Source organism: Euphorbia lathyris, chromosome 2 (genome assembly GCF_963576675.1).
Source record: "Euphorbia lathyris chromosome 2, ddEupLath1.1, whole genome shotgun sequence".
NCBI lineage: Eukaryota > Viridiplantae > Streptophyta > Magnoliopsida > Malpighiales > Euphorbiaceae > Euphorbia > Euphorbia lathyris.
In genome coordinates, this window is record NC_088911.1 from 57282641 (window position 1) to 57354729 (window position 72089).

The 72089-nt window shown below is 42.2% G+C and overlaps 1 non-coding gene across 1 annotated transcript; it reads left to right on the plus strand.

Moving 5' to 3' along the window:
* Window positions 1-29821: 29821 nt before the first annotated feature.
* LOC136221028 (small nucleolar RNA R71) lies at window positions 29822-29928 on the plus strand. The gene has a single exon (XR_010684820.1). It is a non-coding gene; the product is annotated as a small nucleolar RNA R71 (small nucleolar RNA).
* Window positions 29929-72089: the final 42161 nt, after the last annotated feature.

A 72089-nucleotide genomic window follows, 5' to 3' on the forward strand; every position in this document is an offset into this window, starting at 1 on the left:
AGCACAGATCATTACGCACAACCTGTTTCACAACATAGACCAAGCTATCCCTTGAATACACAAACATAACTATCCAAACATTTGACTTTAGTCTCAAGATGTAAGCATTTGTGAAAAATTTAAGAGACTAATTCAAACACTTTCCTGTTATCTTTTAAAATTTCTATTCATTCCTCAAATGTCATCCTTTCACCGTTTGATTATTATAAACACAGATTTTCTCAAAAAAAATTTCATTTTTCTTTCTCTCGAGCAACTTGTTCTGAGCATGAGACAAATTCAAGGTGTTTTTGGGATTACAGTGAAGGGAATTGGTTCCTTAAATTTGTGTTTGCGAAAGAATAGGTTAAGGCTCAAGTTGGATATCCTAAAAATATGAGTGCAAAGCACAGGTAGGCTTTTTATGGAGTGAACTTGGGATCTAACTGCCTTTTTCCTCCTATGATCATCCAAAATTTTACCATTTTGATTAGGCAGCCAAAGCAATACCTACCTAAAGACAATAAGCACTAGCCCTCTCATAAAGAATCATCGCATTTTCATGCTAATGTAGGCTCAAGTTTTCACATTTCAGGGCTTTTGCATTGGAGCAGGAGATTCTTTAAGTGAAGATTGAGTTAAAACTTGAAAATTTTCAGAACTTCATGATTCAAAAGGGAGCTCAAATAATAAAACAAAGCTATCACCTCAAATTTTCAATCACAAAAGCACAATCAATTGCGAAATGGATCAGAAAGTGAAATGATTACATAAACACATTATGCGATTTGCTTACGAGGACGTGAAGATTTTATCAGAGGGAAATTTGCTTAAGCTTATCATACTACAATCAACAGCATGCTTCATCTTTTTATCATGTTATGCTCAAGTAGTTTTGCAGTAGTTTAAACGCATGCAATCCACCCCCAAATAAAAATTAACATTGTCCTCAATGTTACTCTAACAACAGGATAAAAGAATCATAACATGATAACATGGGAGTGTAACAATAAAAACAAAGAAGGGTTATAAGTGTTACCGGATGCTTGGATAACGACAAGTTTGAGGTTTTAGATAAGAGGGGAACGAGAGGAATCAACCTCTCGATCCTTAGCAGAAGCAGCACCATCCCTTTTCGAGGAGGTAGCGGCATTTGTTTCAGGGACAGCAGATTTCGCTCTTACCGGACTTTTAATCGAGGCACCCGAAGGACTTTCCCGCCCATGCTCTTCTACACAGAGGTGCTTTAGCATATCCACCTCACTTTGTAGAATAGCAGTTTTATGCTCAAGAGCATGGATCTGGTCTCGGTTAGCCACATTCTGCGAAAACAAAGCATCGAACTTACAAATAATATCATCACTGGTGAGCTTTGCACATTTCTTGTAAAAAGCGAGGTCTTTTTCGGGCGCAATCTGCTCGGACTCAGAGGAAACAGACACAGTAGGTTCACTCTTTCTCTTGCGGCTTTCAACTCTCCTTGATTCAAAAAAGTCTGCCATCCAGACCCACTTCCCATTCACCATTTTCCCAAAACACATGCTCTGTAAACTCCTTAAATCAATCTGGTCAGGGTGGTTTACAACAGTGAGCCGGGTGCAGTCCTTTGGCTTAAAGACTCCAATATCTGCTGCAATCTGAGTCACGATGCTCCCACATCAGATGACCGAGGAATTCTTCTTCCTAAAGTTGGCAATGTACTCCCTTAACCAATAGCCTAGATTCATTCTAGGCCCAGTTGTCATGCTCCATAAAGCCGTAAGGTCGGCATGGGGAATAGTGGCCTGGTTTTCATGGGCAAAGATGGTGCCAGAGACCAGTTTATGGAGGTACCGGATGGCATAGTCATCAATATTTGAAGCCTTGGAAACACTACCGTCATACCTCGGCTGGTTCGCAATAGATTGCCAAAAGGCATGTGGGTCAAATACATCTGGGGTTTACGTGAACGCCTCCTTATAACTCTCCGACTCAAGGTCATCGTCATCCGTGGCACCCAATAGACTGTTGAACATGTTCAATGAAGGCCGCTGGGTGTGAGTCATTAGCCTGAAGCTAAACTTGCCTTCCTCATCCAGGTCAGTAATCTCGGAATGGTGCTTAAACGTAGCCAGGAACTCCAGCGTGAGTTCTTTGTAGGCCGGCTCAGTCATCTCAAAGAAGCAGCCGAAATGGCCTGCCTCCATGATGAAGGAAATTAAGGCTAAGGTATAGCAGCGGAAATATAAAATTTTAGCCTACTTCCTTTTAACCATAGGATCCGTTAATCGTTATTTCATATAAAGAGGGATAAGAAGGAATACCTTTCGATGAACAATCTACCGTTGTTAAAGAAGCGCCCACAAATCTTCTCCGAGATTCCAACCACAAAGTATAACACGGTGAGGTTAAGATGGAATCAACCCTTATGAGATGCAACCAAATTAGATTGCCTCTAATTAACCAACACAAGATCAAAGAGAAAAAGAGATGGATGAGATTAATCAATTGACGGAAGCCGTATGAATTCTTGTCCACGAACTAGGGGATGCGAATTCACTCTCTCTTACTTAATGTAGGTTTCGAAAATCACAATAAAGGGAGGGGATTAGCTTGGTCGAAATTCACATAAGGAGGGGGTATATATAGTCGCTTGTATCTAAACCCTAGTTAGATAGGAATAGGTTACTTAATAGGAATTCCATTCGGAATAGGATTCCTAATTATTATCTTATAATATATCAAATACATTTAGGATAATAATAAATAACCTAATTGGATAATAATAGGAGTATATTAATCTAATTAAAACTCCTAAGTTAATTATCTCTTAATTAATTTAATTCACAAACCTAATCAAATTAGGATTAATGGAATTAAAATAATTCCTTATTTACTATATATAAATTTCGGCCCCCTCTATATAAATGGGCCTTACTAGGCTCAATTGGGCTTCCATCTATTAATCATGTCCATCTCTCTTTTGGTTCCAAGTCTTATGTGTGATCCAGTAGGTTCTTACTACTTCTGGCCGTATGCAACTATTAAATTAATTTCTTCAAGAATTATATTTAATCCTTTCATAACGGAATCATGTACTGAGTATGTTATAGGCAAGTCTGTAATCATTCCCCCAGAGTCCGTTAAGAAGACAAGTTGATTCTGTCGTTAACCCTTCCGTATTAGTTACAGTATAATTCGATCCTTTATCAACTATATCCTTGAACTGAATCTTATGACTATGGGTGATGTCAAGTCACATATAGCAAGACGTTCGTTTTACTTGTACAGGCCGAGTCAACTCAAATAGATAGGTTAAGTGAAATCTGTATTTCTACTCTTAAGCTATCACCTTGCAAGGATTTAGAGTCGAGTCTTCCACAAGCGATCCTTGGATATATCTCCCATTAATCGGGAGTGATAAATGCTCAATCCAATGTATAACTACCCTGACATTACTTCCTGTGACACCCAACCTTTGCAGTTCACACCCCAGAGTCATCTATGTTAAGGATCATGGGACCACATGATCAAAGTCTCACATTCAGTAATTCAGGATGACCAAATAACATTCCTTTGAGTCTGAGGATTACTTATACCTATTAATACCAATGAGATGAACAGGTGACAAGGATGAATCTACCCATCCTGTTATCTCAAATCGGATCCCCAATCCTAATGAACGACGTTTCATCGGATCTATGTAACTGTCCAGATATCTATATATATGAAGCTTGTGAGATCAGCTTTCTGTCGGACAGAAGACATTGTTACATACAAGTCTCAACAGTGATATATCAATCCTAAACATATCACTTGACTTGGGGTGGTTTTAAGTTTATTAGTTTATTATAAAGTTTTGTCTCACTTCATGCTTGTATGAACACTTTATAATCACTTTAAACAAACTTACGGATTTCCTTTTATTAGACTTTATATAGTGCTTAAAAGGGATTGCCTTTATATAGTTATAAAACATATATCTCATTAAAACAAATGATATAAAGAACAATTCATTTACATTAAGTTTGTATCCGCAACAATTGACTATAGGACACCAAACCCCAACATACTCCCACTTGGACTAAAGCCAATTGTTTCTAAAACTTATCCCAGTAGAAGTTAAATGACGATCATGTACTTTCTAGGTTAAAGGCTTTGTCAACGGATCTGTAACGTTGTCCTCTGTAGGTACTCTTTCTATTCTCACATCTCCTCTAGCCACAATCTCTCTAATGATGCGGTATCGCTTTAGGTAGTGCTTGGATGCATTATGAGACCGTGGTTCCTTTGCTTGCGCAATGGCTCCATTGTTATCACAGTACAGAGTAATGGGAGTGACAATGTCAGGCACCACTCCTAGTTCTGTAATGAACTTTCTAATCCAAACTGCTTCCTTTGCTGCTTCCGCAGCAGCGATGTACTCTGACTCGGTCATAGAGAAAGCTACGCTTCCCTGCTTGGAACTTTTCCAACTGACCGCGCCCCCATTCAAGATAAATAGGTATCCTGATTGGGATTTAAAATCATTCTCATCTGTGAGATGACTACAACAACAACAACAACAACAACAAAGCCTTAGTCCTGAAATGATTCGGGGTCGGCTAACATGAACCATCATATAAAACCGTGAAAATCAAGTCATGTCAGCGACACAGATTCGCTCCCTCCACTCCGTCCTATCCACTACCATATTTTCCTCAATTCCCAATAAACTCATATCACTCTCGATCACCCTCCTCCAATTTTGCTTAGGTCTTCCCCTACCCCTCACCACTACATCCCTTTGCCACTCTTCGGTTCTCCTAACCGGCGCATCAAGCGCTCTACGTCTCACATGGCCAAACCACCTTAGTCGGTTTTCTCTCATTTTATTCTCAATAGATGTGACCCCTACTTTTGTCCTAATTATTTCATTACGCACCCGGTCCTTTCTCGTGTGACCACACATCCATCTCAACATACGCATCTCCGCCACCGACATCTTATGGATGTGGCAGTGTTTCACTGCCCAACACTCCGTACCATATAACAATGCTGGTCTAATTGCCGTCCGGTAGAATTTTCCCTTCAATCTATTAGGCATGTCGGGATCACAAAGGAAACCCGTAGCACTCTTCCACTTCGACCAACCAGCTTTAATCCTATGAGCAACATCTCCATCTACTTCTCCATCCGTTTGGATAATAGATCCTAAATACCGGAAGCAATCCGAGGCCTGAACAACTCTCCCATCTAGGATGATTGTCCCTGCCTCCCTACTCCTACGACCGCTAAACTTACACTCCAAATATTCTGTCTTACTTCGACTCAACTTAAAGCCTCTAGATTCTAGAGTTTGCCTCCATAGTTCCAACTTCATCTCCACTCCTTCTTTCGTCTCCTCAACCAACACAATATCATCTGCAAACAGTATGCACCATGGTATACCATCTTGAAGTGAACTTGTTAGTTCATCCATAACGATGGCAAAAAGAAATGGGCTTAGTGCGGAACCTTGATGCACTCCAATCGTAATAGGAAACTCTTCAGTCTTCCCAACACTAGTACGTACACTCGTGCATACTCCCTCATACATGTCCTTTATGATGTCAATATATTTCCGCGAAATGCCTTTCCTTATCAAGGCCCACCAAAGTACTTCCCTTGGTACCTTATCATATGCTTTCTCCAAGTCAATGAAAACCATATGCAAGTCTTTCTTCTTATTTCGATAGTGCTCCATTAATTGTCTCATTAGATGGATGGCTTCCATAGTTGATCTTCCCGGCATAAAGCCAAACTGGTTTTCCGAGATCTTCACCGTCCTCCTTAGCCTTTGTTCAATCACTCGCTCCCAAAGTTTCATAGTGTGACTCATTAATTTGATTCCCCGATAGTTGGCACAATCTTGGACATCGCCTTTGTTCTTATACAAAGGGATTAAGGTACTTTTCCTCCATTCTGATGGCATCTTATTGTTTCTCCAAATTTTGTTGAAGAACGTCGTCAACCATTCGATTCCTCTTTCTCCCAAACATCTCCAAATCTCAATAGGGATGCCATCAGGTCCTACTGCTTTCTTCAACTTCATCTTACTTAATGCCATTTTGACTTCACCCTTTTGAATTCTCCGCAGGCATTCATGATTTATCATATCGTGATGGATACTTATATCTCCAACATCTTGTTGGCGATCTCCATTAAATAAGTCATCAAAATAGGACCTCCATCGTTCCTTGATATCCTTATCTCCAACTAGGACTTTCTGGTCCACATCCTTCACACATTTAACTTTTCTGAGATCTCGCGTCTTCCTATCTCTCATCCGAGCAATTCTATATATGTCTCTTTCCCCTTCTTTCGTATCCAATCTTGTATACAGATCCCGATTCACCTTTGCTCTAGCATCTCGTATAACCTTCTTTACTTCCCTTTTAGCCTCTTTGTATTTTTCGTAGTTCTCGTCACTCCTACATTTCCCCAATAGTTTATAGGATTCTCTCTTACTCTTTACTGCTTGTCGTACTTCTTCTGTCCACTAAGATGTGTCCTTACCCGGTGGCATGCTACCTTTAGATTCCCCTAGAACTTCCTTCGCTACTTCCCTTATACTATGCTCCATCTTATTCCATATCGAATCTATATCTGAATCCATATTGCAAGTCCAAATATCTTTTTTGGTCATCTCATCCACAAATTTTTGTTGATTCTCCCCTTGCAATTTCCACCACTTAATCTTAGTCTCTACTTGAGGTGTTTGTTTTCTTATACATTTCCTACTTCAAAAATCTAGCACCACTACTCTATGTTGGGTTGTCGTACTCTCACCAGGGATCACCTTACAATCAATATAACTCTTTCTCCAAGCACTCCTTACTAAGAAGAAGTCAATTTGGCTCGCATTACCGCCACTCCGATAAGTCACTAAGTGGGATGTTCTCTTCATAAACCATGTGTTCATGATACTCAAGTCATAGGCTGATGCGAATTCCAAAATATCATTTCCTGCTTCATTCTTATCTCCAAAACCATACCCTCCATGAACACTCTCAAACCCATCTCGCCTAGAACCCACGTGTCCATTGAGATCACCCCCTAGTACCATTTTTTCATCCCTAGGAACCTGTTGCACCACTTCCTCTAAGTCATCCCAAAAAGCTTGTCTTATAGACACATCTAATCCTATTTGTGGCGCATATGCACTAATGACATTCACAACCTCATCCCCTATCACTAGCTTAACACTCATAATTCTATCGCTCTTCCTAGACACCGCTACTACCTCATCAATATACTCCCTATCAATAAGAATACCTACTCCATTTCTACCCTTATCCTTTCCTGAGTACCAAAGCTTATAACCCCAAGGAGCTATCTCTCTAGCCTTAGCTCCAACCCACTTGGTTTCTTGTAGGCATAATATATTTATTCTCCTCCTCTTCATAACATCTACAATTTCAGCTAATCTTCCTGTCAAAGAACCTATGTTCCATGTCCCAAAGCGTAACCTACTACCCTTACCCCTACCCCTACCATTACCGTGGACTAGCTTATTTACCCGCAACCCTTGCATATTTGACACCACCCTCGGGTCCTGGGGTGGCGCGCCGCTTCGGGGCGACGACCTAGCAACCCTTGCACATTTATCACTACACCCGGGTCTAGAAAGTGCAGCGCGTTGCTGAGTAGGGAACGCCCCAACGGTATTTATATTATGGTTCATGTCATAAGATGTGACTAAGTTTTACGCTGGCCGCCACAAACCTACCGCAACCCTCCTCCTTTGTCCGGGCTTGGGACTCAGATCTCCTTCTCCGTACACTAGGAACATATCTTTAGTCCTTCTCAAGTACTTAAGAATGTTCTTGACGGCAATCCAATGCTCGTCTCCCGGATTCCCTTGGTAACGACTCGTTACAGATAACGCGAACGCTACGTCAGGTCTAGTGCATAGCATAGCATACATAATCGAACCGATCACGCTGGCGTACGGGACTACAACCATGCGTCATTTGTCATCATCAGTTTTAGGACATTGATGATTGTTTAACTTTACTCCATGTACCATGGGTAAGTTACCTCGTTTCGATTCAAGCATGCTAAACCGATTTAGCACCTTTTCAATGTATGTAGCCTGTGAAAGACCAAGCAGTCTATGCGATCTATCCCTGTAGATCTTTATACCAAGTATATAGGCTGCTTCACCAAGGTCTTTCATTGAGAAGTTACCGGATAACCATACTTTCACCGATTGTAATAGAGCAATGTCATTTCCCATTAACAGTATATCGTCCACATATAGTATGAGAAATGCTATAGAGCTCCCACTTGCTTTCTTGTAAATGCAAGCTTCTTCACAATTTTGTTCGAAACCAAATTGTTTTATGGTTTCGTCAAAACGCTTGTTCCAGCTTCTAGATGCTTGCTTGAATCCATAAATGGATCTCTGAAGTTTGCAAACTTTATTTGCATCCTTTGATATGAAACCTTCAGGCTGCATCATGTATACATCCTCAAGCAGATTTCCATTTAGGAAAGCTGTTTTCACATCTATTTGCCAAATCTCATAATCAAAATGAGCGGCAATTGCAAGCATGATTCTGATTGATTTGGACATAGCAACAGGAGAGAAGGTTTCGTCATAATCAACACCTTGTTTCTGACGATATCCTTTCGCTACCAACCTAGCCTTGTAGGTGCTAACCTTTCCATCCATGTCAGTCTTCTTTTTGAAGATCCACCTGCACCCAATGGGAATTATCCCTTCGGGTGGATCAACCAAAGTCCACACTTGGTTAGTATACATGGAATCCATTTCAGAATCCATGGCCTCAAGCCATGCTTTAGAATCTGGACTAGTAAGAGCCTCTTCGTAGTTTTCGGGTTCGTCGTCTAACACAGGAACCTCGTTATTATCTCCCACTAGAAAACCATATCTAACTGGGAGTTCACGAACTCTTCGTGATCTACGAATAGGTGCCACTGGAGTCTCATCTAATGGGACTTCTTCGGGTACCTCAACCGCCTCTGTTGTTTCAGTCGGTGTTTCTTCCTCTTGAACTTCGTCGAGTTCAATCATGCTTCCCTTTTGTGTTTCTTCGAGAAACTCTTTCTCTAAGAAGGTTGCGTGCTTGGATACTATTACTTTCTGATCATCTGGATGATAGAAGTAATACCCTATGGTTTCCCTGGGATATCCAATGAAGAAACATTTATCAGATTTAGAATCTAGTTTGTCGGACGCAATGCGTTTGACATACGCTGAACAACCCCATACTCGCATAAACGAGAACACGGGTTTCCTACCAATGAACAATTCATATGGTGTGGAACTAGCGGATTTAGTTGGTACTCGGTTTAGGGTGAAGAGGGCAGTTTCTAAGGCATAGCCCCAGAACGTCTTTGGAAGTAAGGCCATGCTCATCATGGATCGTATCATATCTAATAGGGTACGGTTTCTCCTCTCGGATACACCATTGTGTTGTGGTGTATAGGGAGGTGTCCATTGTGAGCATATCCCACATTCAGTTAGATAATTCAGAAAATCATCAGAAAGATATTCGCCACCTCGATCAGATCGAAGCGTCTTTATTTTCTTTCCTAATTGATTTTCCACTTCATTCTTGAAGCATTTGAACTTGTCAAAGGCTTCTGATTTGTGCCTCATCAAGTAGATATAGCCATATCGAGTATGGTCATCTATGAAGCTAATGAAGTATCTGAATCCTCCTCTTGCTTGGACTGACATAGGACCGCATACATCTGAATGAATGAGTCCTAGAGTGTCTGATACACGCTCACCTTTATTGCTAAAGGGTGTCTTTGTCATTTTACCTTTTAAACATGATTCACATGTTTCCAATGATTCAGAATCGATTAGATCTATAAGCCCATCTGAATGTAGCTTTAGCATGCGTCTCTTGTTTATATGGCCTAAACGACAATGCCACAAGTAAGTTGAATTATCTAGCTTATGTCTTTTGGTATCAATTGCAAAAGCAGGAATTTTGTTATCTAACACATAAATCCCATTTTGTGAAATTCCAGAAAAATAAAAGATCGAATCTTTATAAATATTGCAACTCTTGTCTTTTATTGAAATATGAAAAACCGTCGTCAACAAGACGGCTAATAGAAATAATGTTACGAGACATCTCAGGAACGTATAAACAATTCCTTAATTATATTACAAGCCCAGAGGGCAAAGGTAAAACATAATCTCCAATTGCGAGGGCAGCAACTCTTGCTCCATTTCCAACTCGCAAGTTTATGCTTCCTTTCTTTAGTTTCTTAGTCTGATTTAGTTCCTGCATATTTGTACAAATATGAGATCCACATCCGGTATCAAGTACCCAAGATTCAGACAGTGAAACTGTATTTATTTCAATATAAAACATACCAGATGTAGAAGCACCGCCTTTTCCCTTCTTGAGGGTGGCTAGATACTCCTTGCAGTTTCTCTTCCAATGCCCGTCTTTACCACAGAAGTGGCATTCTCCTTTGGGCTTCTTCACTTCCTTTTCCTTGGACACAACTTTCTTACCTTTCTTGGGATGTTTAGGATTGGGAAAATTCCCTTTCCTTTTCTTCGATCCCTCAATTACAAGAGCCGGTATGGTTTTGTCTTTCTTCATATTGGGCTCAACTGACTTGAGCATGTTTGCAAGCTCTTCAAGAGAGGTTTGCAAGTCATTCATCTGATAGTTCATAATGAACTGTGAATAACTTTCTGGGAGGGATTGAAGAATTAAGTCAACACTTAATTCGTTATCCATCGCAAATCCAATACTAGAAAGTTTGGTAATGTAGCCAATCATCTTGACACAATGTGTCATGACTGATGTGCCCTCTTGCATCCTGCAACGATATAACAGCTTGGATATCTCATAGCGTTCGCACCTGGTTTGTTTCCCAAACAATTCCTTTAGGTGCATGATGATGGAATATGCATTCATTTCCTCATGTTGCCTTTGTAATTCCGATGTCATCGATGCAAGTATGATGCATCCGACATGATCGTCATCAACCTTGTGCTTCTGATAAGCATCAATTTCCTCGATGGGAGAATCATCTTCAGGGACAGGGGGTATCGATGTATCAAGTACATACCCAATTTTCTCGAACTTCAAAACAATTTTGAGGTTACGAAACCAGTCGGTGAAGTTTGAACCATTCAATTTGTTATCGGTAAGAATGTTTTGCAGATTGGTTTTAGTCATGATTTTAAGAGTGTGTGTTTAAACAAAACCTGAGGGTGAGAAAAAGTAAACGCATGTCATTCATTTGCTTTAAAGTATAACAATCTAAAATTATAGGCCTTTTAATTTATTTCAGATTGCTCCCACTATTTTGCCAAATTAATAGCCCTCCATATTAATTAGAAGAATTTCACAAATCCTTTAGTGAGCTAGGATCCTAACTCCTGAGATTTCGCCTTGAGTTTGCTCAACAAGCTAGTCTCATTTGTTAGGTAGATTCATGTAATCAATCACACCTCGAATGTGACTCCTAGGTTATTGGGTTACTAACCACATTAGTAACTAATATGTTATTCACATTAATCCCAACCATATTGCCCATTAGTTTATGACAACATGAGTTTGCTCATCCAATTATCATAATCTAATTTAAGTATTACCCCATATTCATGAAAGAATAACTTTCGATAATTCAGGTGTTACCATAAGACCCCGAGCTTGAGTTTGCTCAACAACCCAAAGGCCCCCAGTACTGCCGGCTGAATTATAATATTAGGGAGGGGCAACCGATTTTAATAACTTGCTTATTTACTTAACTTTTTAACGAGGGATTTTATTTAAGTCTCATAATCTAACTTAGTCTTGATTTGCTTTAGCATACATCAGACATACATACATTCACATACATTGGCGTTATGGACATATCATCTAAATTATTCCGTCGAGCCAGAGACGGAATAAAAGGCCAAACCTAAAGAAATACTAACTATTACATATTTCTCTTTAGGTCCTCCGTCTTCTCCATGGCGCCTTGAAATTACATATTAATTTCTATACTACTATAAGAAAACTTCAATTGAATTGAAGGGAATCAGATGAGAGGAGAAATTACAATAGATAGTAGAAAGGCAGGACGCGCAGGCCCTATTTCAAAAATACCAAAAGACTAAAAGAGGGTCCAAATATGTCCATAACTCCAAACATGCACAGACTCAATTAAATAAATTTAATTGGTTGATTACATAACCGGCTTATGTAATATTTAGGTTAATCACATTAACTCGTCAAATTAACTTTCATCCAATTTTACTTCTAATCGTTTTGTATCTTTATATTAGTCCTTAGATTAATATAACCATATAAAACGTCGATTATGCACGTCCCAATTATTTTGATTTCAATTCATTTAACACTTTGATTTACAACTTGGTAAAAACAAACTTTTAAACGAATTTTCATTCGATAATCAAAACAGAAAACTATTAATTTCCGAAACATATATACATATATATATATATATAAAAATTATATTCAAGCCGATTTTAACAATTAAAATCAAGTGGGATTCGGGCCGGGGCCCGAAACTGGGCTGCTACCGCAAGGCAGCAGCCCCGCGACAACGGCTGGTCGCGCCGTGAGGCGCGACCCGAGCCGCTGTCGTATTTATTATTATTTTTTTTATAATATATATATATATATATCAGATTTTAAAACGGTTTTAAAAACGATTTTCAGAAATAGGAAAAACTACAATAGATTTCCGTTTTATCATTTAGAATTAATAAAACTAATTTTATTAACCTAACTATAAAACTAATAGATTTTGTTATAATGATTATCAACCGAAATAATTAGGAACATACGCATAATCAATTTTAATTAACAATTAACTAAAATTTATTTATCTTTAGAATTAATTAATCAAACAATTTGTTTAATTAATCCTAACCATAAATATTTATTCAATCCTATTGAAAAACTTCTAAATTTTCATATAAGAAATAACGGATTTAACGATGGCTCTGATACCACTGAAGGAAATTAAGGCTAAGGTATAGCAGCGGAAATATAAAATTTTAGCCTACTTCATTTTAACCATAGGATCCGTTAATCGTTATTTCATATAAAGAGGGATAAGAAGGAATACCTTTCGATGAACAATCTACCGTTGTTAAAGAAGCGCCCATAAATCTTCTCCGAGATTCCAACCACAAAGTATAACACGGTGAGGTTAAGATGGAATCAACCCTTATGAGATGTAACCAAATTAGATTGCCTCTAATTAACCAACACAAGATCAAAGAGAAAAAGAGATGGATGAGATTAATCAATTAACAGAAGCCGTATGAATTCTTGTCCACGAACTAGGGGATGCGAATTCACTCTCTCTTACTTAATGTAGGTTTCGAAAATCACAATAAGGGGATGGGATTAGCTTGGTCGAAATTCACATAAGGAGGGGGTATATATAGTCGCTTGTATCTAAACCCTAGTTAGATAGGAATAGGTTACTTAATAGGAATTCCATTCGGAATAGGATTCCTAATTATTATCTTATAATATATCAAATACATTTAGGATAATAATAAATAACCTAATTGGATAATAATAGGAGTATATTAATCTAATTAAAACTCATAAGTTAATTATCTCTTAATTAATTTAATTCACAAACCTAATCAAATTAGGATTAATGGAATTAAAATAATTCCTTATTTACTATATATAAATTTCGGCCCCCTCTATATAAATGGGCCTTACTGGGCTCAATTGGGCTTCCATCTATTAATCATGTCCATCTCTCTTTTGGTTCCAAGTCTTATGTGTGATCCATTAGGTTCTTACTACTTCTGGCCGTATGCAACTATTAAATTAATTTCTTCAAGAATTATATTTAATCCTTGCATAGCGGAATGATGTACTGAGTATGTTATAGGCAAGTCTGTAATCATTCCCCCAGAGTCCGTTAAGAAGACAGGTTGATTCTGTCGTTAACCCTTCCGTATTAGTTACAGTATAATTTGATCCTTTATCAACTATATCCTTGAACTGAATCTTATGACTATGGGTGATGTCAAGTCACATATAGCAAGACGTTCGTTTTACTTGTACAGGCCGAGTCAACTCAAATAGATAGGTTAAGTGAAATCTGTATTTCTACTCTTAAGCTATCACCTTGCAAGGATTTAGAGTCGATTCTTCCACAAGCGATCCTTGGATATATCTCCCATTAATCGGGAGTGTCCCATTAATCGGGAGTGATAAATGCTCAATCCCATGTATAACTATCCTGACATTACTTCCTGTGACACCCAACCTTTGCAGTTCACACCCCAGAGTCATCTCTGTTAAGGATCGTGGGACCACAGGATCAAAGTCTCACATTCAGTAATTCAGGATGACCAATTAACATTCCTTTGAGTCTGAGGATTATTTATACCTATTAATACCAATGAGATGAATAGGTGACAAGGACGAATCTACCCATCCTGTTATCTCAAATCGGATCCCCAAGCCTAATGAACGACGTTTCATCGGATCTATGTAACTGTCCAGATATCTATATATATGAAGCTTGTGAGATCAGCTTTCTGTCGGACAGAAGACATTATTACATACAAGTCTCAACAGTGATATATCAATCCTAAACATATCACTTGACTTGGGGTGGTTTTAAGTTTATTAGTTTATTATAAAGTTTTGTCTCACTTCATGCTTGTATGAACACTTTATAATCACTTTAAACAAACTTACGGATTTCCTTTTATTAGACTTTATATAGTGCTTAAAAGGGATTGCCTTTATATAGTTATAAAACATATATCTCATTAAAACAAATGATATAAAGAACAATTCATTTACATTAAGTTTGTATCCTGCAACAATTGACTATAGGATACCAAACCCCAACACATGAGGCTCTGCACCCGCTGATCAAGTTTGATTCTTTTTAAGGTGTCCCAGCAAACAGTCCTCACAGGCCCGAATTCTAGTTGCGCAAGTTCCTTATAGTATTTCTGCGTGGCCGCATCCTTGAACTGAGCAAGCTTTTTCACCAATTTTTCGTCCGGAACTAAAGCAACTGATCCTGCCCCCGTCATTTTTCCCTTAGCTTTTTCTTTCTTCGATGAGCCCTCGATTTTTACTTGCTTACTAGAGCCACGAGTTCTCATGCTGTGCTGAAGTTTAAATAGGGTTTCCCAATGGTAAAGAGCACAGAGCATGTGGTGACTAGTGAAAAGAAATATATGAAAAAGAAAACAAATCGAGTAAGGGACCGTAATGAGGTAGGTCTCCTTAAGTAGGGAGAGATGGAACGGTCTGTTGCCAACCCGTCTTTATGAGGGCGGTCCAAAGGACGCCACCTGGACAAATTGGCAAAAGGCGCGTACCTTGGAATAGACCCCTGGGTAACGAACGGTCACGTTTCAATTTTTGAATTTACTACTCCCCTATTCGTTCGATTGCATCGAGAAAAAGAGAGCAAACGACATAAGAGCCTAGTGACATAGGATTAGACGTTTTTACTTTTCAGGCTTTTATTTCGCCGCCCAACTTCCAATGATAGCCCTGTTTGATGGGTAAATCAACTCCCTATTTGAACAAGTAAAATCGTAAAACTTGACCCTTATGAAAAGGTGTAAGTTTTACAACTGTGCTTATTCCGGAAATACTCATTATGGAACACTGCTCGACACAAAACGGATCTAAACTACTTAACAAAATTTGAAATTGAAACTAATTTAAATGCAATGTTACTTGTGCTACAATTGGTGTTTGTAGCGAACACCCTGTTTGTGCTTCTACTGGCTTGGGGGATCCTGGAAGTGAACTGTATCGATCTTCCTTGTGTGATCGTTCTCTAAATAAAGTTTCAATCTTTTCCCATTCACCTTAAAAGGTTCCTGACCCTCCTTGCCAATTTCAACTACACCATGACCAAACACCTTGTGTACTAGATAAGGTCTTGTCCATCTTGATTTCAGCTTCCCAGGAAACAACCTGAGTCTCGAATTGTACAAGAGAACTCTTTGACCTTCGTGGAACGTCTTTATCTAGATTTTTCTATCATGCCACACCTTTGTTTTATCCTTGTAATTTACGACATTTTCATACGAGAACAGCCTGAACTCTTCCATGTCACAGAGTTGAAGTTTTCACTGATCTCCAACAGCATGTTGCTCAACATTTAAAAATGTTAATGCCCAAAAAGCCCTGTGTTCCATTTCAACCGGCAAGTGACAAGACTTTCCATATAACAATCTAAACGGAGACATTCTGATTGGTGTTTTATAGGCCGTCCTATATGCCCAAAGCGCATCGTCAAGCTTGTTTGCCCAGTCTCTCCTAGAACTGCCAACAGTTTTTTCTAAAATTCTTTTGATTTCACGATTGGAAATCTCCACCTGTCCACTTGTTTGTGGATGGTAAGGTGTGGCAATTCTGTGAGAGACTCCAAGCTTGCCCATCAGCTTCTCAAATTTGGCATTGTAAAAGTGGGTTCCTTGATCACTAATGATCGCTCGTGGGACACTGAATCGGGCAAACAGCCTTTTCAGGAATTTTACAACCACACGGGCATCATTGGTGGGACTAGCTATTGCGTCAACCCACTTGCTCATATAATCTACAGCCACTAAGATATATTTATGCCCAAAATATGTAGGGAATGGACCCATAAAATCTATTCCCCATATATCAAAAATTTCACAAACAACTATGTTGTTGAGGGGCATGGCATTTCTAGCTGAGATATTGCCTGTTCGTTGGCACTCATTATAAGTGCGAACGAACAGATTGGCATCTTTAAAAAGTGTTGGCCAGAAAAAACTTGATTGAAGAACCTTGGCTGCAGTTCTGCTAGCATTATGGGATCCTCCAGCTTCTCGGTCATGATAATGGCTTAGAACAGCATGTCCCTCCTCTTGAGATATACATCTTCGAATAATTTGGTCGGCACATTGATGCGCCTCACGGCGTTCATACCGCGAGACTCACTAAGGGATAAGTGTACCCCGTCGTTATCAAGTAATAAATTTCTGGTTAAGTCCAGGTTATCGTCCACAGGATTTATTTCTGCAAGTATCGAGTTACTTGGTTGCAGGTGTTATCTAGGTTTAGGGGGTTTTGAGTTGGTTTTTCTAAGTTAATCTACTCCTAGGTTGAATTATACTATTCCTAGCTAAGTTATCTGATTCTAACTAAGTTATTCTACGCCTAATTAAGTTACTCTACCCCTAATTAAGTTAAACTACTCCTAAGTGATCTTTTACCAATGCAATTATCCGAAGGAACATGAAGGGATACGATGATAATGAAAATAGATTGTTTAGGCAATTGAATTAAAACCTAAGTCACTTGTGTCCGAGGCGATTAACCCGACCTATCCTCCTAAAGTCCCTAGTTCATGATTCCCTTGTAAGGCCGAAACTAGCTCTAAGGCTCAGCAATTTGGGCTTAATCTTCTATAGGGTCATCAATCCTATAGGCACTGACTAGGTCAGATTCAGCTCGCAATATGTGCCAACTTGATTTTGGGATTATCGAATGAGTTAAACTAATCAGACAAAGCGTAAGACAAAGATTAAAGCATTAAAACAATTGAATGAACAAGAACTATAATATATATCAAAGATGAAAGTATTGTCACGAAGTTACAATAGCCTAGGATTGATAACATGTATCAGAGGCTAGACAGAATATAAAATAAGAAAAATCCCTTTCAGGGAACCTGTCTACCAATGCAGGCGTCTTCCTAGGACTTAAGGATGGAGCTTGAGCAATCCTCGGTGAACGGAGCTTCGGAGGTGTCTTCAATGGAGGTTTGAAGGATATGGAGGAGGTGGAGAGGATTTCTCAAGATGAAAAGCTAAGAAAATTACAAAGATAAAAGATACCTAATTTACATTGGAAAAATCCTATTTATAGACGCGGCTCGGCCCCTTTTCTTGACCTATTTCATGTCCTTATGCAGGTAGGAAGTCGTGGGGTCCATCGTGGCGTCGTGGGGGCGGAATTGGTCTTTTTGACCAATTCCTGCAGGCCTGCTCGCCGAGCAGGCACAGCTTGCTCGGCGAGCTGTCTTGCCCGATACGCCTCCGCGTGTTTGCTGAACGCCAATCAACGTGTTCTTCACCCGAATTTATCCATGTGCATGCACAAAACTCCAGATAACATTAGTCCAAAGGCTAAATTGACCCGCCAATCGCTTATTTGAGCAAATGCTTCGTTTGGTGCGACTTTTGACGGATCAATTAGCTTCAAAAGATAACGAAATTATTATATGCATGCCAATTTGGCCGTATTTGCCTAAATTGATCATAAAATGAGCCTAAACAGCGAAAAGTAAATAAAACATTTCCAATTTCTAACTAACTCACACAAAAGCATTTAAATGCGAGAATTGCTCGCTTATTAACTAAATAACACTAAAACCCGTCCTAAAACCGTACCCAAAGATAGGGGTTTTTGACCCCTATCAAACCTCCTCGCATTTAAAACTTTACTTGTCCCCAAGTAAACTAAAAAAACTAAACCCGTAATCACAAACAAGCTAGAAAACCTCCCGGTTTGACTAGGTGTTTGACATAATTTCGAGCATCTGTAATCACATGCATTCGGAAATACAAAGTAGAGACACGATATCCAAAAGCCGCATTTCAATTATCATAGGTCATATATTTTAAGCAAAAGGACACATGTTCAATTAAACGGGCTTGAGGGGATCGCCAAGTAAAACACCTCACCATAGGTAGTTCACTCATTTCACACAATTTTGGTGGCTAAAGTGTTTACTCTCGGCTTATGTTCTTGCTTAGGATTACGTTGATTTTGCACATTCATCCGAGTTCCTCTACTATGCTATATGACTCCGATGATATCAAAAACAGCCTCGAATTGGGGTTGTAATGTGGTTAGAGGGTTAAAGGTATAACAAGGATTAATAGTTCTAGCGCTATAAAAACGAAGTTCAAATGGCTTTAGCAAATATGAAGTGATTGAGCTTTTTATTCATCCATTATTCTCTTTTTGGGATGTTTTCTTGAGACGTTTTGATTTAAAGAACTGGGGAATGAAGTTCTCCCCTTTTAGTTCGTCTCTTTTCTTTTCTTTTCTTTTTCTGTTTTTCTGTTTTTCTCTTTTTTTTTTCTTTGGATAGTGATGCTCATTCACTTCTTAGCCTTTTGGCTTGCTACTATAATGCCATAAACAAAGAAAAAGCGCTAGAAGAAAACAAAGGCTCAATTTGAGCTTTGCAAAAACTTTGGGTTAAGTAGCAAACCAAGTGATGGTTTGCAAAAATAGGTTAGAACAAAAAAAATCTATAAACTACAAAAATATAGGCTCAAAGGGGCTTCCTAGAGTGGATGAAAAAGAGAAAATAAGGTAAAGAAAAGGGTTAATTCTAATGAGGCTGATTTCATCGTTTATCATCTCAAATCATTGCATGTAGGTTCAACACAGTATTAGGTGCAAAATCTGTAATCTTCCACAAGTCAAAGCATTCACACAAAAATGTCAAGAAAAAGAGCTTTTTGATGTTCGCTCTTAGGCTCAAATTCAACTCACAATTCTTTGGGTTTCAATTTTGTGTTTACTAGTTCTCCCCAAACTCAAGTTTAACATCACATGCCTTCAATTCTTAAGTTATCTACCTAAGTAATGATTTTGACATTTCTTCAAAAGTAGGGTCTAAATGCAAACTTTAACTCATGCTTTTATAGATACAAGGATTGTGTCCTACACCTAAACTAGTTGTCATGCAATCTTAGATTCGGTTCTCAGCCCTCAAAGACAAATAACGAAGTTTAGATTCGAAGGAGGTTCACGGTTTTAGGTCCTAAACATGCAAAACATAAATAAAACCCGAAAAACGCAAAACTAAACTAGACACGACGCAACAAAAAATTTTAAAAATTATACAATTTTTTTGTAAGTTTGTCTACCCCTCCTCCTCACACTAAAAATATGCAATAAGTTCCAACATTGCATCACAAATCATAAAGAGCAAGTGTAAAGAGTTAGGGTGGAGAAGACAACTTACTGATCATCTTGAAGACGGAGGATTTGGACACCCGAAGTGTCTTTACCGAGATAAAGTTTGAGTTGATGTCCATTTACTTTCTGGGTGGTTCCATCATTCAACATAATCTCAACCATACCGGAGGGATGTGCGCCAAGAACTGAGAATGGTCCATACCATCTACTCTTGAGCTTGTCAGGGAAGAATCTCAATCGGGAGTTATAAAGCAGTACTTGGTCGCCTTTTTGGAAGGTTTTCCGCTGTACTTTTTTATCGTGCACCCTCTTGGTTCGTTCTTTGTACAGCTTGGCATTCTCGTAAGAGTTATATCGGAGCTCATCCAGTTCATGTAGTTGTGTTAACCGTAGGTCACCTGAAAGTTTAGGGTCAAAGTTTAGAAATTTCAGCGCCCAATAAGCTTTGTGCTCTAATTCAACAGGCAAATGACAAGATTTCCCGAAAACTAAACGGTAGGGGGACATTCCTATGGGAGTCTTGAATGCTGTCCGGTATGCCCAAAGAGCATCGTCCAGTTTAAGACTCCAATCTTTTCTAGCATTCCCCACCGTTTTCTCAAGAATACGTTTTAGCTCTCTGTTTGACACTTCTACCTGACCACTCGTCTGAGGATGGTAAGGTGTCGCGACCCTATGGGCTACGCCATACTTTTGGAGCAACGTGTCAAACTGTTTATTGCAAAAATGGGATCCCCCATCGCTAATGATAGTCCGGGGTGTTCCAAATCTAGCAAAGATATTCTTTCTCAGGAATTTTAGCACTACTCGAGCATCGTTTGTGGGTAGGGCTTCGGCCTCTACCCATTTAGAGACATAATCAACCGCGACAAGAATGTATTGGTTGGTGTGTGACATAGGGAAAGGTCCCATAAAGTCTATGCCCCAAACATCGAATAGCTCACAGACGAGTATGCCTTGTTGAAGCATCTCATTCCTCCTAGAGATATTCCCTACTCTCTGACATGCATCACAGTATTTAATATAACTATTGACATCACTATGCATTTGTGGCCACCAAAGCCCACTTTGGAGGATCTTTGCCACTGTCCTATCTGGCCCAAAGTGGCCGCCTGGTTCCCTAGAGTGGCACATGTTAATCACTGACTCTACCTCCTCCTCATGTATACATCTCCTAATCATGCCATCGGTACAGAATCGAAATAAATAAGGTTCTTCCCAAAAATATTGTTTGCTTTCAAACAAAAACTTACGTCTTTTGTTCGCATCTAAATCAAGAGGAAGAATGTTACCGACTTTGTAGTTCGCGATGTCTGCAAACCAGGGGAGAGTTTTTACCGAATATAACGTTTCATCCGGGAATACCTCTTTGATTGCCTCATGCTCTAAGGATTACCGATCTGACTCTAACCTGGATAGGTGGTCCGCTATCACGTTTTCCACCCCTTTCTTATCTCTGATCTCGATGTCAAATTCTTAGAGTAGTAAGATCCAACGGATCAGCCTAGGTTTTGCATCCTGCTTGCTCATCAGATATCTCAAGGCTGCATGGTCAGTAAAAACAATTACCTTAGACAGCACCAAATAAGATCTAAATTTGTCAAAGGCAAAAACTACGGCTAGCAATTCCTTTTCAGTTATTGAATAATTCTGTTGTGCATCATTTAAGGTCTTGCTTGCATAGAAGATTGGGCGAAAAAGTTTATCTACCCTCTGCCCAAGACAGGCTCCTACAGCCAGATCACTGGCATCGCACATTAACTCAAAGGGAAGGGACCAATCCGGGCTTACCATAATAGGTGCTTTGATTAATTTCTTTTTCAGTAATTTAAATGCAGACATACATTCTTCATTGAAATTAAAATCAACATCTTTCAGTAATAATTGAATGAGGGGTTTAGTGATTTTTGAAAAGTCTTTTATGAACCGTCTATAAAACCCCGCATGTCCTAAAAAGCTCCTAACTAATTTTACATTGGTAGGGGGTGGCAGTTTTTCAATTACCTCAATTTTTGCCGGATCGACCTCGATCCCCTTTCCCGACAGCTTGTGTCCTAATACTATACAATTTTGGACCATAAACTGGCATTTTTCCCAATTGAGTGCCAAGTTTTTGTCTTCACAACGTTCTAAGACTCGGTCCAAGTTTTCAAGAAATTGGTCGAAAGTAGGTCCCACAACATTAAAATCATCCATGAAAATTTCTAGGAACTCCTCGACCATGTCAGAAAACATAGCCATCATACAACGTTGGAATGTGGCAGGGGCATTACATAATCCGAAAGGCATCCGCCTATATGCGAAAGTCCCATAGGGACAAGTGAATGTGGTTTTCTCTTGGTCCAAAGGGTCCACAGGAATTTGCATATAGCCGGACAGCCCATCTAAAGTATAGAAAAATTCGTGCCCTGCCAACCGTTCCAACATTTGATCAATAAATGGTAAAGGGAAGTGGTCTTTACGGGTGGCCTCGTTTAATTTCCTATAATCTATGCATACACGCCAACCCGTAACCTTTCTAGTTGGGATTAATTCCCCTTTTTCATTTTCCATTACCGTTGTCCCCCTTTTTTTGGGCACGCATTGAACCGGGCTTACCAATTGGCTATCAAAAATCGGAAAGATGATACCTGCATCGAGGAGTTTTATAACCTCGGCTTTTACCACCTCTTTCATGTTAGGGTTGAGCCGTCGTTGAGGTTGGGCAGATGGCTTAATCTCTTCCTCAAGAAAAATCCTATGCGTGCAGATTTTGGGGTCGATGCCTTTGATGTCGTGGATTGACCATCCAAAGGCCCCTTTATGTTGCATCAGCACCTCCACCAATTTTTCTTCCTGTTCAACTGTCAACAAAGAAGAAATAATAACGGGTAAATCTGTGGGAGGTTGAAGAAAAACATATTTCAGATTGTTGGGCAAGGGCTTAAGCTCCAATTCTGGAGGTTCCTCTAACGAGGTTTTGGGTTTAGGTTTGATCTCACGATCAAGATCCTCTTTTCTACCCTTGACCCAATAACATTTTTCAGGTGGGAGGTCTTCAAATGGTTCATTCGTGTTTTCACATTCCTCACCACCTAGACCGAGTTCTAAAGAGGTATTTCTCATGTTAAGGTCAACTTCCTCAATACATTCATCTATTAGTGCATCTACAAAGTTACAACGTTTGGAGCGTTCTTGAGGAAATTTTATAGACTCGTAAACGTTAAATGTTACCTCTTCGTCCTGCACCCTTAAGACCAATTTACCTCCATGGACGTCTATCAGTGTCCTACCGGTTGCAAGGAATGGTCTCCCAAGAAGAATGGGGACGGAGTCATCTTCTTCCATGTCGAGGACCACAAAATCGACCGGGAAGATCAATTTGTCCACCTTCACCAATACATCTTCAACTATGCCTCTAGGCCGTGCGATCGACCTATCCGCTAGCTGCAGTGTCATATTTGTTGGTTTAGGCTCTCCGAGTCCCAATTTCCTGAAAATTGATAAAGGCATAAGATTAATACTTGCTCCTAAATCGCATAATGCCCTATCTATGTGCATGTTGCCTATCCTACACGGGATGGTAAAGCTCCCTTGATCTTTAAGTTTGGGGGGCAATTTATGGGTGATTATGGCCGAGCATTGCTCTGTTAAGGCCACTATCTCGTTTTCCCCAAACTTTTTCTTCTTCGACAATATGTCTTTAAGAAATTTTGCATAGTTCGGCATTTCCTCTAGTGCTTCCATTAATGGAATATTGATTTCTAATCTACTAAGGATTTCCGAAAACCGAGCGAAGTTGGCCTTTTTCTGTTTCTGAGGAAATGACAGTTTTGGTGCATAAGGCCTAACTACTTTTTCTACAGCTATTTCAGGAGCTGGAGTTTCAGATACGGGACCGGGGTTGCTTACCACTTCCGGTTCCCTACTTACCTGCGGTGACGGTTGTGTTTGCGATGGAGGTGCCATGAGTGTGTCCACTTCCTTGCCGCTCCTCAGGGCGATGGCTTGAATCGTCTCTGCTTATGAGAAGAAAGCCTCTTGGCATTCCCTTTCTTCTTGTCTGATTGCGGCAAGCTAGTTGCTCAGGGTCCTACATGCCTCCTCGTTGGCTACCAGTCGGACGGATATCTCTCGTAAGAGGGTCATTATTCCTTCTGAACGTTCCGTTTGCCTGCCATAGAAATCAGAGTCAGAATGGGGGTATGGAAGGGTATCCATGGGTGCCATGTAGGGCACCGGTGGATATCGTGTATGCTCCTGATCGTAATAGTTGTAAGTTGGGGATTCAGAATTATACCTTTGATGATTACCCAAGTAACTTACATTCTCACCTCTAGGTATGTAGTAATTGACGTGGCATACCTCACCGGGGTGATTCTGGCCACATCTCTCGCAAATTGGTGTCCTTGGTTGGCTATCACGGCTGTATGAAGCCATAAGAAAATCCATTTTTGTGTTGAGATCGTTCATGGACGGATTTGAAGCTCTGTTGTCCATAATTGCTGGAAGAACGATTTTATAAGTACAAGTAATGTTACAGAGTTGAAGTAATAGTATATCAACAAGTATTTGTATATGTAAGTGTATGTATAAACAATGATATGAACAAGTATAAGTATAAACAAGTATAGTTGTTATTGACAAGTATAAATGATATTAACAAGTATAGGTATAAATAAGTATAGTTGATATTAACAAAGATATTCACAATGAATGCCTAAACTAACAAATCGACCTTTGGTTCGATATTGCAGAAGAAATAAATCCCCGGCAACGGCGCCAAAAACTTGATGCGCCTCACGGCGTTCGTACCGCGAGACTCACTAAGGGATAAGTGTACCCCATCGTTATCAAGTAATAAATTTCTGGTTAAATCCAGGTTATCGTCCACAGGATTTATTTCTGCAAGTATCGAGTTACTTGGTTTCAGGTGTTATCTAGGCTTAGGGGGTTTTGAGTTGGTTTTTCTAAGTTAATCTACTCTTAGGTTGAATTATACTATTCCTAGCTAAGTTATCTGATTCTAACTAAGTTATTCTACGCTTAATTAAGTTACTCTACCCCTAATTAAGTTAAACTACTCCTAAGTGATCTTTTACCAATGCAATTATCCGAAGGAACATGAAGGGATACGATGATAATGAAAATAGATTGTTTAGGCAATTGAATTAAAACCTAAGTCACTTGTGTCCGAGGCGATTAACCCGACCTATCCTCCTAAAGTCCCTAGTTCGTGATTCCCTTGTAAGGCCGAAACTAGCTCTAAGGCTCAGCAATTTGGGCTTAATCTTCTATAGGGTCGTCAATCCTATAGGCACTGACTAGGTCAGATTCAGCTCGCAATATGTGCCAACTTGATTTTGGGATTATCGAATGAGTTAAACCAATCAGACAAAGCGTAAGACAAAGATTAAAGCATTAAAACAATTGAATGAACAAGAACTATAATATATATCAAAGATGAAAGTATTGTCACGAAGTTACAATGAGCCTAGGATTGATAACATGTATCAGAGGCTAGACAGAATATAAAAGAAGAAAAATCCCTTTCAGGGAACCTGTCTACCAATGCAGGCATCTTCCTAGGACTTAAGGATGGAGCTTGAGCAATCCTCGGTGAACGGAGCTTCGGAGGTGTCTTCAATGGAGGTTTGAAGGATATGGAGGAGGTGGAGAGGATTTCTCAAGATGAAAAGCTAAGAAAATTACAAAGATAAAAGATACCTAATTTACATTGGAAAAATCCTATTTATAGACGCGGCTCGGCCCCTTTTCTTGACCTATTTCATGTCCTTATGCAGGTAGGAAGTCGTGGGGTCCATCGTGGCGTCGTGGGGGCGGAATTGGTCTTTTTGACCAATTCCCGCAGGCCTGCTCGCCGAGCAGGGCGAGCTGCTCGTCGCGAGCAGGCATTGCCTGCTCGGTGAGCAGGCCTCTGCCGGCCTGCTCGGCGAGCAGGCACAGCTTGCTCGGCGAGCTGTCTTGCCCGATACGCCTCCACGTGTTTGCTGAACGCCAATCAACGTGTTCTTCGCCCAAATTTATCCCTGCGCATGCACAAAACTCCAGATAACATTAGTCCAAAGGCTAAATTGACCCGCCAATCGCTTATTTGAGCAAACGCTTCGTTTGGTGCGACTTTTGACGGATCAATTAGCTTCAAAAGATAACGGAATTATTATATGCATGCCAATTTGGCCGTATTTGCCTAAATTGATCATAAAATGAGCCTAAACAGCGAAAAGTAAATAAAACATTTCCAATTTCTAACTAACTCACACAAAAGCATTTAAATGCGAGAATTGCTCGCTTATTAACTAAATAACACTAAAACCCGTCCTAAAACCGTACCCAAAGATAGGGGTTTTCGACCCCTATCACGCATAACCTGAAAAGATAGGGGTCCTCCCAGAAATAATATTTAACTTCAGCATAGAACTTCCTCCTTTGATTAGTGGACAGGTTGTGAGGCTTAAGTGAACTGGCGAGATAATTAGCAATATCGGCAAACCGTGGTGCAGGCTGTGCAGCGTATAGACGCTTGTCTGGAAATCTTTCCAAAATCTCTGGTTGTTCCTAGCTGCTTTGGTGAGAAATTCTTGACAAATTATCAGCCGCGACATTTTCCGTTCCCTTTTTATCCCTAATTTCGAGATCAAATTCTTGAAGCAATAATAACCAGCGGATTAACCTAGGCTTAGCATCCTTTTTCGCGAACAAGTAGCGTAGCGCAGCATGGTCTATGTGCACAACAACTTTGGATAGCACCAAGTAGGGTCGAAATTTGTCGAAGGCATACACAACTGCAAGAAACTCCTTCTCTGTAGTGGTGTAGTTCTGTTGGGCCTCGTTTAATGTTTTGCTTGCATAATAGATAGGTCGAAATTTCTTCTCAACCCTCTGCCCCAGAACAGCTCCCACACAAGTATTGCTTGCGTCACACATTATCTCAAACGGCTGTTCCCAGTCGGGTCCTGCCAGTATAGGCGAGTTGATCAGCTTGCTCTTTAATAGTTCGAACGCCTTTAAACAGCTTGCATTAAAAGAAAATTTTGGTTCCTTATGAAGTAATGCTGACAAGGGTAGCGCAATCTTTGAAAAATCTTTGATAAACCTGCGGTAAAACCCTGCGTGCCCCAGAAAACTTCGCACATCTTTTACATTGGCCGGAACAGCCAGGTTTTCTATCACTTCCACCTTCGCTTTGTCCACTTCCATCCCTTTTTCTGAAATTTTATGCCCGAGAACAACTCCACCTGTAACCATGAAGTGGCATTTCTCCCAATTCAAAACCAAGTGGGTCTCCTTACATCGCACAAGCACGGCTTCGAGGTTGTTTAAACAGCTCTCAAAAGAGTTTCCATAAACAGAGAAGTTGTCCATGAATATTTCTACGGTCCGCTCCACCATATCATGAAAAATGGACATCATACATCTTTGGAAAGTGGCTGGAGCGTTGCACAGTCCGAACGGCATTCGTCTGTAGGCATAGGTCCCATAAGGACACGTGAACGTTGTCTTCTCTTGATCCTCACTGTGAATTACGATCTGGTTGTATCCTGAATAACCGTCAAGAAAACAATAGAAGGCATATCCCGCTAACCGCTCCAACATCTGATCAATGAAGGGCAAAGGGAAGTGATCCTTCCTTGTGGCTTCGTTGAGCTTTCTGTAATCAACACAAACTCGCCATCCTGTTATTGTTCTCGTCGGCACCAACTCGTCTTTCTCATTAAGGACTACGGTTGTTCCTCCCTTCTTTGGTACAACGTGAACATGGCTAGTCCAGACACTATCAGAGATTGGGTAAATAATGTCGGCATCAAGAATCTTGATCACCTCTTTTCGCATAACCTCCTTAATGTGGGGATTCAGTATGCATTGCGGCTGGACAGATGGCTTGTGCTCCTTCTCCATCAAGATTCTGTGGACACAGACTGCCAGACTGATACCTTTGATATCATCAATTTTCCATGCGATTGCATCCTTGTTTCTTCGCAAAACTTCCATGAGTTGCGCTTTCTGATCAGGAGTTAACTTTGAGGATATAATAACTGGACTCCCGCTGGGTGGTTCCAGGAAGGCATACTCGAGGTGTGCAGGTAATGGTTTCAATTCTGGTTTAGACACTGGCACAGTTGGTATCTTCGGTGGTTCTTGATGAGTAGGAACAGTAGGATCGAATGGAGGTGTCGGTAAGTTGGATTCAATGGAACAGCCTGTTCCTTCACATAAGTTCACTTCTTCTCCCAATAGAGTCTCCAGAGTGTCATGTTCCTACAAAGTAGAAAGACTTTGAAACTCATCCAAGAAACAACATGTGTCATCATTATTGTTTGCACGTCTCATTGCCTCGTTCATTTTGAAAATGACTTCCTCCCCATTAATCCTCAAGAATAATTGTCCCTCTCCTACGTCTATCAATGCTCTACCCGTGGCTAAAAATGGTCTACCTAGGATAATTGGAACATGCAAGTCTTCATCAATGTCCATTATAATGAAATCAACAAGCAATATGAATTTTCCTACTTTGACTAGCACATCTTCCATAACTCCCCTAGGATAGCATACTGAACGATCAGCCAAATGAATTGACATACGAGTAGGTTGGGGTTCTCCTAATCCAAGTTTAGCATATACAGAATAAGGCATTAGGTTTATGCTAGCTCCTAGGTCGCATAGTGCATTTTCAATATTTAGCTTTCCAATTGAGCAAGGAATAGAAAAACTCCCTGTATCTTTTAGCTTTTTAGGTAGCTGCTACTTGTTTTGGAGCATTGACGAACAATCTCTATTGAGTTGGATCATGGAAATGTTTTCTAGCTTCTTTTTGTTTGACAGGATATCTTTGAGGAACTTTGCGTATGTCGGCATTTGTGCCAGCACTTCTACGAAAGGAATGTTAATGTGCAACTTCCTTAAGGTGTCCAACACCTTAGAATTCTGTTCTTCCAGCTTTTTGTTGATCAACTGTGTTGGATATGGCACATGTGGAACATACGGCGGAGGTGGCTTATACATTCTTTCGCTTTCCCCCTGATCCTGCTTACTAGTAATGGTTGTCTTCCTGGTTTCTTCTTCACTGGGAACAGCTTGTTCCTGCTCCCCTTCAGCTTCTTGCGCATTCAGCAATTTCATCAGCAGAAATAATGGGTTGGGTTTGCTTACCAGATCTCAGAGTTATCGCCATGACATCGCCCTTTGGATTCGGCTCTGTGTTGCTTGGCATTATTCCCTTCCCTTTTGACGTAGATGCAGCTAATTGATGGACTTGTGTTTCTAGATTTTTAATTGAAGCTTGTGTCTGTTTCATGAACTGCATCATCATCGTCTTCATATCTGGCTCTATATCTTCCTTTGGTGGAACAGGTTGTTTGTAATGATGCTGAGGTTGTCTCTGGTAATGTCCTCCTTGCTGTTGTTGATATCTCAGTTGTTCCTGCTGGTTCGGCTGGCCTGTCCATCCAAAATTCGGATGGTTTCTTGTGGCAGGGTTATATGTGTTAGAGTACGGGTTAGGCGGGTTCCTTTGGTTGTACCCTGCATAGTCGCATTCTGCCTGTGCACCCTTCCCTTGCTTGACTCCTGGGCAGTTTATGTTGAAATGTAGCCCTCCACAAAAATCACAAATGTCATTGAATGGTGGTTCGTTGTGAATTGAAGACACATTTATCTTGCCGAGCTGTCTAGCAAGTTGTTCTACCTGGCTTGTCAATTTTGACATAACATCTTCATTTCCCGCTCTTTTTCCTTCACTTCTGGCGGAGTGCCAGTTGTAACTTGTGCTTACTACCCTCTCAATAAGGTCGTATAAGACCTGAGGTTCCAAATCTTCGGGATTTCCATTGGCAATAGATTTGATCTGGATCTTATAGATGTTGGTTACCCCATTGTAAAAGTTTTGCATCTGCATCCACATAGGAATGCCATGATTGGGTACTCTTCTTAGTAGTTCCTTGTACCTTTCCCATGCTTCGGCTAGTGATTCATCTTATTCTTGCACAAAATGGGAAACCTCGTTTCTGAGCTTAATGGCTTGTCGTGGTGGGAAATATTTCATTAAGAATGCACCAGCCATTTCTTCCCAAGTGGTGATCGTTCCTGGTTGCAAGCAGTTTAACCAAGTCTTCGCTTTGTCCCTTAGGGAAAAAGGAAACAGCTTCAGTCTGATTACGTCGTCAGAAACGCCCCTGTTTGATCTGAACGTGTTGCACAGCGTGATGAATTCGAGAATATGGCCATTTGGATCTTCCGATTGGTATCCGTTGAATTGTACTGCGGCTTGTAACATTTGTATCATCGATGCTTTTACTTCGAACATGTTGTTCCCTTCGTTTGGCAGCACGATACATGATGAATGTCCTTTTGTGGTTGGCCTTGAATAATCTCTGATTCACATGACAGGAGGGTTGTTATTCTCCCCTTCTTCTTCTTGGTTTGGTTGAACTGGTTGTTCGGGTGGTACCCTTCCAGCCATTCTTCTCTCTCTTTATCGTTCTCTTTGTCGTGCACGTCGAGCTCCCGCACTGTTTCGTCTACACGTTCTCTCTAATTCGAGATCGATAGGAAAAATAGGAGGTCCAGCTCTGCGCATAAACTGATAAAGATTCCTTCTAGCTGCACTATTTAGCAAACAGATTAAAAACACCTTGTTTCACAGAAAAGTTCGTATAAACTTTGTTGCTTTCAATCCCCGGCAATGGCGCCAAAAACTTGTTGTCCTCAGAATAGACTCTAGCAAGTGCACTAGATACAAGTAATAAAATGATAAGTCCAGTATCGTATCCACAGGGATTGAGGATCAAAGTTCACAAGAAATACTTTGTAGAACAGGGTGTGTGGTGTGTGTCAATTCTTTAATTTGAGAGGTGTTGTTCAAACATAAACAAGATCAAATCTTAAGTTGATTTCAAAGAGTACTTAATGATAAAAAGGCAGAATAGGTCAAGCACAGCAGAACAGGTTACTTTCAGTCTCTAAACACCCTATTTATTCATGAATGACGTAAAGTGAAGTCAAGGTCTCTGCTTTAATGCTCACTTAAGTCAACTCTCGTGTGTTCTTAAGATTCTAAGAGGTACTACAACTTTAAGCGTCCCTAAAGTTGGTTCTTTCTTGCATTACGATCGAAACAACATTTCTATTTAAGAAAACCCTTGATACAACCTCCTGACATCTCTGTTTCGGGGTTGAATGCTTGATAAATAGTTCCGTGAAGATGAAAGCAGTTTCCTATCATGCATCTAACACTAACGTACATGCCTTAAGCAATGGAGTTAAAGGTTTATCAAGCACAACATAATATATCACCATTCATTCATAAATAAGATAATAGAAGACTTACGTAACCGGCCCTAACTGGCCAAACCCATTCAAAATGACTACTCACTCATAGAGAAGAGTGAATAGCCACCATTAATTCCACAGACCTCCTTTGGAGGCATCATCGTCCTAAGAGAGCTTCGACTCTCTTCAAAAGTTCTCCTAAAACTGATTGTCTTCAAAAGTAAAAAAGGTGGTATTTTCCTTCCCTCGACTACATCTATATAAAGGAAGAAAAACGAACCATGCACCAAAATATTACAAAATAAGATTGTTTTTCCTACAGCTACTAACTAAGGAATGATTAATTTAAGTTGACCCTTCAACACTCAAGGGGTGATCCATCTTTTCATCATGTTGCTTTCCTGCCTCCCTGCGTACTCTGCACCTGCAACTGCTGCCACGCCGCACCTGTCACTTGTCTAATCGCTATCCTTCATCGGGTACACAGCGAAAATCCGCTGGATCAAAGGGCGCTCAACTCCTTACGGTTTATTGCAAAACAGGCTGTGTTATCGCACATTTTGACTTGATTAATACAATCTGCATAAAACACTTATAAGTCCATATATTTCGGAATATTTTGCCTGAAATGCACAGAAAATGTTATTAAAATGCTGTTTAATTATAGCCATATTCATGCCCAACAATAACACCTAGAACTACTGAATTTCTTGATCGTCGGAGTATATGCATGGACCATTCCCCGCACAGAGACGATATTCAAAGGATCCAAAGCAGCGAGGAGCTTACCGGGCCACTGTAATTCAATACTCAATTATTTGGTGCGGTGAATGTGGATTACGAGTGACCTTCAGATCACCAGGAAGAATGCAGACACCAACTGAGTCCACCCCGATGGAGGAACCTGAGATCGGAGCAGCAAGCTCCATAACCCATGAGCTCCGAACTGCGCCTACGCATCCCATTTCCACTAAAAACCTGGGCCCTCTCTTGGAAGAAGTTGACCCGGCTAAAGAAGAGGCATACAGCACATCATAGCTTCTCAGTGCAATTCGTGGTTTTCAAACCACCCAGGCTGTTCATATGGCGGCCCAAATGAAACTTATTGAACAACAGAGAAGCTTGCAGGAGGAGAACGCTAAAATCTGGCAGTACCTTAAGGTGGTCGCAGAACTGCGACGAGCTGAAATGGTCACCGGCGAACCCGACGCCCCAGTCACCTCGGTTAGGGGCCCCTCGGGAGGTCTATTAGCTCCGCCAGCTGGGAGGGCACCTGGCCCCGAGCAATCGATGATCGCCAGCAGCGAGGAGCTCCTGGAGCTGAAGATTCAACGTTTCCTCAATAAACGGGCCCTCGGAGGAGTCATGGGAGGCAGCATCACATCCAGCAAAACCCCGCTGGTGCAAAGGATCATTGAGACCAGATTCCCACGAGACTCAAAAGCGCCTCGCTTGGCACAGTACATAGGAACCGAGGATCCCAATGACCACGCCGCCTCATTCATGAGCACAATCAACCTTTATTCCAAGGATGAAGATATTATGTGCAAAGTCTTTCCCACAATGCTCTCCGCGAGCGCGCAAAAATGGTACCGGGGCCTCGCGTCGGAGTCCATCGACTCTTTTGATCTCCTGAAAGACATTTTATTCTCGAGATTCGTCGCGGCCGCAAAGGAAAGAAAGATTAGCTCCGACCTCAACGACCTCAAGCAGCGACCCTCAGAGCCGCTGTGCAACTTCCTCTCCAGGTTTCACCACATGGCCTCTCAGGTCAATGTACTCAACTTAGAAGTGGCGCATGACGCCCTGGCAAAAAGCACAACTTGCGAGCCCCTCAAGCAGAAGTGCTTCAGGAAGATGCCTCGATCATTCGAAGAACTGATGACCATGGCACAAACCTTCATCCGGTACGATGATTACGACCGACCTGCAGGCTACGAAGAGTCAGAGAAGGACAAGGCTAGAGGAGATTCGTGCATAGAGGAGAAGGGTAAGGTGACCGGAGACGCCCGCGACTCCGGGCGAGTGTTAGGCATGAAATTGACTAAGTTTAACTTGATATTTTTAAGGGATTTGGGTGTTATTTATGCTATATTGCAAAGAATGACGACTGATTAGTGTCTTTATGCAGATTAGTAAAGATAAATGCTAAACTCGCTGGAAACAGATTGTTTCGCGACGACCAAAAGGAGTGGAGCCTTTCTTAAGTCCAGCAGTCAAATGCCGGATTATCCAATGACGGACAGCGACAGGTCAGAGGTGGCAGAGGCAGAGACAAAGCAGCAGGTGGAGAAGTGTAGAGGCGGCATTACCTAAAGAAGCATGATGACATGAAGTATCAACCCCTTGAGTGTTCAAGGGTCAAACGATCTTTAATCATTTCAGTTATTTTGTCTTAGTTTTTAGTTGACTTATTTTCTGGAAAGGTACGAAGGTTGTACCATTTTTGCCCCTGTCTTTCTCCTTTAAGTAGGCGTAGCAAAGGAAAGATAGGGAGTTCGGAACTTTTAGTAATTTTAGAAGTAGAATAGTTGTCTGTAGAAAGAAAGAAGGAGAGCTCTAATGGAGTCTCTTAACGTTTCAAGAACTACCGATTACTCACTGCTCAATATGAGTGAGTAGTCTATTTTGAATGGGCACGGCCAGGCCGAGCCGGTAATGTAAGTTTTTACATTGTTTTTAATGAATATTTAGTATTTCGCCAATGTTGTGATTGATGAGGATTTAACTTTCGTGCCTCAGCATTTATGCATGTGTTAGATGGATGATAGGACACTGCTTACATCTTCACTGATATCTCTATTAATCTCCCAACCTTGAAGCTGACCAGTTAGATGGTTGTGTCAAGGGTTTTCTTAATCAGAAATGCAGTTTTATTCTTAATGCAAGAAAGAATGTATCTTTAGGACGCTAAAGGTTCTAGTAATTCTTAGGAGCTTGAGAACACACGAAAGTTGACTCAAGCTCACGTCAAAACTGATACTTTGGCTTCATTGGAATGTTGTAAGGCTTAGCACAACCTGTTCGGCAGTGTCGAGCCTGTTCTACTTTCTAAATCATTACCAAGTTGTCTTATTTCTTACTGCATCAGCCCTCTTACATCTTACAAAACCAACATCACACAATCAAATTAAAAAGGAGAAAACTTGTTTGACACACACGCTGTTTAGCAACAATTTCTGATATACATTTGAATCTCAATCCCTGTGGAGACGATACTTAACTTATCACTTTATTACTTGTATCTAGTGCACTTGCTAGAGTCTCATTTGAGGACAACAAGTTTTTGGCGTCGTTGCCGGGGATTGAAAGCAACAAAATTTATCTGAAATTTCTGTGAAACAGGGTGTTTTTAATCCATTTGCTAAGACGTGCAGGAAACAAAGAAGTTCTTAACCTGTTTATGCGTAGAACTGGACCTCCTGTTTTTCCTATCGATCTCGAGTTAGAAAGAACGTGTAGACGAAACAGAGCGGGAGCTCGACGTGCTAGACAGAGAGAAAGACAACGAGAGAGAAGAATGGCTGGAAGGGTACCACCCGAACAACCAGTTCAACCAAACCAAGAAGAAGAAGGAGAGAATAACAACCCTCCTGTTATGCGAATCAGAGATTATTCGAGGCCAACCACAGAGGGACATTCATCATGTATCGTGTTACCCAACGAGGGGAACAACATGTTCGAAGTGAAGGGGTCCATGATACAGATGATCCAGGCCTCCGTACAATTTAATGGGTTTCAATCTAAAGATCCAAATGGGCATATTCAAGAATTCATCACGTTATGCAACACATTCAGATCGAACAGAGGTGTTTCTGACGATGTGATCAGATTGAAGCTGTTTCCTTTTTCCCTGAGGGATAAAGCAAAGAACTGGCTAAGAAATTTACAGCCAGGAACAATCACAAGTTGGGAAGAGATGGCGCGAGCTTTTCTGATGAAATATTTCCCACCCCGACAAGCCATAAAGCTGAGAAATGAAGTGTCTCAGTTCATACAAGAAGAGGATGAGTCGCTGGCAGAAGCCTGGGAGAGATATAAAGAGTTGTTGAGAAGGGTGCCAAATCATGGTATCCCTATGTGGATGCAAGTGCAAAATTTCTACAATGGTGTGACCAACATTTACAAAATTCAAATCGAATCCATTGCTAACGGTAATCCAGAAGATCTTGAGCCGCAGGCTTTGTATGACCTTATTGAGAAGGTAGTCAGCACAAGTTACAACTGGCACTCAGCCAGAAGTGAAGGGAAGAAGATGGGAAATGATGATGTTGTGTCGAAACTAACAAGTCAGGTAGAACAGCTTGCTCGACAGCTGGGAAAGATAAACGTGTCTTCGATACACAATGAACCACCATTCAATGACATTTGTGATTTTGCGGAGGAGCTCATTTCAACATAAATTGTCCCGGAGTTAAGCCAGGAAAGGGCACACAGGCTGAATGTGACTACACAGGGTATAATCAAAGGAACCAGCCTAACCGTTATTCTAACACGTACAACTCTGAAACCAAGAACCATCAAAATTTTGGATGGACAGGCCAACCAGACCAGCTGGGACAACCACGGTATCAAAACCAGCCAAGGTATCAACAACAGCAAGGAGGACAGTACCAACGACAACCTCAGCAGCAATACAAGCAACATGTGCCATAAAAGGAAGATGTTGAACCAGATATGAAAACAATGATGATGCAGTTCATGAAACAGACACAGGCGTCGATCAAGAATCTAGAGACACAAGTTCACCAGATAGCTGTATCCACGTCAAAAGGAAAGGGAATAATGCCAAGCAACACAGAGCCAAATCCTAAAGGCGACATCATGGCAATCACCCTAAGGTCTGGTAAGGAAACTCAACAAATTGTTTTGACTGATAAGTATGTTGAGTGTGCAGGAACGTCCAAGGAAGCTGAAGGGGAGCAGGAACAGGCTGTTCCCAGTAATAAAGAAACAAGGAAGGCAAACTACACAAGTAAGCCAGACCAAGAGGAGGGTGAAAGAATGTATAAACCACCCCCGCCGTATGATCCACCTGTGCCGTATCCAACGCGTCTAATCAACAAAAAGCTGGAAGAGCAGAATTCAAAAGTGTTGGATACCTTAAGGAAGTTACACATCAACATTCCTTTCGTGGAAGCACTGGCACAGATGCCGATATACGCCAAATTCCTCAAAGACATCCTGTCGAACAAAAAGAAACTGGAGAACATTTCCATGATACAACTCAACAGAGATTGTTCGTCAATACTCCAAAACAAGCAGCAGCTGCCCAAGAAGCTAAAAGATCCAGGGAGTTTTTCGATTCCTTGTTCAATTGGAAAGCTAAATATTGAAAATGCACTATGTGATCTAGGAGCTAGCATAAACCTCATGCCATACTCTGTATATGCAAAACTTGGATTAGGAGAACCCCAACCTACTCGCATGTCTATTCAATTAGCTGATCGTTCAGTATGCTATCCTAGGGGGGTTGTGGAAGACGTGCTAGTCAAAGTAGGGAAATTTATTTTGCCCGTTGATTTCATTATAATGGACATTGATGAAGACTTGCATGTTCCCATCATCCTAGGTAGACCATTTTTAGCCACAGGGAAGGCATTGATAGACGTAGGCGAGGGACAATTATTTTTAAGGATTAATGGGGAAGAAGTCATCTTTAAGATGAACGAGGCAATGAGATGTGCAAATAATAATGATGACACATGCTGTTTCTTGGATGATTTTCAAAGTCTTTCTACTTTGCAGGAACAGAACACTTTAGAAACTTTATTGGGAGAAGAGGTGAACATATGCGAAGGAACGGGCTGTTCCATTGAATCCAACTTACCGGAACCTCCTTTCGATCCTACTGTTCCTACTCATCAAGAACCACCGGAGATACCAACTGTGTCGGTGACTAAACCGGAATTGAAACCGTTGCCGCACACCTCGAGTATGCATTCCTTGAACCACCCAGCGGAAGTCCGGTCATCATATCCTCAAAGTTAACTCCTGATCAAAAGGCGCAACTCATGGCGGTCTTGCGAAGAAACAAGGATGCAATCGCATGGAAAATTGATGACATAAAAGGAATTAGTCCTGCAGTCTGTGTTCACAGAATCCTGATGGAAAAGGAGCACAAACCAACTGTCCAACCGCAACGAAGGCTAAATCCCCACATGAAGGAGGTTGTGAGAAAAGAAGTGATCAAGCTTCTCGATGCTGGCATTATTTACCCAATATCTGATAGTGTGTGGACAAGCCCTGTTCACATTGTGTCAAAGAAGGGAGGAACAACAGTAGTCCTCAATGAGAAAGACGAGTTGGTGCCCACAAGAACGATTACAGGGTGGAGAGTTTGTGTTGATTACAGAAAGCTCAATGAAGCCACGAGGAAGGATCATTTCCCTTTGCCCTTCATTGATCAGATGCTGGAGCGGTTAGCAGGATATGCTTTCTATTGTTTTCTCGACGGTTATTAAGGATACAACCAAATCGCAATTCATAGTGAGGACCAAGAAAAGACAACGTTCACATGTCCATATGGGACTTATGCTTACAGAAGAATGTCGTTCGGGTTGTGCAACGCTCTAGCCACTTTTCAGCGATGTATGATGTCCATTTTCATGACATGGTGGAGCGGACCGTAGAAATATTCATGGATGACTTCTCGGTTTATGGAAACTCTTTTGATAGTTGTCTAAACAACCTCGAAGCTGTGCCTGTGCGATGCAAGGAAACTAACTTGGTCTTAAATTGGGAGAAGTGCCACTTCATGGTCACGGGAGGAATTGTCCTTGGGCATAAAATTTCAGAGAAAGGGATGGAAGTGGACAAAGCTAAGGTAGAGGTGATAGAAAAGCTAGCTGTGCCCACCAATGTAAAGGATGTGCGAAGTTTTTTGGGGCACGCAGGGTTTTATCGCAGGTTCATCAAGGACTTTTCAAAGATTGTGCTTCCTTTGTCGGCTTTACTTCATAAGGAAGCCGAATTCTCTTTCGATGCAAACTGTGTAAAGGCTTTTGAGCTCCTAAAGACCAAACTGATCAACTCGCCTATACTGGCAGGACCGGACTGGGAGCAACCTTTTGAAATGATGTGCGACGCAAACGATACTTGTGTGGGAGCTGTCCTTGGACAAAGGATTAAGAAGAAGTTCCGACCCATTTACTATGCAAGCAAGACATTAAACGAGGCCCAGCAGAATTACACAACTACCGAGAATGAACTTCTTGTAGTTGTGTATGCCTTCGACAAATTCAGACCTTACTTAGTGCTATCCAAGGTTGTTGTTCACATAGACCACGCTGCTTTGCGATACTTGTTCGCTAAAAAGGATACTAAGCCGAGGCTGATCCGATGGTTATTATTGCTTCAAGAGTTTGATCTAGAAATAAGGGATAAAAAGGGAACGGAGAATGTCGCAACTGATCATTTGTCAAGGATTGATCACCAAGGCAGTCAGGAACAGCCGGAGATTGTTGAAAGGTTTCCAGACGAACATCTATACACTGCACAGTCTGTGCCATGGTTTGCCGATATTGCCAATTACCTAGCAAGTTCGCTCAAGCCTCACAAACTATCCACTAATCAGAGGAGAAATTTTTTTGTTGAAATTAAATATTACTTTTGGGATGACCCTTATCTTTTCAGGTTGTGCGCGGATCAAATTATCCGAAGATGTATATCGCAAGAAGAGGGACATGATGTTCTAAGCCACTGTCATGACCGTGAAGCTGGAGGACACCATAGCGCTAGCAGGACTGCAGCTAAGGTTCTTCAATCAGGTTTTTTCTGGCCAACACTTTTCAAAGATGCCCATCTGTTCGTTAGCACTTGCAATGAGTGCCAGCGAACAGGCAACATCTCGGCTAGGAATGCTATGCCCCTCAACAACATAGTTGTGTGCGAAATTTTTGACATCTGGGGCATAGATTTTATAGGACCATTCCCTACATCCTTAGGAAATAAATACATCTTAGTGCTGTAGATTATGTGAGCAAGTGGGTCGAAGCAATGGCTAGTCCCACCAATGACGTCCGTGTGGTAGTAAAATTCCTGAAAAGGTTGTTTGCCAGATTCGGTGTCCCACAAGCGATCATTAGTGATCAAGGAACCCACTTTTGCAATGCCAAATTCGAGAAGCTGATGGGAAAGCTTGGAGTCTCTCACAGAATTGCCACGCCTTACCATCCACAAACAAGTGGACAGGTAGAGATTTCCAATCGAGAAATCAAAAGAATTTTAGAGAAAACTGTTGGCAATTCTAGGAGAGACTGGGCGAACAAGCTTGACGATGCTCTTTGGGCATATAGGACTGCCTATAAAACACCAATTGGAATGTCTCCGTTTAGATTGTTATATGGAAAATCTTGTCACCTTCCTGTTGAAATGGAACACAGGGCCTTCTGGGCATTAACTTTCTTAAATTTTGAGCAATAGGTTGTTGGAGATCAGAGAAGACTTCAACTCTGCGACATGGAAGAGTTCAGGTTGTTCTCATATGAGAATGCCGTGAATTACAAAAACAAGACAAAGCTGTGGCATGATAGAAAGCTCTAGACAAAAACATTCCAAGAGGGTCAGAGAGTCCTCTTGTACAACTCAAGACTTAGGTTGTTTCCTGGGAAGCTAAAGTCAAGATGGACAGGACCTTATATGGTGCACAAGGTGTTTAATCATGGAGCAGTTGAGATTGGCAGGGAAGGTCAGGAACCTTTCAAAGTGAACGGGCAGAGATTAAAACCATATCTAGAGAACGATCACACAAGGAAGAGTGATATTGTTCATTTCCAGGACCCCCCAAGCCAGTAAAAGCACAAAAAGGGTGTTCGCTACAAACACCAATTGTAGCACAAGTAACTTTGCATTTTAATTATTTTAATTTGGTTAAATAGTGTCAATTGTAGTAGATTCATTTAACGTGGAACTGTGATTCGTAATAGGTATCTCATGAACAGGCACAGTGGTAAAACTCAAACCTTTTCTTAAAGGTGTAGTTTTACAAATGTACCTGTTCCGTAGGGGAGCAGTCTCTTGGGAAAATTGGGCGACAAAAACAAAAAGAAAAAAAATTAATAATAATATAAGTCAGAAAAAAGTAGAGACATCCAATCCTATCCCCATAGGCACTCATCTCGACTGTCTTCCTCGATGAAATCAAGCGGATAGGGAGCAATTAATTCGAAATTTAAATCATGACCGTTCGTCACCATTGATCCTATTTCGAATGAACATGCCGTTTTGCCAATTTATCCAGGTGGCGTTCTCTGAATCGACCTCATAATGACAGATTGGCAACGAGACGTTTCTGCTCTCCCTACTTAAGAGCTCCATTTCATTACGGTCATTCGCTCACTATGTTTTTCTTTCTTTCTTTTCCTTTTCTTTTCTTCGTTTGATCTTTTCATTTAAACAGTCCATGCTCTGTGCCCTTTACCACTGGGAAACATTATTTAAACTCGAGCACAGTATGAGAACCCGTGGTTCAGGAAAACACGTAAAAGTTGAGGGCTCATCCAAGAAAGAAAAAGCGAAGGGGAAGATGACGGAGCCCAATACTGTAGCCTTCGTTCCAAACGAGAAACTGGTGAAGAAACTGTCCCAATTCAAAGACGCAACCGTACAGGCTTACTATGAAGAGCTGGCTAAGCTGGAGTTCAGACCCATCCGAACAGTTTGTTGGGAAACCCTAAAGCGGCTGAAGCTTGATACTCGCGTGTGCGCACTCATGGAGGCAGGCCACTTTGGATGCTTCTTTGAGATGAAGGAACCTGCCTATCGAGAACTGACACTCGAGTTCTTGGCCACTTTTAAGCACAACGTGGAGATAACCGATCCTGAGGAAGAGGGAAAGTTCAGCTTTCGTCTTATAGGTCACTCCCAGCGGCCGTCGCTCAACCTATTCAACCAGATGTTAAGTGCTGCCGATGACGATGACCTTGAATCGGAAAGCTACAAAGAGGCATTCACCAAGACGCCAGATGTCTTTGACCCTTCGGTTTTCTGGGAGTCAATTTCGGGATAGAAATACTATGACGGTAGCATGTCCAAGGCTTCCAATGTTGATGACTATGCAATCCGCTATTTGCACAAGCTAATTTCCGGCACAATATTTGCCCGAGAAAATCAAGCCACCATGCCACATGCAGATCTCACCGCCTTGTGGAGTATGGCAGTTGGACCGAGAATGAATCTAGGCTACTGGTTCGGAGAATACATCAGCGCTTTCTGTAAGAACTCTTCACTCATCTGTTGTGGGAGCATCGTCACCAGGATTGCTGAATCAATCGGAGTTTTTAAACCCGAAGACCACTCTCGTCTCACGATTGTGAACCACCCGGACCAGATTGACCTCCGGAGCCTACAGAAGATGTTGTTCGGAAAGATGGTAAATGGGAAGTGGGTATGGATGTCGGACTTTGTCACATCAAGGCAAACAGAAAGCCGTAAAAGGAAAAATGAACCAACAGTGTCGGTCTCATCAGATTCTGAACAGGTCGAGAAACCAAAGGACCTGGCATTCTATCAGAAGTGTGCAAAGCTTTCCAGCGAGGATATAATGGATCGATTCAACGCCCTGTTTGCCCAAAATCAGGAAAACCGCGAAATGATATTCGCCCTGGAGCAGAAATATGAGTCTCAACAAGGGTCGATCGATATGCTCAAAACCATTTGTATTGAGGAGCATGGAAAGGAAAGTCCTTCTGGTTTTTTTGAAAAGAGTCCGGTAAGAAAAGTGCCTGAAACACCTGCTAGTGCTCATGTTACTGCTAATGCTGGTACGCCCTCGAAAGAGGATGGCATTCCTGCCACTGTGGATAGAGAGGTTAACTCCTCTCTCTCCCAACCCGCCTGATCTGTCCAAATTGTCGCTGTCCTAGCATCTGGTAACCTCTAACACCCTTACTCTATCATGTTTTGCTCTGCCTGAATATTTATGCTTTCATGTGTCTACAATCTACTGCCGTGTTAATAACATTGAGGATAATGTTTGGTTTTCATTTGGGGGTGGGGATTGTGTATCACAATTTATGCGGGGATTACATGATAAATGCTTTAAATTTTGTATGTTTAATTAGTAATTTGATGTAGAACAAATATCCCTTGAGAATCTCTGTTGCATATGTCCTTAGGTAGTTATTGTGATGCTTGTGTTCATTTTCTCTTATGTCTATTTATTCACCATCTAGTAAATTGTTTTGTGTTCAGCGGGAATCAAAGAACAGACTGTGCATGTTTTGAGGTAGTAGTATTACTTGCTTGTTTGCATTTTGTGTCCCCAAATCAGGAAGTTCCAAAAAATTTTAAATTTTTAATTCCTCTTTCAAAATTAGTGAACCTTGCCTTACTGCGTTTCCCCAAATATAGCGAGAACTTGAGCCTAAGATTGCATCTATGGTATGCACGGATTCTTTTCTGAGTGGGCTAGCACTCACTATCTTTAGGGAGAATTTGCCTTGGTGCCCTGTTGAAATGGTGATTGGTTCTGACTCTCATAGGAGGAAAAAGGCATTTAGTTACCCTCTCCGCTACACAAAAGACACCTGTGCTTTGCACTCCAATGAGTAGGATAACCAAGTCGAGCCATGACCTGATCTTTCTAAAGAACCACGAATGATAGCCCTCTCCCTTCACTTAAAACTCGAAAACACCCCGAATTCTATCTTATGCTTCGAAAAGCCAATCGTTTAAAATAGAATCACGTGCTTAAGTTATACAGAAATAAGCGGTTGAGCAAATATTGCTTAGGAAAAGACGGAAAGGACTTGGGAATATAAGGTTGAGAGGAAGGAACCTTAATGAAATAACAAAAAGAGCACTGGGTTATGAGGAAACAGGTTGTGTAGATAAGCTAAAAGGGTGAATAACAGCAATCAATGTAGGCTGTGTAGGTTAAATAAATCGCAAAAAGATAGAGTTCATACACTGAAATAGCCTTTCACTGTCAAACCTGAACCTAAGCCTAACATTACAACCTTTATAAAGTCCTTTGGACTATGTCTGGAGGAACTTTGACCCTTAGATTCGGGACCGATAGGCAAACTCGCACCCTAAGGGTGTGGTGTCTGAGCTGAGGAGTGAAATCGCATTCTTTTTCCTGTGGTAAGTAAATGCCATGCGAGAGTGAGTGAATTATTCCATTCCTTAGTAAGGCATGTCTGGCAAGTAGGTAACTCTTTGTGAAGGAGGAAGTCTAAATTTTAAGATTTAAGGAAAGTCTTGAGCAAAAAGGACACAATGTTTACGACAAGCTTTAATTCGTCAATGAAATCTTAGCATGCATCTGTTCATTTCCTCATTACACAAAACAATCTTTGTTTTCCCTTCTTCATTCTCTGAAACAAATTTCATTCCTAACTCTTCTTCTGATTCCTTCCTACAATTTGTTGCTTGAGGATAAGCAAAGGTTCAATTTGGGGGTATTTGTTAGGCATGAAATTGACTAAGTTTAACTTGATATTTTTAAGGGATTTAGGTGTTATTTATGCTATATTGCAAAGAATGAGGACCGATTAGTGTCTTTATGCAGATTAGTAAAGATAAATGCTAAACTCGCTGGAAACAGCTTGTTTCGCTACGGCCAAAGAGGAGTGGAGCCTTTCTTAAGTCCAGCGGTCAAACGCCGGATTATCCAATGATGGACAGCGATAGATCAGAGGTGGCAGAGGCAGAGACAGAGCAGCAGGTGGAGAAGTGTAGAGGCGGCATTACCTAAAGAAGCATGATGACATGAAGTATCAACCCCTTGAGTGTTCAAGGGTCAAACGATCTTTAATCATTTCAGTTATTTTGTCTTAGTTTTTAGTTGACTTATTTTCTGGAAAGGTACGAAGGTTGTACCATTTTTGCCCCTGTCTTTCTCCTTTAAGTAGGCGTAGCAAAGGAAAGATAGGGAGTTCGGAACTTTTAGTAATTTTTAGAAGTAGAATAGTTGTCTGTAGAAAGAAAGAAGGAGAGCTGTAATGGAGTCTCTTAACGTTTCAAGAACTACCGATTACTCACTGCTCAATATGAGTGAGTAGTCTATTTTGAATGGGCACGGCCAGGCCGAGCCGGTAATGCAAGTTTTTACATCGTTTTTAATGAATATTTAGTATTTTGCCAATGCTGTGATTGATGAGGATTTAACTTTCGTGCCTCGACATTTATGCATGTGTTAGATGGATGATAGGACACTGCTTACATCTTCATTGATATCTCTATTAATCTCCCAACCTCGAAGCTGACTAGTTAGATGGTTGTGTCAAGGGTTTTCTTAATCAGAAATGCAGTTTTATTCTTAATGCAAGAAAGAATGTATCTTTAGGACGCTAAAGGTTCTAGTAATTCTTAGGAGCTTGAGAACACACGAAAGTTGACTCAAGCTCACGTCAAAACTGATACTTTGGCTTCATTGGCATTATCTTGTATTCATTGGAATGTTGTAAGGCTTAGCACAACCTGTTCGGCAGTGTCGAGCCTGTTCTATTTTCTAAATCATTACCAAGTTGTCTTATTTCTTACTACATCAGCCCTCTTACATCTTACAAAACCAACATCACACAATCAAATTAAAAAGGAGAAAACTTGTTTGACACACACGCTGTTTAGCAACAATTTCTGATATACATTTGAATCTCAATCCCTATGGAGACGATACTTAACTTATCACTTTATTACTTGTATCTAGTGCACTTGCTAGAGTCTCATTTGAGGACAACAGCAAGGATGTAAGGAGGATGCTCCCATCCCTTACCGGCCGCGGACAAAACCAATGACCTTCGACAAGAAAGGTGAAAGGACGTTGGGGAGGGAGGTCCATTACGCCTTGCAGCACACCTCAAGAAGATATATGCACCAGGCCTCGCCAAGAGACAAAGGCAATGCCCATGTCGAAAAAGAATACTGTAAGTACCACAAGTCTTCCGGCCATTCGACGGAGAGATGTCACCAGCTACAGAAAGAAATTGACAGGATCACGGAGCAGGTTCACCCCCGAGGTCCCCCGGAAGACAAAGTAGAGCCCGAAGTAGAGAGACACCAATTAGGCCGAAGACACCAAGAGGCCATGGTTTCAAGGGGAGATCTATGTCATCCGGGAGGGGACTCTGGCACATTGTGATGCTTTGGAGATGTCCCGTAATAGAAAGGCTTCAGATGAGACCCTGACACTGCAGCCCCCGCTCCGAACCAACCACTTGGAGGCCCTCGTTGTCACCGTGAGCATAGCCAACTTCGACGTACACTAGGTGCTTGTGGACACAGGGAGCTCAGTGAACTTGATCACCTGGGCGGCACTACGGGCCATGAAGAATGTTAGTGATGCCCTTCGAGTGGGAACCTTTCCGCTTGTCGGAGTGTCGGAGATCGAAGTCCCTGTCAAGGGGGTCATATCCCTCCCGGTGGTCTTCGCCCAGAGCAGCAGCGAGGTGGAAAGTGCGGCTGAATGGGTCGTGGTGGACATTCCACTGGCATATAACATGATCATCGGAAGACAGCTCCTGGCGACTGTGAAAGCCACAGTCAATATCTTCGACCTGAGCCTGACTCTGCCCTACCATGAAAGCCTGATCAATATCCCCGGGGATCGATTGCTGGCCAGAAAGTTGTAGTGGCAGGTGACACAACGCGGACAACTCTCTAGTTAGAAGACGACCTGATGGACATGAGAGGGTACAACCCCACTCCTATTGAGCTAGTGATGGATTGTTCGATCGGGGAGGGAAAAACGCTGAAACTTGGGACCAGGATGTCACCTGACCTTGTCGAAGCAGTCAAAGCTGTACTCGTCCGGCACGCAAGCGTGTTTGCTTCGAGCACTTAGGATATCACGAGCGTGTCCCCCAAGCAAGCAACGCATAAGCTCGACGTTGACCCCACCATAAAACCAGTGAAGCAAAAGAAGCACGTTCAGGTCCAAGACAAGCAGGTGGCTGTCAGGGCCGAGATTGAGAAACTCCTGGCTATAAAATTCATTCGAGAGGTACATTACCCGGATTGGCTTTCTAACGTTGTACTTGTAAAGAAAGCCAACGGGAAGTACCGAATGTGTGTAGACTTTACCGATGTTAATAAAGTGTGTCCTAAAGATTGCTACCCTTTGCCTAACATAGATCAGCTGATCGATCAGACCATAGGATGCAAGATCATGTCGCAATTCGATGCGATCATCGGTTTTCAGCAAATACCGCTAGACTCGACAGATGCGGAGAAAACATCTTTCATTACCCATGAAGGCACTTACTGTTACAGTGTTATTCCTTTTGGCCTAAAAAATGCAGGAGCAACCTACCAAAGACTAATCAACAAAATGTTCTCCCATCTCATCAGTAAAACGGTACAAGTCTACATTGACGACATGGTCATTCTCAGCTCAGAAGAACAAGATCACCCTAGAGACCTAGAAGAAGTTTTCACCATCTTCCAAGACTTTAACTGATAACAAGTAGAGAAATTCTGATCAACTTCCGTCCCTGTGGGGGCATCGTTGGGTTCGACGGGGGGAAGCTCCGATGCCAAAGTCAGTAAGATGAATCAAGGAAACAAATTGAATTGACAAAGGTTGTGAGAATGTGTACCTTGATAGCCTAGGGAATCAGGCTATATATAGCTGTGAAGTCGTAACCTTCAGGTAACTAGAAAGTCTCCATTAATGCTCCATTAATGGCGGTTACGAGTTATCTTTAACCTGGTAGTTAGCTAATTGATAACTCATTAATGATCTTTATGGCCGAGTCGGCGGTCAGCCGTTATAGTGGCGAATCAGGTGAATGAAGAGATTCGCCTTATAGGTCCGCCAGCGGATCTCTCAGAGCAGATCCGTGGAGATCCGCCTGCCAGCTCCCCTTTGGGGATCACTACGTGGCGTTTTTGAGGTGAATATCCCTTTTAGTCCTCGGGTTAATATCTCGATATTATCAGAAGCCCCCCCAAAATGCCCTTAAAGTCCTTTAGGGCTTTTGAGCTTCCGCGCGCCGTCATAAACACCTGCATTAATGAGCACACTGTTCAATGCCAATGGATGAATGACACGTGTAGTGGACGCACTGTCCCAGGAAGGAGAAAACTTTCTTCTTCCTCTTTCGCTTTCCCTTTCTTCTTCACTTCTTCGTTTTTTCTCTATTGCTCGAAGCTTTTTCCGGGAATTTTTCAGAGTTTCGCACCAAGCTTCCGATTTCTCATGTAAGTTCATTTTCTTTTGCTTAACTTTTCTCTGGATGTTTAGAAGTTCGTCTTCATCTTCTAGATCAACTTCAGAACTTTTTAATTCAACCCCTTCTCCCAAAATAGAAGTCGATTTTAGTTGGACCACTTCGTCATCGGAGAACTCTTCTTCTTCCGAGGGCACGATTAACTCTGATTTAGCTGGGTTTAGTGACTCGGCGCGTAATCACTATCAAACTCGTTCCACTAGGAACCCGATTCTTTTTACTTCTGTCTCTGGCGCCGCTCCGGCCGGTGCATCTAGGTGGTTTCCGGGGACAATGGCCTCTTCTTCAATTCCTCCTAGGAAAAAGAATCCCCGAGCGGAGTCTACTCCGTCTCGTATGAGCGCCGCAGATCTAGTTGATCTGGCGAATCGCTTTCCCTGGATCAAGAACTATGAGACTCAGCTTGCCGCATCTCATCAACGTCCTTCCTGTCTGCCTAGCGGTTTCCTTATAGTATACTGCAGTCACGTGGAGAGAGGGTTCCGACTTCCTCTTCCGAAGATGATGGCAGACATCCTCTCCTACTTTGACATCACGGTCAGCCAGCTACATCCCAACTGCTGGTTGGATATCGCTTTAGACTGCTACCTCGCCTCAAATTTAGGAGTGGTATATACGGGTCGTATCTTTAGAGCTTTTCACAAACCATCAAAACGGAAGTCCGAATCTTATCTCACGTTCGCCAAATTCGGAGTATATTCGCCCTTTAGTGACAAAATGTCCAATGTCCATTACTGGGATGAGAGATTCTTCTACGTGAAGATAAAAGATGGCGAACCACTGGGTTTTCCTTCGTTTTGGAATCCCAGGCCGTTACATATGGCGGGCGATATGCGAATTTTAACGGATAGTGATGAGAAGGTGGCGGAGCTCATGAAGCAGATCAAGGCAGATGCATGGACATATGCGGATGCCTTAGCTTTCATGATGAGTGATATTCCATTGATTCGCCGGGAAGGGGATCAATTCATTTACTCAAAGATTACGCAATTTGACCAATGTACCTTTCATTTTTTCGTGAACTTTGATTACTTTAATGTTTTCTTTGGCAGGGGTTTATCTAAGGCCAATCACGCTCTTGCAAAGAAGCGTAGGAAGTTTCTGGAGGCTGAAGCACGCAAGAAAGATCAAGCGGTGAATCCTCAAACGGATACTGGAAAACATCATGCAGAAACAATGGTTGAGCCGCCACTAAAGAGGAGGAAGACTACCACCACTGGAGGCCTTAAGCTTATGGAGGATGCCATGAGGCCCGCCAGGCCTGCTGGGGAGATTGCACAGGTAGGTTACTGTTTATTTTTATTTGTTTATCAAGTTTTGGGCTTGAGTTCTGACCCTTGAACGTTTATGTAGACGGCGAAGCCCGATATTGGTGGATACTGGTCCGCCAAATTTGGAGCCCAAGGATCTTTCGAGAATGAATCCATCCTAAACGATTTGGATGAGGCCTTGGGTCAGGTGGGCGAAGTGCAGAGGAACCAGAACCAGATTCCTGGCTCTATTCATGCGCAAAAGGGGAAAACGGAGCTTCTCATGGTGAGTTCCTTGAGCAAGGATTTCGTTTTGCAGAAAATAGTGGTCCTTCGCTCCTTTTTGCCTTTTGATTGAATTGTTTGTTTTTGACAGTTGTATACTCGCATACGTACCATGGAAACAGAGCTCCTTCAAAATGTGGCGGATAAGGCAACCGTCGAGAAGTTAGAGAAAGAGGTAGCAGAAGCCAATGCGAATATCGCTTCCGTTAATGCAAACCTTGCTTCCGCTAATGCAAACCTTACTTCCGCCACCGCCGTCTTGGTTCTTAGGGACACGGAAATTGAGAGGCTAAAGGCAAAGATCGTGTCTGATACCAAAAACCACGAGGACGCCCTTGGAGAAGCTGAATATATGGCGGGTGAGCAAGCCTTTTATTACGGCGAAATGCTCATGGCGTACTTCTCACTAGCGCATCCTGAGACTAATTTCACAGATCCGCAATTCGCCGTCCCCGAACCAGAGGATGTGGCGAAATTCAACAAAATGTCCGATGCTAAGGAGTATCTCCATGATTATGTTCGGAGATGGATGAAGGGGCCCATGGAAGAAACCAAGTCGTCCACTACTGTCATGTTAGATGAGCTTGAGGAGGTGCCCCCTAAGGCGGATGAAGGACCGATTCTTGACCAGACTCTTCCCCTTGGTCCCACATCCTCTGTGGATAAGGAGGTATCTCCGGCTGGCGTATCCGTGGATGTGGAGAAGGAAGATCCCCAAGCAAGCGCCGTGAGCAAGGAAAGCGCAAAGGAGGATGCTCCCATTGTTACTTTGTTTTTATTTGTGACATTGTAAAAACTCCTTTAAGTACAAATTGTTTTATCCTTCATGGAAGCTATGTTATTTTACCTTTACGTTTGCATAAGGAAATATATAGGCATCTAGGATTTGTGTTGGAGTAGGTGGCCAGCCATACTCCATTGTATGAACCTTTGTGAAGGTTAGAAGATGTTCTATTCCTTCTAGAGGAAGTAAAGCTGCCCAGGGGATCAATTTGCTACCTATCTTTGAGGTGAAGTGATCCGCCCGTAGGACTTGTGAATCCTTCTCTGGGAAGGATAAGAGAGTGTAAAGACCTTGCGTCCAAGGATCGTTTTAACTCTATTGGAGATCGGGATTCTCTTAGAGACGGATCCGCCCATAAGATTGATTCTCTTATGTCTTTAAGGCAAAAAGAAAGTAGCTATAAGATAGCGATACGTTGTAAATGTGGAGAGCGTTGGATGCCCCCACTTCTTTTTAAGACTGGAATATTGATATTTCTGTAATAAACTTTTAAAAAGAACATAGATAATAGAACAAATGATGTTTATTAATGGGAGAAATACTTTATTACAGCAAGTAGGTCTTATAGGTGAGCCTCATTAAAACCTTTAATAAGAAAAACCACATGGGAAAAAGCTTATTAAAGGAAAAAGAGTACTCAAGACCGTGTGTACACTTCATTTTCTGACAAAATATTTGCGGAGATTTTGGAGGTTCCATGTGCGTGGCAGTGTGTTGCCCTCCATGTCTTGGATTTTAAATGTGGCGAATCCAATCTTGTCCACTATCTGATATGGACCCATCCAATTGAGCCCTAACTTGCCCTTGCCTTCTCGAGACTGGACTTTGTCATCCTTTCGGAGCACAAGATCACCCACATTTAGATCCACAAGCTTGGCGTTTTTATCATGGTAAGCTGCGATCCGCTGTTTATATGCCGCCATGCGCACATAGGATTGGTCCCTGCAATTTTCTATCTGATCTAGATGCTCCCTTAGCCATTTACCGTTGTCCTCTTCACAATAAAAGGCCACTCTATCACCGGGGACCTATATTTCGACTGGGATCACGGCTTCGACACCATGAGAAAGGGCGAATGGTGTTTCCCCTGTGGCCGTCCTTGGGGTGGTGTGATAAGCCCATAGAACGCTTGTCAGCTGGTCCGCCCACTTCTTATCATGCTCTCCCAATCTCTTCTTTATCCCCTTTACGATCGTCCGATTTGTAACTTCAGTCATCCCGTTGGACTGGGGATAATAAACAGAGGCAAATCTGTTCAGGATGCCCAACCCTTCATAGAAAGCTTTGAATTCGCCACAGTTGAACTGTGTTCCATTGTCGGTGATGATGGTATGTGGAACACCGTATCTTCCCACGATGTTGTCTTTGATGAATTCCACCATTCGTTCTGCCGTGATGGAGGAAACAGCTTCGGCTTCTACCCACTTGGTGAAATGGTCCACTGCCACTACCACGTACCTCCTCTGTCGGCGAGTCGGAGGAAATGGGCCAACAATGTCTATTCCCCAGAGGGCGAATGGCCGTCCTTCTATGATGGGCCTCTGGATATGTTTGGCAGTATGTGATTCATTCGCATGAATCTGGCAACTGTGACAAGATTCTACCAATTTTTGGGCATCCAATTCTGCCATGGGCCAGTAGAAACCTGCTAACCTGGATTTTTTCAAGATGGCGGCGGATGCTTCATGAGCCCCACATGATCCCTCATGTAGCTCTTTGAGGATTTGTTGTCCCTCTTCCGGCAGAATGCACTTCAACCAGGGATGGCTAAAGGATTTTCTGTAAAGGCCGTCATTGATCATGGAGAAATAAGCCGCTCTCCTAACTATCCGTCGTGCCTCTTCTTTGTCCTTAGGTAAGGTTCCATTTAGCAGATATTGGCGGATGATCGATCTCCAATCATATTCTACCGTTGTGAGTAGGGATACTTCCTCTGAGGCGAAGGCTGGAGCTATTTTAACTTCGAAGGGACAATCCGGATCTGTCCAGTTCTCCTCACAAGAGGCCATTTTGGCCAAATGATCCGCCTCTATGTTGGACTCCCTTGGTACGTGAATCAGTTCCCATTTAGTTTCCTTAGTCTCAAGGTGATCCAGCAATTTTTTGACTTCTGTTACGTATTTGGCCAGAACCTCGTCTTTCACCTCGTAATTCTTGATTACTTGGTTGACCATTAGCTTGGAATCACTATAGATCACAATCCGCTCAGGAGTGATTTCTTTGAGTAGGCGTAATCCCAATATCAGAGCTTCATATTCAGCAGCATTATTAGTTGCATGGAAATTTAATTTTGCTGCGTACCGTAATTTTATGTATTGGGGACCCTTGATCACAACGCCTACACCAGCTCCATCCACCGAGGAAGCGCCGTCGGTGTACATTGTCCATTCCTCTATTGGAGGCTTAGGATGATCTATCCCTTCATCAGTGAATTCATTCACAAAGTCTGCCAAGACCTGACTCTTTAAAGCTGACCTGCTTTCATATCTTACATCGAATTCGCCCAGGCGAATTGCCCATTCCATCAACCTTCCCGAAGTGTCTGGTTTCTGCAACACCTTTCTCATTGGTATATTTGTTCGAACCACTACAGTATGCGCCTGAAAATATGGCCTAAGGCGGATTGCCGTGGTGACAATAGCCAGCGCCATTTTATCAAGTTTAGAATATCTGGTTTCGGCGTCTTTCAGAATCTTGCTCACATAATAAATCGGAAATTGCTGGCCATCCTCCTCTCGTATCATGACCGTGCATACGGCTTTATCCGTAACCGATACATACATGTAGAGGTCCTCTCCCTTCAAAGGTCGACTCATCATGGGTGGCTCCGTGAGGAACCGCTTGATTCCTTCGAAGGCCCTTTCACAATCCTCATTCCACTCGAATGCCTTTTGCTTCTTAATGACCTCGTAAAAGGGCTGACATCTGCGAGTTGAACAAGAGATAAACCTGCCCAAGGCTATGATACGCCCATTAAGGCGTTGTACTTCTCTGATATTCCATGGTGCTTGCATTTCTAGGACAGCCTTAACCTTGTCAGGATTTGGGCTAACTCCTTTTTCGCTGATCATGAACCCTAAGAATTTTCCATACGTCGCATCGAAAGTGCACTTCTCTGGGTTCAGCTTAATGTTGTGGCGTCGGAGTACGTCCAATACCTCCTTTATATCATCCGCATGCTTTTCTATGGCCGTACTTTTGATGATCATGTCATCTACATAGACAGAATAGTTATCCCCTTTACTATCTGCGAATATCTTGTTCATCATCCTCTGATAAGTTGCACCCGCGTTCTTAAGCCCGAAGGGCATAACTTTGAAACAATAAGTGGCTTGGTGTGTTACGAATGAGGTCTTGATTCTATCTAAGGGCTCCATGGGGATCTGATGATAACTTGACTTCACATCAGTAAAGGAGTACATGGCGTGACCGGCGGTTCCGTCTACAAGCATGTCAATACATGGCAAAGGATAGTTGTCTTTGGGGCAAGCTTTGTTGAGATCCATAAAGTCAATGCACATGTGGTAAGATCCGCCCGCTTTTTTCACCAAAACGACGTTCGCCAACCACTGTGTGTAAAGCACCTCCTTAATGGCGTCCGCCCGCTGGAGCTTGGTGATCTCTTCTTCTATCACCTTCTGCCTTTCTGGGCCATGGTTTCTCCGCTTCTGAGCCACGGGAACTGCATCTTTATCAATGTTGAGCTTGTGAGTGATCATGTTTGGACTGATTCCGGGGAGAATTTCATCCTTCCATGCGAAGACATCTTCCGCTTCACAGAGTACCTTGGTGATTGCATTTTTAATTTCTCCTTTGAGCCCTTTAGCCATTCGCACCTGCTTTTCATCCACCATAAGGTACATTTCGGTCTCGCCCAAGGCCATTGTGACGCGCTCCTCTTCATCTTCCTCTTTAGATTGTGGGCGAATCATTATGAAACCGAATATGTCTCCTGGGCCACCTTTTGGCTACCTCTGATCATTACACCTCCCTTGGCCGTGGGAATGTAAAGTGTTAAGTGGCGTATGGAGATAAGGGCTGCAACTTCGGAGATAAAGGGCCGTCCGAGGATGATATTATAAGCTAACTGACCATCCAAGACAGAAAATTCCAGCTCACCCTTCCAGACCTGATCATCGTCTGTAAGCTCACAATCCAGAGTGACTTGGCCTTTTGTTTGGATAGTATGTCCCGTCACTCCCAAGATATCGACCACAGTTGGCTCTACTTGAACAGGATCAATCATGAGTTTGGCGAAAGCTCCTCTGGTGATGACATTGTATGAACTCGCAGGAGTGAATAATTACTCTTTTCATCTCCCAGCCTTCCACCATCATAGTGACGACCAGTGCATCCGCATGGGGAGATATTTCAGGACCTACATCGGAAAAGGGGCGATTTAACGACGTCTTGTCAAGGGCGATAGTCCTTGCCTTTTTTAGCATTGGCTGGTATCCAGGTCCGCCTGCTATGACATTGATGGTACCCTTTCCTTTCTTCTTTGGGTCCTCCTTGGATCTATCACCATCTCCTTTCTTGCCTTCAGTTTGGATGAACCGATCCAATTTGCCCCTCTCTATGAGACGCTCGATTTCTCGAGCTAACTCCCAGCATGCGTCAGTGTCATGGCCATTTTTCCTGTGATATTTACAATAGTTTTTAGGATTTTTACCATTATTGGTGTACTCCCCTCCCTTCGGTTCGGGGTATGAAATGCTCCGTTTGTGTTGACTGTTCTCGATCCACATAAGGACTTCACTTTTAGAAGCATTGAGAGGGGTGAAAGAGGTGACAAACGTTGATTTGTTCTTAGAATCTCTTCGCCTGTTTCTAGAGGAAGAGTCCTGGCGCTTGTCCCTGTCTCTCTCTCGGGGATGAGATCGCCCTTGTCCCTTTTCGGCGATGATGGTGAACCTCGGCGAATGTCATCCACCTCTATAAAATCTTTACAACGCTCCATCAACTCTGCCATGCTGGTGGGTTTCTTTCGAATGAGATCTTCCTACAAACTCTTACAGGTGGTGTTTCTTACGAAACATTCCACAGCTACGGAGATATCCACATCAACGATTTGTATGCACAACTGGTTGAAAGTGTCCACATACTCCCGAAGGGATTCATTCGCCTTCTATTTTAACTCAAAAAGCTTCCCAGATTTCACCACTGTAGGAATACAGCCGGCGAATTTAGCGTAAAATTCCATGCTCAATTGATCAAAGCTGTTTATCGAACCTGGAGGCAAAGATTGAAACCACAAATAGGCTGGGCCCCCCAGCGTGGTAACAAACATTTTGCAGAGCACGGGCTCAGTGGCACGGTTGAGCCTAAGCAGTATTCGATATTTTCTAACGTGAGCTTCTGGATTGTCACTTCCTGTGTATATTGCAAGATTGGGAATTTTAAAAGCTCTGTCTGTTTCCTCCGCCTCAATCCAAGCTGCGAAAGGCGAATCCCTATTGGCGAACGGGTTATGCCTAGCATTTTCTTCATTCATACGGAGCACCAGGGCCCTAACTCTATCATCAAAATTTTCCGGATCCGCCCTGGGACAACCTCTTCGTGGCGATCTGCTCGGAGAAGAAGAAGAGGAACTTGAATCAGACGATGGATCTGATGGCGAACGCCCTCCTCTATTATTGCGTCCACCTCCTCCTCCGTTTCCTCCCCCACCACCACCTCCTCCTCCATTCCCTCCACCTAGGGGAGCCGGCCCGTTACCTCCCCATTGGCTTCCCGACGGGGTGTGTCCAACAGTTCCTGGAGGTGGCGGCGGCGGCGGTCCACTTGAATGGGGTGTCTTTTCTGGCCTTTTACTCCGCCTACGACCGGTAGACGGGGGCGATCTGCCACGACAGGAGGATCTCGCTCGTCAGGGTGAGGGTGAACTTTACCGCCTACTTTTCTCCTTTCTATGCCCCTTGTGTGTTCGCCCTTTAGATCCGCCAAGGGATAAATTCGTCCGTGGACGCCTTGGTACATTGGACACCAAGATTTAACCCCGGACCCTTAGATCCGCCAAGAAGGGTCGTATCATTTCTTTGACTTCCTTCTTCGCTACCAGGGAATAACTCCCGATTGATTGGTCGTTCGCCAATCGGTGCCGTGGTGGTTACCATGGAGTCCGTGTTGTGAGCTTAGAGGAACGAAGAACTTTGGGCGCCCGGTCCGAGGCCGAAGTTTAACAAAGGCCAAGATGAAACTGCCGATGTGGACGTCATGCTCCAATGCGGAGGAATGGTCATAAATGATCAGAGGCGATTCCCTACCTCGGATCCATACCGCTCCCCAATATCTTGAGCACACATATTGATGAAAGCATCCGGGGGCATGCTACTGTCGACGTGTGTTATAGGAGCAGTTGAATCGGTGCAGCTAGCACTAGACGGTGTAACTAATGGTGTTTCAATCCCTGAGGAGGGATTTTGATCTCCGTTTGTCATAGTTTTTTAGTGTGAACGAAAAACCCTTTGTTTGATTAAGGATTCCACGCTCACCGTACCAATTGATAACAAGTAGAGAAATTCTGATCAACTTCCGTCCCTGTGGGGGCGTCGTTGGGTTCGACGGGGGGAAGCTCCGATGCCAAAGTCAGTAAGATGAATCAAGGAAACAAATTGAATTGACAAAGGTTGTGAGAATGTGTACCTTGATAGCCTAGGGAATCGGGCTATATATAGTTGTGAAGTCGTAATCTTTAGGTAACTAGAAAGTCTCCATTAATGCTCCATTAATGGCGGTTACGAGTTATCTTTAACCTGGCAGTTAGCTAATTGATAACTCATTAATGATCTTTATGGCCGAGTCGGTGGCCAGCCGTTATAGTGGCGAATCAAGTGAATGAAGAGATTCGCCTCATAGGTCCGCCAGTGGATCTCTCAGAGCAGATCCGTGGAGATCCGCCTGCCAGCTCCCCTTTAGGGATCACTACGTGGCGTTCTTGAGGTGAATATCCCTTTTAGTCCTCGGGTTAATATCTCGATGTTATCATTAACCTCAAGCTGAATCTGAAGAAATGCTTCGTCGGCATCCGATCGGGAAAGTTCCTCGGATGTGTTGTGTCAAAGAAGGGGATCGAGCCAAACTCGCTAAGGTCGAGGCGATCCTAGCGATGAAGGCACCCCGTAGCCTCCGAGAAGTGCAAAGACTCAATGAGCGCCTGATCGCTCTAGGACGTTTTATCTCCTGCTCGGCCCAGCACTGCCTCCTTTTCTACAGAGCCATAAAAAAAGGAGCACCCGTTCACCTGGTCGACAGATTGCCAAGCGGCTTTTGATGCTATCAAAACCTTCCTGACCACTCCGCCGCTACTCTCAGACCTGAAGCCAGGAAGGGACATTCATCTCTACTTTACTATAGCAGAGGAGACCGTCACTATGGCACTAACCCAGACAGAGGGCGAAGAGGTTTTCCCGATTTACTTCCTTAGCAAGGTGCTCAACGGGGTCGAAATTTGATATTCGGAAGTTGAAAAAGCCCTATTTGCCATAACTCAGGCATCAGAGCACCTATGGCCATATTTCCAGGCTCATACTATCATCGTCAAGACTAACTATCCTCTAAAGAAAGTAGTGCAGAACCCCGAGGTGTCGGGTAAAATCACCAATTGGTCCATCCGCCTATTGCAGTTCGACATACGTTTCGAAGCACACACCACCATTAAGGCACAAGTACTCTCTGATTTCATCCTCGAGTTTACTGGCACCACATGAGATGACACCGCGCCTAGCACCAACCTCGTGGACCCCGATCAATGGTCCATGAGTGTCGATGGGTCATGCGGTCCTCAATGGGCAGGGGCAGGTGTTGACCTCAGATTAGACTCTAGCAAGTGTACTAGATACAAGTAATAAAGTGATAAGTGAGTATCGTCTCCACAGGGATTGTGATTCAAATCTATATTAGAAATCGTTGCCAAACAGTGTGTGTCACAACAGTGTCTTCTTTTATCGTTGATTGTTTGATGTTGGTTACTTAACAATTCAGGCAGGTGATAGGGGTCAAAAACCCCTATCTTTGGGTACGGTTTTAGGATGGTTTTTAGAGTAATTTGGTTAATAAGCGAGAAATTCTCGCATTTAAATGCTTTTGTGTGAGTTAGTTAGAAATTGGAAACGTTCTATTTACTTTTCGTTGTTTAGGCTCGTTTTGTGATCAATTTAGGCAAATACGGCCGAAATAACATGCATATTAGAATTCCGTTATCTTTTGAAGCTAATTGGTCCATCAAAAGTCGCACCAAACGAAGCGTTTGCTCAAAATAAGCGATTGACGGATCAATTTGGCTTTTAGACTAATGTTTCCTGGAGTTTTTATGCGTGTGCAGGTGTAAGTTCGGACGAAAAAGGGTATAGAAGTCATCCGGCACGGATCGAGCGCGTTTCGGGCGAAAACGCTCGGCGAGCAGGACCCCCCGGCAGCCGCTCGGCGAATTGAGCATCGGCACGCAGCCCGGGCAGCAGCCCAGGCAGCGCCCAGGCACTGCCCAGGCAGTGTGCCTGCTCGCCGAGCAGGCCACCAGGCGCCTGCTCGGCGAGCAGGGGCTGCTCGTCGCAATTCTGCTCGGCGAGCAGCCTTTCCTGCTCGGCGAGCAGACCTGCGGGAATTGGTCAAAAAGACCAATTCCGCCCCCACGAAGCCACGTTCGGCCCCACGTCTTCCTACACCAACAAGGACACGAAATTAGGTCAAAACGAGGCCCGAGACGCGTCTATAAATAGGAATTTTCAATTGTGAATTAGATATCTTTTGTTTTTGTAATTTTCTTATCTTCCACCTCGAGAAATCCTCTCCACCTCCTCCAAAAACCTTCAAACCTCCATTGAAGACGCCTCCAAAGCTCCATTCACCGAGGATTGCTCGAGCTCCATCCTTAAGTCCTAGGAAGACGCCTGCATTGGTTGACAGGTTCCCTGAAAGGGATTTTTCTTCTTTTATATCTTGTTTATCCTATGATACATGCTATGAATCTTAGGCTTATTGTAACTTCGTGACAATGTTCTCCATCTTTGATTAATATAATAGTTTTGTTTCTTCAATTGTTTTAATGCTTTGAATCTTTGTCTTACGCTTTGTTTGATTGGTTTAACTCATTCGATAATCCCAAAATCAAGTTGGCACATATTGCGAGCTGAATCTGACCTAGTCAGTGCCTATAGGATTGACGACCCTATAGAAGATTAAGCCCAAATTACTGAGCCTTAGAGCTAGTTTCGGCCTTACAAGGGAATCACGAACTAGGAACTTTAGGAGGATAGGTCGGGTTAATCGCCTCGAACACAAGTGACTTAGATTTTAATTCAATTGTTTAAACAATCTATTTCCATTATCATCGTATCCCTCCATGATCCTTTAGATGATTGCATTGACAAAAGATCACTTAGGAGTAGTTTAACTTAATTAGGGGTAGAGTAATTTAGTTAGGGTTAGAATAACTTAGTCAGAATTAGATAATCTAGTTAGGATTAGTGCAAACCAACCTAGGAGTAGATTAATTAAACAAAACCAACTCAAACCCCTTAAGCCTAGATAACATCCGAGACTTAGTAATTCGGTACTTGCAGAAATAAATCCTGTGGACGATAACCTGGACTTAAACCCAGAAATTTATTACTTGATAACGACGGGGTACACTTATCCCTCAGATCGGGTTCTTCACGGAATCCGCATCAAGTTTTTGGCGCCGTTGCCGGGGAATAGTAGATTAATTCTATAAATACCCGACAACCGCCAATAATCAAGTTTTTGGCGCCGTTGCCGGGGAATAGTAGATTAATTCTATAAATACCCGACAACCGCCAATAATCAAGTTTTTGGCGCCGTTGCCGGGGATTGTAGATTAATTCTATAAATACCCGACAACCGCCAATAATCAAGTTTTTGGCGCCGTTGCCGGGGATTTATTTCTTCTGCAATATCGAACCAAAGGTCGACTTGTTAGTTTAGGCATTCTTTTGTAAATATCCTTTGTTTATATCGTTTATATCTGCTTATGTATAATTCTTTATAACTTTTGTAGTTGTTCATATCTTTTGTATTCTGTCCATAACTATATACTTTTTACTTATCAACTTTTGTGCTATAATTTCACTTTTTCTCAGCGTTCTCTGATCAATGAATTGGCAAGAAAGAGTCGAGTGGCAAGCTCAAAAGTTTACTATCCCATCAAGACGATACATTCATGCCCTGGAGAATGAGGCTCCCAATCCCTCCATGGCCGAGTTAAATAAGAAAATGGATATCTTGATGGCGAAACTGAGCCTCAACACCAATGAGAGTGTAAGTTTTGTGGGTAATCACCAAAGGTACAATTCTAACCCCAATTCTTATATCTTTTATGATAATAATTGGAGGAGACCTCAACACTCAAATCTGTCCTACGGGAATCCTAACATGTTGAGGCCTCCAAATAGGTTTGTTAATGAGCACAGGGAAAATGAATTGGGAATGTTCCCTTACGAACAAGCAAGCCAAGTTCCTCCACAACCCTCTAGGCTCTAGCTCACGAGATGAGGTGCTGTCCCTTTTGAAAGGAATATCAGCCCGACTTACAATCAACGAGGAGGTTTGCAAGGACTTGAGCAACCAATTGGCTCAAATAAACCATGAGATGCAAGAGCAATCCCGAGATGCTTTCCCAGGCATAAAGGAAAACATAGAAATCCCAAAAAGGGAATCAGCTCAAGCCATCTCCTTGAGGAATGACAAAAAGGTAGAACCAAGTCCACTATCACATGCATCACTCGAGGTAAGTGAAGAACCGGAAGCGGTAAGCAACCCCGGTTCAAAATCTGAAATTCTAAATCATGTGGTAGAGATAAAAGATCAAATCAAAACTTGTGTATCTCAAGTACCTTTTCCTCAAACATTAGAAAAGTTTAGGTTTGTTTCATGCTCAGAAGTTTTCATTCTCTTCGACCTACCAAGAGAATCCAAAAGGGAGCAAACCAAACTTTTTCATAATATGTTTAAATTCGGCCTCCTGCTTTCATTAAACTTATTAGAGGCTCTTAATCCGTTTTGTAGGTACGGATTATTTATTCAGGAATTTGAATTCCTAACACGAGTAGAAGCATACACCTAGGCGGGAATTCTATGCCGAGCTCACCGACTATAACGTAGCGCTTCTTGGGAGGCAACCCAAGTTTTAATAAAACTTTTCAGGTTTGTTTTATTTAGATTATACATTGATCTCTTAGTTTAGTCTTTTTAGTTTTCTTTTACGTTTTTTTTAAGTGTTCGTTTAAAAAATAATAATAATAATAAATAAATATTTTTTTTTAGTTGTTTAGTTTTCTTTTATTTTCTTTTATTTTTATTTTTATTTTTTTTAAGTTTTCAGGTTTAAAATAAATAAAAAAAAAAAAAAAAAAAAAAATTTGGCCCCAGGAGGCCCTGCTCGGCGAGCAGGGCACTGCCGCGCGCTGGGCGCTGGCGCCCAGCACGCCGCTGGGCACTGTGCCCAGCCTGCCGCTGGGCGCTGGCGCCCAGCCTGCCGCTGGGCACTGCGCCCAGCCCGCCGCTGGGCACTGCTGCCTAGCGGCGGTGCTCGGCCGCGATAAGGAATTTTTTTCGAGATTTTTTTTTAAAATCCCGAACGAAGCTGAAATAAATAAATAAATAAATAAATAAAATTTGCCACCGCAAATCGTCAAACTTTTGCGATTGCGATAAAATCCGTAAGTTTTCTTCTCCACCCTAACTTTTTACACTCGTACTTCATGATTTATGATGCAATGTTGGAACTTATTGCATAATTTTAGTGTGAGGAGGAGGGGTAGACAAACTTACAAAAATTGTATAAATTTTTAATTTTCGTTGCGTCGTGTCTAGTTTAGGTTTGCGTTTTGGTGTTTTATTTTTGCTTTATTTATGTTTTTGCATGTTTAGGACCTAAAACCGCGAACCTTCTTCGAATCTAAACTTCGTTATTTATCTTTGAGGGCTGAGAACCGAATCTAAAATTGCATGATAACTAGTTTAGGCGTATGACACAACTCTTGTATCTGTAAAAGCATGAGCTACAGTTTGCATTTAGACCCTACTTTTGAAGAAATGCTAAAATCATTACTTAGGTAGATAACTTAAGAATTGAAGGCATGCGATATTAAACTTGAGTTTGGGGAAAACTAGTAAACACAAAATTGAAACCCAAAGAATTGTGAGTTGAATTTGAGCCTAAGAGCGAACATCGAAAAGCTCTTTTTCTTGACATTTTTGTGTGAATGCTTTGACTTGTGGAAGATTACAGATTTTGCACCTAATACTGTGTTGAACCTACATGCAATGATTTGAGATGATAAACGATGAATCAGCCTCATTAGAATTAACCTTTTCTTTACCTTATTTTCTCTTTTTCATTCACTCTAGGAAGCCCCTTTGAGCCGACATTTTTGTAGTTTGTAGATTTTTCTTTCGTTCTAACCCGTTTTTGCGAACCACAACTTGGTTCGCTACTTAACCTTTGTTTTTGCAAAGCTCGAATTGAGCCTTTGTTTTTCTCTAGCGCTTTATCGTTGTTTATGGCATTATAGTAGCAAGCCAAAAGGCTAAGAGGTGAATGAGCATCACTATCCCAAAAGAAAAAAAAAAGAAAGGAAAAACAGAAAAAAAAAGAAAAAAAAAAAAAAAATCACAAAAAAGAGAAAAGAAAAGAGACGAACAAAAGGGAAGAACTTCATTCCCCAGTTCCTAAAAATAAAAACGTCTCAAAAAGAAATCCAAAATAAGGGATGAATAAAAAGCTCAGTCACTCCGTATTTGCTAAAGCCATTTTAACCTTGTTTTTGTAGCGCTAGAGCTTTTAACCTTTGTTGTACCTTTAACCCTCTAACCACATTACAACCCCAATTAGAGGCTGTTTTTGATATCATCGGAGTCATGTAGCATAGTAGAGGAACTCGGATGAACTCGGATGAACGTGCAAAATCAGCGTAATCCTAAGCAAGAACATAAGCCGAGAGTAAACACCTTAGCCACCAAAAATTGTGTGAATGAGTGAACTACCTATGGTGAGGTGTTTTACTTAGCAATCCCCTTAAACTCGTTTAATTAAACATGTGTCCATTTGCTTAAAACTATGACCCATGATAATTGAAATGCGGCTTTTGGATATCGTGTCTCTACTTTGTATTTCCGAATCCATGTAATTACAGATGTTCGAAGTTGTGTCAAGCACCCAGTCAAACTGGGAGGTTTTCTAGCTTTCTTGTGGTGGCGGGTTTAGTTTTTTTAGTTTACTTGGGGACAAGTAAAGTTTTAAGTGCGAGGAGGTTTGATAGGGGTCAAAAACCCCTATCTTTGGGTACGGTTTTAGGACGGTTTTTAGAGTAATTTGGTTAATAAGCGAGCAATTCTCGCATTTAAATGCTTTTGTGTGAGTTAGTTAGAAATTGGAAACGTTCTATTTACTTTTCGTTGTTTAGGCTCGTTTTGTGATCAATTTAGGCAAATACGGCCGAAATAACATGCATATTAGAATTCCGTTATCTTTTGAAGCTAATTGGTCCGTCAAAAGTCGCACCAAACGAAGCGTTTGCTCAAAATAAGCGATTGACGGATCAATTTGGCTTTTAGACTAATGTTTCCTGGAGTTTTTATGCGTGTGCAGGTGTAAGTTCGGACGAAAAAGGGTATAGAAGTCATCCGGCACGGATCGAGCGCGTTTCGGGCGAAAACGCTCGGCGAGCAGGACCCCCCGGCAGCCGCTCGGTGAATTGAGCATCGGCACGCAGCCCGGGCAGCAGCCCAGGCAGCGCCCAGGCACTGCCCAGGCAGCGCCCAGGCAGTGCCCAGGCACTGCCCAGGCAGTGTGCCTGCTCGCCGAGCCGGCAGTGCCTGCTCGGCGAGCAGGGGCCTGCTCGCCGAGCAGGCCACCAGGCGCCTGCTCGGCGAGCAGGGGCTGCTCGTCGCAATTCTGCTCGGCGAGCAGCCTTTCCTGCTCGGCGAGCAGACCTGCGGGAATTGGTCAAAAAGACCAATTCCGCCCCCACGAAGCCACGTTCGGCCCCACGTCTTCCTACACCAACAAGGACACGAAATTAGGTCAAAACGAGGCCCGAGACGCGTCTATAAATAGGAATTTTCAATTGTGAATTAGATATCTTTTGTTTTTGTAATTTTCTTATCTTCCACCTCGAGAAATCCTCTCCACCTCCTCCAAAAACCTTCAAACCTCCATTGAAGACGCCTCCAAAGCTCCATTCACCGAGGATTGCTCGAGATCCATCCTTAAGTCCTAGGAAGACGCCTGCATTGGTTGACAGGTTCCCTGAAAGGGATTTTTCTTCTTTTATATCTTGTTTATCCTATGATACATGCTATGAATCTTAGGCTTATTGTAACTTCGTGACAATGTTCTCCATCTTTGATTAATATAATAGTTTTGTTTCTTCAATTGTTTTAATGCTTTGAATCTTTGTCTTACGCTTTGTTTGATTGGTTTAACTCATTCGATAATCCCAAAATCAAGTTGGCACATATTGCGAGCTGAATCTGACCTAGTCAGTGCCTATAGGATTGACGACCCTATAGAAGATTAAGCCCAAATTACTGAGCCTTAGAGCTAGTTTCGGCCTTACAAGGGAATCACGAACTAGGAACTTTAGGAGGATAGGTCGGGTTAATCGCCTCGAACACAAGTGACTTAGATTTTAATTCAATTGTTTAAACAATCTATTTCCATTATCATCGTATCCCTCCATGATCCTTTAGATGATTGCATTGACAAAAGATCACTTAGGAGTAGTTTAACTTAATTAGGGGTAGAGTAATTTAGTTAGGGTTAGAATAACTTAGTCAGAATTAGATAATCTAGTTAGGATTAGTGCAAACCAACCTAGGAGTAGATTAATTAAACAAAACCAACTCAAACCCCTTAAGCCTAGATAACATCCGAGACTTAGTAATTCGGTACTTGCAGAAATAAATCCTGTGGACGATAACCTGGACTTAAACCCAGAAATTTATTACTTGATAACGACGGGGTACACTTATCCCTCAGATCGGGTTCTTCACGGAATCCGCATCAGCAGGCTGATGAAACCAGAAAATGAAATAACTTTGCAAAGATTTTAGAGAATAGAACAGGCTCGACATAGCCGAACACGGTGTGTTATGTCTTACAACATTCCATGAATACAAGACAATGCCAATGAAGCCAAAGTTTCAGTTTGAAGTGAGTTTGAGTCAACTTTCGTGTGTTCTCAAACTCCTAAGATTTACTAACACCTTTAGCGTCCTAAAGATACGTTCTTTCTAGCATTAAGAACAAAACTGCATTTCTAGATGAGAAAACCCTTGACACAACCTTCTAACTTGTCAGCTTCGAAGTTGGGAGATCAATAGAGATATCGGTGAAGATGAAAGCAGTGTCCTATCATTCATCTAACACATACATACATGCTTAAGCAAGAAAGTTAAACCCTCATTGACCACAACATTGGCAAAATACGAAATATTCATAAAAACATTGTAACACTTACATCACCGGGACGGCCAGGCCGTGCCCGTTCAAAATGAACTACTCACTCATATCGAGCAGTGAGCCGATGATGGTTCTTGGTACAGCTTGAGACTCCATGGGAGCTCTCTTCTTTCTTCTATTCTATGTTACTAAAAAAACTAAAAATCCAAAGTCCCTTAAACTTATCTCTGCTCCCCCTTTTTAAAGGGAAAGACAGAGGCCAAAATTTAGTACAACTTTCGTACCCCTTCTACAAAATAAGTCAACTACTAACTACAATTAAAATAAACTAAAATGATGAAATTTCGATTAACCCTTGAACACTCAAGGGGGTGATACTTCAAGTCATCTTGCTTCTTTAGGCAATCCCATCGCCACACTCTTTCACCTGCCGCTCTGCCGCTTTCCCTGCCACTGCCACCATGATCTGTCGCTGTCCGTCATTGGATAATCCGGCGTTTGACCGCTGGATACAAGTAAGGCTCGACTCCTCTTGGCTTTAGCAAAACAAGCTGTTTCCAGCGAGTTTAGCATTTCTCTTTGCTTATCTGCACAAGGACAGTAATTAGCCCTTATTTCTTACCAAATGACATAATAAAACACCCAAATCCCCTTATAAATACTGTGTTGAACTTAGTCAATTTCATGCCTAACAAATACCCCCAAATTGAACCTTTGCTTGTCCTCAAGCAACAAATGGTAAGAAGGAATCAAAAAAAGAAAGTTAGGAATGACATTAGTTTCAGGGAACGAGACAGATGAAAACAGAAACACAGAACGTTTGGCATAAAGAGGAAATGAACAGATGCATGCTAAGGTTTCGTCGAAGAGCTAAAACTTGTTTTAGAAATTGTGTCCTTTTTGCTCAAGAAATTCCGTAAATCTTAAAATTTAGACGTCCTCTTTCACCAGGAGTCACCAACTGCCAGACATGCCTCACTAAGGAATGGAACAATTCACTCACTCTCGCATGGCATCTTTTTGCCATAGGACTAAGCATGCGATTTCACTCCTCAGCTCAGACACCACACCCTTAGGGTGCGAGTTTGCCTATTGGTCCCGAATCCAAGGGTCGAAGTTCCTCCTGACATAGTCCAAAGGACTTATATAGGTTGTAATGTTCGGTGTAGGCTCTGGTTTGACAGTGAAAGGCTATTTAAGTGTATGAATTCTGTCTTTCTGCAATTTTATTTAACATACACAACCTATAATGATTGCTATTTACATACTCTTTTATCTACACAACCTGTTCACCCATAACCCAGTACTCTTTTGAAAATTCATTAAGGTTCCTTCCTCCCCTCATTATATTCCCTAGTTCTTTCAATCTTTTCCTTAAGCATTGTTTGCTCAATCGCTTCTTTTCGCAAAACTTAAGCACATGATTTTTATTTTAAGCAATTGGCTTTTCAAAGCATAAGACAGAACTCAGGGTGTTTTTGACTTATAAGTGAAAGGAGAGGGCTATCATTCGCGGTTTTTCAGAAAGAGCAGGTCATGGCTCGACTTGGTATCCTAATCATTGGGGTGCAAAGCACAGGTGCCTTTTGTGTACGGAGGGAGTAACTAAATGCCTCTTTCCTCCTATGAAAGTCAGAACCAATCACCATATCAACAGGGCACCAAGGCAAATTCTCCCTAAACATAATGAGCGCTGGCCCACTCATAAAAATTAATGCATAGCAAAGATGCATTTTAAGGCTCAAGTTCTCACTATTTTTGGGGAAAAATGCAGTAAGGCAATGGTTACTAATTTTGAAAGAGGAATTAAAAATTTCAAAATTCTTGGAACTTCCTGAAATTTAGGGACACGAGGTGCAAACAAGTAAGTAACACAACCATTACACCAAAACATGCACAATCTGTTCTTTGATTCCTACAGAACACTGAACAATTCCCTAGATGGAACATACACAAGCGGAGATATGGAAACAAACAATAATCACCAAGGACATGTGCAAAAATTCTCAAGGGATATTTGTTCTACATCAAATTACTAATTTACGCAAACAAATTAAAAGCATTTATCATGTTATTTCCGCAATATTGTGACACACACAATCCACCCCCAAAAAATAAAACATTGTCCTCAATGTTATGAATCACGGCAGCAGATTGTCAATAAAACAGGCAGATATAACATGATAGAGTGAGGGTGTTAGAGGTTACCAGATGCTAGGACATCGATTATCGGTACAGATCAGGCGTGATGGGAAAGAGAGGAGTTAACCTCTCTATCCACAGGGGCAGGAATACCCTCCTCTTTCGAGGAGGCTGCAGCATTAGCCTTAACATTAGCACTGGCAGGTGTTTCGGGCACTTGTCTTACCGGACTTTTTACAGAGAAACCAGAAGGACTTTCCTTGTCATGCTCCTCAATGCAAAGGCTCTTGAGCATATCGATCTCGCCTTGTTGCGACGCGTATTTTTGCTCCATGGCGAATATCATCTCGCGGTTTGCCAGATTCTGGGCAAACAGGGCGTTGAATTTATCCATTACATCCTCGCAGGTCAGCTTTGCACACTTCTTATAAAAGTCCCCGTCCTTCGGCTTCTCGACGTGCTCGGAATCTGACGACACTGATACGGTAGGCTTGCTTTTCCTTTTTCGGCTCTCAGTCTACCGAGATGTAACAAAGTCAGACATCCAGACCCATTTCCCGTTCACAAGTTTTCCGAATAGCATCTTTTGGAGGCTCTTGAGATCAATCGGGTCAGGATGATTCACAATCGTGAGACGAGAGCGGTCTTCTGGTTTGAAAACCCCGATTGACTCCGCAATAACAGATGATCGATGAGTTTTTCTTGGAAAAAGTGCTGATGTATTCTCCGAACCAGAATCCCAAATTCATTCTCGGTCCAACTACCATACTCCACAACGTGGTGAGATCTGCATGTGGCATGGTGGCTTGGTTTTCCCGGGCGAAGATTGTACCGGAGATCAACTTGTGCAAATACCGAACAAAGTAATCATCGATATTGGACGCCTTGGACGAACTTCCGTCATAATGTTTCTGTCCTGAAAGTGATTCCCAAAAGGCCACAGGGTCGAAAACATCAGGCGTTGTGGTGAATGCCTCTTTATAGCTCTCGGATTCTAGATCGTCATCGTCGGCAGCACCAAGCATCTGGTTAAACAGGTTAAGCGAAGGCCTCTGGGAGTGACCCATGAGCCTGAAGCTAAATTTTCCCTCTTCGTCAGGTTCGGTTATCTCAGCGTTGTGCTTAAAGGTGGCCAAGAACTCGAGTGTCAGTTCCCGATAGGCAGGTTCCATTATTTCAAAGAAACATTCAAAATGACCGGCCTTCATGAGGGTGCGCACACGATCCTCGAGCTTCAGCCTCATTAGGGATTCCCAGCAAACTGTTCGGATGGGTCCGAACTGAAATTTTGCTAACTCATCATAGTACGCCTGTACAGAGGCGTCTTTAAACTGGGAAAGTTTCTTGACCAGCTTTTCATCCGGGATAAAAGCCACAGTGCTTGGCTCCACCATTTTTGCTTTTGCTTTTTCTTTCTTGGAAGATCCCTCTATTTTCACGTTTTTGCCCGAGCCTCGGGTTCTCATTTCTCTTTCTAGTTTAAGTAGGGTTTTCCAGTGGTACAGGGCACAGATCATAAACTGCCTTTGTGAAAAGAAATCTCAAAGAAAAGAAAGAAATATGGTGAAAGACGGACTGAACTGAGATAAGTCTCCTTTAAGTAGGGGAAACGAGGCGTCTTCTCGCCAATCTGTCATTATGAGGTCGAATCAGAGTCGGCCACCTGGACAGATTGGCAGAAAGGCGCGTAGTTTCAAATCAGAACTAGGGGCGATGAATGGTCAAGATTTGATTTTAGCATTTATTTCCCCCTAACCGTTCGATCTTATCGAGGAGAAAAACAGGCGGTATGATTGCCTATGGGCATAGGAGTGGACGTTCCACTTTTCCTAGCTTTTGATAAAAAAATTTCTACCGCCCTAATTTCTATGATATTCCCTTCCCTACAAAACAGCTACAATTGTACTACCTCACCCTTGGAAGGATTTTTAGGTTTTACAATTGTGCCTGGGCAGAAGATGCTCATTCTGAAGTAAAACTCAACACATTTGACACAAGAATAAAAATAACAAGAAAAGATAAAATGCAAAGTTACTTGTGCTACAATTGGTGTTTGTAGCTGACACCCTGTTCTCGTGCTTTTACTGACTTAGGGGGTTCTGGAAATGAACAGTATCAATCTTCCTTGTGTGATCGTTCTCTAAATATGGTTTTAATCTTTGCCCGTTCACCTTAAAAGGATCTCCCCCGTACTTGAAAATTTCAACAGCTCCATGTGCGAATACACGGTTCACTATGAATGGTCCTGACCATCTTGACTTGAGCTTTCCTAGAAAGAGCCTCAATTGTGAATTGTAAAGAAGGACGTTTTGTCCCTCATGAAACACCTTGTTCAGGAGCTTTTTGTCGTGCCACTGCTTGGTCCTAGTTTTGTAATTCACCGCATTTTTGTATGAGAACAGTCTGAATTCCTCCATTTCGCTCAGTTGTAAACTTCTCTGTTAACCAACAGCCTGTGTCTCAAAATTTAAAAATGTTAACGCCCAAAATGCACGGTGTTCCATTTCCACTGGCAGGTGACAAGATTTCCCGTATAACAAACGAAACGGGGACATTCCAATCGGTGTTTTATAAGCGGTACGATATGCCCATAGAGCATCATCGAGCTTGTTTGCCCAATCCCTCCGAGAGTTGCCAACAGTTTTCTCTAAAATTCTTTTTATTTCTCTATTGGAGATCTCCACCTGTCCACTGGTTTGTGGATGGTATGGTGTGGCAACCCTGTGTGAGACTCCAAGTTTCCCTATTAATTTTTCAAATTTCGCATTACAGAAGTGAGTCCTTTGATCACTTATGATCGCTCGCGGGACCCCGAATCTGGCAAACAACCTTTTTAGAAATTTTACTACCACACGGGTGTCATTGGTGGGACTAGCCATTGCTTCGACCCACTTGCTCACATAATCCACAGCCACTAAGATGTATTTATTTCCTAAGGAAGTCGGGAATGGTCCCATAAAATCTATGCCCCAAATGTCAAAAATTTCGCACACAACTATGTTGTTGAGGGGCATAGCATTTCGAGCCGAAATGTTGCTAGTTCGTTGGCACTCATTGCAAGTGCTAACGAAGGCATGAGCATCCTTGAAAAGAGTGGGCCAGAAAAAACCTGATTGGAGAACCTTGGCTGCGGTTCGGCTTGCGCTATGGTGTCCTCCGGCTTCACGGTTATGACAGTGGCTTAGAACATCCTGTCCTTCTTCTTGCGATATACATCTTCGAATGATTTGGTCCGCGCACAACCTGAAAAGGTAAGGGTCATCCCAAAAGTAATATTTGACTTCGGAGAAAAACTTCCCTTTTTGATTCATGGATAGGTTGTGTGGTTTGAGCGAAGTTGCAAGGTAATTAGCTATATCAGCGAACCATGGCGCAGACTGTGCCGCATATAGATGCTCGTCAGGAAACCTTTCAACGATTTCTGCTTGTTCAACGATGCCGTTGTGATCTATCATTGACAAATGATCTGCTGCAACATTCTCCGTTCCCTTTTTATCCTTAATTTCCAAATCAAACTCCTGGAGCAATAGCAACCATCGGATCAACCTTGGCTTAGCATCTTTCTTTGCGAACAAGTATCGCAATGCTGCGTGGTCTGTGTGAACAATCACCCTGGATAACACCAGGTAGGGCTTGAATTTGTCGAAAGCATACACAACCGCAAGAAGTTCCTTCTCGGTAGTTGTGTAGTTCTGCTGGGCTTCGTTTAGCGTCTTGCTCGCATAGTAGATGAGCCGAAACTTCTTTTCAATCCTCTGTCCAAGAACAGCTCCCACACAATTATCGCTTGCGTCGCACATTATTTCAAACGGTTTCTCCCAGTCAGGTCCAGCTAGTATTGGTGAATTGATCAGTTTGCTCTTTAGAAGTTCAAATGCCTGTACACAGCTTGCGGTGAATACAAATTCAGCTTCCTTATGAAGTAGGGCAGACAAGGGTAGTGCAATCTTTGAAAAATCTTTGATAAACCAGCGATAGAACCCTGCATGCCCCAGAAAACTTCGCACATCCTTTACATTGGTGGGCACAACTAGCTTTTCTATCACCTCTACTTTAGCTTTGTCCACTTCCATCCCTTTTCCTGAAATTTTATGCCCAAGGACAATTCCTCTGGTGACCATGAAGTGGCATTTCTCCCAATTTAAGACCAAGTTAGTTTCCTTGCATCGCATGAGCACCGCTTCGAGGTTGTTCAAACAGCTGTCAAAGTAGTTCCCATAAACCGAGAAGTCGTCCATGAATATTTCTACTGTGCGTTCCACCATGTCATGAAAAATGGACATCATGCATCGCTAAAAAGTGGCAGGAGCATTGCACAGGCCGAACGGCATTCTTCTGTAAGCATAAGTCCCATATGGACACGTGAACGTTGTTTTCTCCTGGTCTTCACAATGAATTGCGATTTAGTTGTATCCTGAATATCCGTCAAGAAAACAGTAGAATGCATAGCCCGCTAAACATTCTAGCATCTGATCAATGAAGGGCAGCGGAAAATGATCCTTCCTTGTCGCCTTATTGAGCTTCCTGTAATCAACACAAACTCTCCATCCTGTGATTATTCTTGTGGGCACCAACTCATCTTTCTCATTGAGGACTACTGTCGTTCCTCCCTTCTTTGGCACAACAGAACAGGGCTTGTCCACACACTATCGGATATTGGGTAGATAATTCCAGCATCGAGAAGCTTGATTACTTCTTTACGTACAACCTCCTTCATGTGGGGATTTAATCTGCGTTGCGGCTGGACTGTTGGTTTATGCTCCTTCTCCATCAAGATTCTATGAACACAGACTGCTGGGCTAATTCCTTTTATGTCATCAATTTTCCATGCGATTGCAGCCTTGTTTC